At 40.3% G+C, this 72,089-nt stretch overlaps 2 protein-coding genes across 3 annotated transcripts; both read left to right on the top strand.

Moving 5' to 3' along the window:
- The first annotated feature begins 4,849 nt into the window (after positions 1-4,849).
- LOC139693262 (zinc finger protein 271-like) lies at positions 4,850-16,611 on the top strand. Its single transcript, XM_071591369.1, has 5 exons — positions 4,850-5,166; positions 6,462-6,587; positions 7,838-8,170; positions 11,149-11,269; positions 14,630-16,611. Exons 1-5 carry the CDS (start codon positions 5,032-5,034, stop codon positions 16,279-16,281), a joined length of 2,367 nt encoding a protein of 788 aa, XP_071447470.1. The 5' UTR covers positions 4,850-5,031; the 3' UTR covers positions 16,282-16,611.
- Positions 16,612-27,717: 11,106 nt separating this feature from the next.
- On the top strand, positions 27,718-63,827 carry LOC139693263 (protein enabled homolog). 2 transcript variants are annotated; one of them, XM_071591372.1, is made up of 5 exons: positions 27,718-28,366; positions 34,892-35,034; positions 57,777-57,950; positions 60,639-60,853; positions 63,401-63,827. In XM_071591372.1, exons 1-5 carry the CDS (start codon positions 27,801-27,803, stop codon positions 63,470-63,472), a joined length of 1,170 nt encoding a protein of 389 aa, XP_071447473.1. In that variant the 5' UTR covers positions 27,718-27,800; the 3' UTR covers positions 63,473-63,827. The 2 variants fall into 2 exon arrangements, with proteins under 2 accessions (XP_071447473.1, XP_071447472.1); XM_071591371.1 differs by having other exon boundaries at positions 34,889-35,034.
- The last annotated feature ends 8,262 nt before the right edge of the window (positions 63,828-72,089 follow it).

Raw genomic sequence — 72,089 nt, 5'->3', positions numbered from 1 at the left:
ATTAGTCTGGTGTGTATTCACCCTCTGCCAAACACCCCAGCGGTGGCTTGTAGGGTCCTGAAATAACTGCGCGTCCTTTTCATCTCCCTTCATGCTTTCCAGCATGCTTAATGTCTTCCTTCCTCTACAACTCTCATCCAGGGGTTACATTTCTAAAACGTTTTTTTATTGATTACAATCCATCATGGATCACGAAGAGGCAGATCTTGTGAGACACAACTACCTCTTTTCGCCCAACACGTTTTAATGTCTGGCAATAATAACACTCACGTTGCTGCGATGTTTACAAACGAAGTTTATTATAAACTTGAGATCCACATTTGCTGACGATGCAGTGATATACGAGTGCCAATAGAATAGGGAAATATCCAGTAATGAAGGTCATTCAAAAGTGGTGCCAGGATAACATTTGAATAAATGTGTTTCGATAAATTCTTGGAGCGAAAGAATTTCTCCCGAAAACTCACTAAACAGGGAAACGACGTAGCAAGCTTAGAAACGGTAAAAACTTTGTTGTAACGATAACTAAGGATACGTCCTGGGAGAAAGACAATCGTTAAAGTTGCAAAATAAAAGTTAGGATTCATCTAAAGGATGCTTGGGCATTATAATGACAGGGTTAAAGAGCTTTCTCATTTCACATTATTTTGGCCCAACCTAAAAAATACCGCAGGTGTATGGCATCCTCACGACATTGCCTTAATTTTGGAACAAGCTCCAGTGCAACGTAGAGCAGCTAGGTTAGTGAAAACCCGCAACGAACAAGGTAGCAACGTCGACATACTATTAGAATAATTAGCATGAGAGCCACTACTTCACCGTTGGTTCAATTACAGGTGCTATGGTAGATCACGTAAAATCAGGGAAAAAGATTGTAGATGGAATGGATTTAAAGTGTCTTTTTTTCCTTGGACCAATGAAGATAAAAATAGATATGATCGCAAGCGCGTAGACAAATACCATTGGCTGTGCATATATTTCCCTGACTACCTGAATGTTTTTGTATTTAATAGACCCATCTTCATTAATATTCTCCCGCATGATTTTATTATACGTATCCTGTAATTGAATATTTATCCATGTAAGTCCCTTCTTTCGCGTGATGAACTTGTTCCAGTGCACGATAAAACAAATCTTTGTGTTCAGGTGTGACCATCGGGAATGTTCTTGTGCGGCTGATGACGTCACACCCGCCACCGTACGTCCTCGCGGTGGCTAGCGGGGAATGCTTTGCATGCGTACACTTGTGTTTAGATGAAAACGAAGTTTTCAGGAAATCGGAAGATTGGTGTCATTAAAGGAACAACGTTGGCATGACGACTGCTGCAAAAGCTTTGTCTATTCCAATTAATTGAAGAATTGCACTGGAATCACCTCCGGGAAAACCGATACGCGATGGAAGAATTCGTGCCCGAGTACGCACCAACCTTGAACCCAAAGGCATGCTCCCCGCTGAGACGGGGTTCGCCTCGAGAGCGATGGCTATTGTTGATGTCCTCGGCAGTATTTCCCCTTTCACTTGATTTTTGACGCAGTGGGACCTCTCCTATTTGGGTTTAACCAGGATTTACCCTTAACCGATGGTCGACCAACACCCTTCGCCTCCCAATTCGTTTTCGTCCGTCGTTCAAGCCAATAGGGATTGTCCACCCATGAATCCTCTCCACGAATAAAGAAACACGTGACATTTTTTGTCTAGGCGCGTCCGTCAACTTTCAAAGAGATGTGAACATTTTTCTTCAGTTACAACAATGATTCCCGTGGTAAGTGACCTGCACATTTCATCTTCTCACGTACTTTATGCAATCGTAAAAATGTGTCCCCGTTATACGAATTACATTATTTTGGGTAATCAAATTTTTCACTTTCTACATTTAAGGTACTTTCTATGTTGTTTCCTTCGTTTCAGAATGAGAGACCAAAAGTGTTCGGGGCGGAGATGTTGGGTGACTCCTTCTTTGTTAGGGTCGCCTCAAACATTGGGTATAGGCTGCAAGATGGTGCGTTGGATTTTATGAGGATTACTCTTTCATACGGTAGTTTCGCTTATTTCTAATATCATTTACTTCGTGGTTTTATAGTTCATCCTGCCCGTATCGGAATGTGTGTCTCAGGACAGACAACCGAGGAGTTGAAGAGGAGGACCCAAATTGTTAACGCGATAAACGAAGAAGTCATTGTATTGATTGGTTGCAATGACTTCACTAAGGTATTATGTTCACCCATTTAAACTTGAGAGACGATAACATTAATTAATATGCCCACCATTGCTGACTGATTTAATTACAGGGGACTAAGTTTCACTCATTAAGGGGTAGCTACTGCTCCTTAGTGAGAACTTTATGGAACAGGGGATGCAGAATAACACTGTTAACCGTGATACCAGCACCAAGGTTTTGGCATTGTTCCAAATATAGGGCGCTTCTGGAGGCATTAAACAAAGCAATTTTGAATTGGCGAAAAAGTAAGTTCACAAAATGTCCTTACATATTTCTTTTTCGACGGTCGCGGTAGTCCTACGGGTTGAGCGTTTCACTACAGAGTAGAAGGCCCGGGTTCCATTCTCGGGCGAGTCTATGGACACCAGCAGATCCACCCAAGCTAGAGTAATTTTTCGGGTAGCAGGTCTTCCTGGGAAAACATAACCGGCCAGCACAAAGAAAGGAACTGGCCCCCCTACCCCAATGTGGGGATTTCACACGCCGTCAAGCTTAGTAATGGGTGAACTCTACCATCACCTACCAAACCGACCTTCGGGTTGATTACTGTGTTTATGTCTTTTTTATTCCTTTTTCACACAGATAAAAAACATATCTTCTGCTACTTTCATTATTAGGGGGGATAAGGGTGATTGACGCGGCAAGCTTATTCGTCAATGCCAACGGAACGATAAAAACACAATATTTTGAGAGGTAATCGTTATTCTTAAATATTCTTCCGTAAAATTTCAATAAGAAGTTCAACACTCACAATATTTCTTTCAGGTGGATAGGGCACCCAAACAGGAAGCGGTTAGACGGAATTCATTTGAACATCAAAGGTATGAATATATTGTTGAAAAAAATTAAACAAAAGTTAATCCCTTAAATCAGAGCGGGAGATGCTCCCTTTTCAATTAAGGGAAAGAGCGAGCGGTTTCTCATATGCCACCCGGGGATCTCTTTTTCGCTCGTTTCTTCTCCAAGCACAAAGAGAAACGCATCTAGCGAGTAACCTCTTCGGGTGATGTGGAATAACTTGCAGATAAACTAAAACCGTGATGTATAAATGAACACTACTAATAATACAAAAAAAGGTTATCCATACATACCTTCTAAGACCTTTTCATTCAAACCCATCTTCGCAGCTCAAGACATCAGAGAAAGAAAATGGAGAGAAGTGAAGAATCAGGAGGAAGTGTGAAAGTGAGGAATCTGTGACCGGAATATGGTGCTAAAATGAAAAAGAACCTGTAAGTAATGAATTAGGAAACAGATTGCTGACTTGGTGTGTTTCCATTAAAACATTGGTCTACTATGTGACACTGAAAAGAAGAAAAAAACGCTCGTATTTCAGATAATATTGAGTGCATAAAAGAACAAACTATAAAAAAACATATCTCCATGGGCCAAGTTCAGTGTCGTGTCGTTGTCACTTATGGTGGGCCCTGGTTACTAAACTAGGCCAGGAGCATGGGGTAAGCGAAAGACTGCTGAAAGTACATGTGTAGCCCAGGGTGTATGGTGAAAAAAAGAGAAAAAAATGTTCTAGTTTGGGAGATATTGTGAAGTACTTTGTGTTTTCTCGTGTGAGATGACGACTGAGGTGAGGTAATTGGGCCCTGGTTACTAAACTAGGCCAGGAGCATGGAGTAAGCGAAAGACTGCTGAAAGTTAATGTGTAGCCCAGGGTGTATGGTGAAAAAAAGAGAAAAAAATGTTCTAGTTTGGGAGATATTGTGAAGTACTTTGTGTTTTCTCGTGTGAGATGACGACTGAGGTGAGGTAATTGGGCCCTGGTTACTAAACTAGGCCAGGAGCATGGGGTAAGCGAAAGACTGCTGAAAGTTAATGTGTAGCCTAGGGTGTATGGTGAAAAATAGAGAAAAAATGTTCTAGTTTAGGAGATATTGTGAAGTACTTTGTGTTTTTTCGTGTGAGATGACGACCGAGGTGAGGTTATATGGCCCTGGTTACTAAACTAGGCCAGGAGCATGGGGTAAGCGAAAGACTGCTTGAAGTACATGTGTAGCCTAATGTGTATTGTGAAATTTAGAGAAATAAATGTTCTAGTTTAGTAGATATTGTTAAGTAATTTCTTGTTTTTGGTATGAAAGGGCGACCCTTTGGACTGCACTGGGCCCTGGATGCTACATTAGCCTATGGATGTGGGTTTTATGCCTATGCCGTGATAGAGCAGGGATTGCCGAGTGTTTTTGGTGATTTTCAAGAAAAGTACTCTTCTAGTTCAGCAGATATTGTCGAAAACGTTTTCGTTAGGACCTCATAGTTTTTGCTATGAAAGACGACTTCCCGCTTGGGCTAACTTCAGTGTAGAGTTCTTTCTAGGGCCCTATATCGTTTACTACATAATTCATCCCGGTCTTACAATTGCAAGTGGTTACAGGGAGAATCAATGAGTTTAGTGTGTCCGTTGTAGTCGGATTATTGCAATGGTTTAGGGGATTTATTTAGTTACGTCTTGCAAAAATATTTACGTTGGTATGACTGAATAATCCAGAGCTCCAACGGCCGGTGGATAGTCGTGGGCTAGCTCGTCGTGGGCCAAGTTCAGTTAAGTGACCGATAAGACTAAGGAATTGGTTGCACGAACCAGTGTTTTGGTTTGCGAAATTACGTGGAGTTTTGTCGTGAAAGGTTTACTATTCTAAATCTAAGATAATGAATAATTCTTCTAAGCGTTCATCGTATCGGTGGAGACCATTCTTTACTCAAAGCGAGCGATGTGTAGTGAATAAAGTTCGACTTCTCATGTTGGATCGCTGGTGAAGTTTGTTTTGTCGTGACATTTCTCTATAAGTATCATTTGAAAATGTCGGTGGATGGTGGTTTATTTTTATGCAGGCTTTGTCTAAAATCCGACGCCTGTCATGTCAATGTATTTGTTGCGAATGGAACAGATGGAATACTGGTATTTGAGGTAATTCAGGACCTACTGCGGATAGAGGTGAGTGGTTGACCATAATTACATCATGTTTGACATTCATATCAGTCAGAAACTTTTGATTTGAGCTGGTTGGTGGAAAACATTTGTGTGTAATCACTTAGATGTTCATATTAATTGCATTATAGGTAACTAATGCATCATGCAGTAGTTACATACAAGAGGATAGTACTCAAGAGTCACTTGTTCGTCGTCATCTCATAGATTAATGCTAGTTTTATTTTGTTAGAAGAGAAGCAAATATGCCCACAGTTGAAACTTATAAAGTACACAGTTCCTACCGAAAGTTTTGCTACGTAATGTTTATGCAAAACTAATAAAATGCTGTTTTACTACTACTGAAATTGTGCTAAGTAGGGCGGCTGTACCTATTTCTTGTGTGCCATCTATTGTTTCTCAGAAATATCTGTCAAAACAGATCGTATCACTTAGCTAGTGTGTAGAACTGATGATGTCTTAATACCGAATCCTGACCGAATGACCCGGGAATCGAACCCGGGCCATTCAGTAAGCAGTATTTTGTGCACTAACTGCTGAACTACCACGTCCCCGTTTTAAAGTCCATTTCGGCCGAATAATCAGGATGAACAAAAAGCGGTGCCAGTAAGTTTTCTCTGCAGAAACATTTCATTATTGCTGTATTCCAACTTTCGATTATGTCTTTCCGTAGGTGCGTTCGTTGACGGACACAAATGAGATGGAAATAGTCGGTTCATTTTAAGTTTAGTTAAATCGACGGTGATTTTTAGCTTTTCCGCTGATTTCCTTAATCCCGTCCTAACCGATAATTCTTCATCTTCCGTTAGTATTGATGTAATGACTTAATTTGAGAAATAATATTGATATTCACAAATGTGTTATTTGCCCACGTAATATTTGGTTGCGCCGACAACGACTTTGTTGTTTGCCCATAACGACCAAATGTTTATATTTCTGAAAAGGGCGGCGTTTTCACGGATTGTTTGTTGAACGTCTCTTTTGTGCGGCAAATTTAGACAAATTTCAGTTTGATTATAAGTACACATTGCTTCTTATAAATTACGCTTAAGGTTATGAATGGTGTGCCCTTTGTATATTTCGTAATACTTGCCATTCATCACATTTCACGCTTGACAGGATGTTAAATTAAAACTGTGTAACCCTAAAACATTTATGGAGCGTTAAGCAATGAAACACAGATGCCTAGGCTTTAATTGTACTTCAGTGTGGTCGCGTATAATACTCTGGAGGCATGAGAAAGATTTGAGATGACTCTAAATGCTTTTCCTGTTGACATGATCGTTTGTGTTGTGTCGTAGGTTAACGAAGACGATGGCCTTCCGTCCACTGCCTGCCGTGATTGCTGTGCTAAACTGGGGGAGTTTAGCAATTTCAAGAAAATGTGCGTCAGGTCAGCGAGAGAGCTCAAGAGAAAAAGGCTAACCGTAAGTGTTCTCCTTCGTTATTTAATATAAAGTACAACACGTACGACCAATATATATATACACATAGTTTTTAGTAATGAGATATCTTCGTCGTTCGGCAGTCAGTGAAATGCATTTCTGTAGATTCTTCTGGATTTAGGACACTTAATTGAACCCCAAACACTCAAACTCACTTCTCAAATAACATTTTTTAAATAAAACTCTCTCACTATACTGTTCAAAAACCATAAATATAACCTCAGGAACGCCCTTTGTCGGCAAACAAGGGTACTTATTGAACCGCCCTCGTACAATGTCGCAGACATTCGTAGTCGCGCGCAATTCGCCGCAGTCCACGAGGTTAAAGCCAACTTTTAAACATCTAGGCTGTTTATACCTTGACAAATTCCAAATAAACTGCGGGAGATGCCCCAACAGTAACTTTTAACGGAGTCATCCGATAATGTGCATTTCAATGCAACAATTTCAGAGTGTAAAAATCATTTGTATTGATCGAGATTCGAACCCAGATTCCCCTCAAATGTCCGGTCGAGTGCTTTTAGCCAGTTAAGCTATCGAGGCGTCCACTTAAACTCTGAAATTTTTGGAGCTTTTAAAGGAACAAGATGTTTTGACAAATTACCATGCATACGAGGGCGGTTCAATAAGTACCCGTGTTAGAAATGAAGAAACCATGTTTTCAAAAATATTTTATTTATTTTTTCAACATAGTCCCCTTTTAGAAAGATACACTTCTCCCAACGTTCCGATCATTTTTTTTAACCCCTCCACAAAATAGGATTTGTAGAACTCTCCAAAATACGCCTCTGCCTCGGCTCGATAACTTCCTCGTTTGTGCTAAATTCCCCCCCCCCCCCCCCCCGAGCCATTTATTCACGTTAGGGAATAAGAAAACGTCACAGGGAGCCAGATCGGGTGAATACGGGGGGTGCGGCAGCAATTTATAACGTAGTTCATGCAGTTTGGCGGCGACAACGCCGGGTTCAGCTTGTTGTCCACCGTGAGCAATCTCGGCACCCATCGGGCCAACAATTTTTTCATTTAGCCAACTTATCATGTGAAATATTAATTGCCGTTCCGGTGGACACACCCACGGCCTCTGCTACTTCACGCACTTTCGTCCGTCGATCAGCGAGAATCATGGCGTGGACTTCATGTAAAAATAGGAGACCTTACATCTCGAATATCCCTTGTAAATTGTAAGTGGTAGCTCTTTTCATGAATACATATGGATTTTGGTGTTCTCTCAGCAGGATTGGCGTGTGCTGGGTGCAGATGGCCGTGTTCAGAGGCCTTCACAAACACTTCCGGTGGAAGTGTTTGTGAAGGCGGAAGAAGATTGTGGGTTGCCGTCGAAGAACGATGGTTCGTCTATGGAGAGAGACCCCTTGTGTATGTCGGAGGAAGCTCTCCCCTCCACCCTAATCACCATGTCCGACGATCGTGTCTTCAGGGAGGAGAGGTTCTCGGAGTCATCGCCTGCCACAGGGAATCCAATCACTCTCCAAAGAGTTATTAAACAGGAAGTGGACGAGGACGCATTGGAAACATCGACCATCAGGCAACAGGGCCCAATCACAAATGTGAGTAAAAACTGCATCACTACTTGAATTATGAGGGTAGGCTGAAGACTAATGCAAACACGTGCCTTGTACACCACAAACTAAATGACCTCCCAAAGCACTCCTTGTGGCATGTGGAAGAAACATTCCCCCAACATGCATTCGCAGTTTTGAGATCGTTACATTCATGCAGTGTATTTTGAGAAGCGGAAGTATGGAGACGTGTTTTAGTACTGAAAAAAAGACCTTCATTTGTACTCATGGTGGCACGTGGAAGTAACATTCCCCTATCAACACACATGTGCAGTTTTGAGATCGTTACAGTCATGCAGTGTATTTTGAGAAGCGGAAGTATGGAGACGTGTTTTAGTACTGAAAAAAAAGACCTTCATTTGTACTCATGGTGGCACGTGGAAGTAACATTCCCCTATCAACACACATGCGCAGTTTTGAGATCGTTACAGTCATGCAGTGTATTTTGAGAAGCGGAAGTATGGAGACGTGTTTTAGTACTGAAAAAAAAGACCTTCATTTGTACTCATGGTGGCACGTGGAAGTAACATTACCCTATCAACACACATGCGCAGTTTTGAGATCGTTACAGTCATGCAGTGTATTTTGAGAAGCGGAATAATGGAGACGTGTTCTAGTACTGAAAACAAAATGACCTTCATTTGTACTCCTGATGGCACGTGGAAGTAACATTCCCCTCTCAGCACACATGCGCAGTTTTAAGATTGTTACATTCATGCAGTGTATTTTGAGAAGCGGAATAATGGAGACGTGTTCTAGTAATGAAAACAAAATGACCTTCATTTGTACTCCTGATGGCACGTGGAAGTAGCATTCCCCTCTCAGCACACATGCGCAGTTTTAAGATCGTTACATTCATCCAGTGTATTTTGAGAAGTGGAAGTTTGGAGACATGATCTAGTGCTACAAACAAAATGATATTCAGAAGCACTCCTAGTGGCAAGTGGAAGTAACATTCCCCCTCCACATGCATTCACAGATTTGGGGTCGTTACATTCATCCAGTGTATTTTGAGAAGCGGAAGTATGGAAAAGTGTTCTAGTACTGAAAACAAAATGACCTTCATTTGTACTCATGGCGGGTGTAAGTAACATTCCCCTCTCAGCACACATGCGCAGTTTTGTGATGGTTACATTCATCCAGTTTATTTTGAGAAGTGGAAGTTTGGAGACATGATCTAGTGCTACAAACAAAATGATCTTCAGAAGAACTCCTTGTGGCAAGTGGAAGTAACATTCCAATTAGTGTGTGCTCTATGGCAGCATTTGCGATGCTGTTGATAGGTCTACTTTGAATTGAAGGGTGGTAGAATTTCGTGGTTGCAAGTCTGGGAAAGCCATAATTGTTATTAAAACACGAGCAGCGGACGTCCAAGATCACTGACCCACAGATGATATATAAACATCGCAAACTCGTTGAACATTTGATTTAAAATTACCAACGAATCACGTACTGAATACCGCAATTCGAATTGGAACCAATACATATCCAATGTGGAACGTGGTGTCGACTTCATTATTTGAACAATGGCATACCGTATAAATCTTTGCACAATGGGTACCACACCATCTCAAAGACAAGAAAAACCTCATCCCTTGCAATATTGTACCTTGCGATTTTATTATTTTCCTCAACGCAAGAGGCACCTCAATTACCCCTCTGACAATGAGGTGAAGGTAAAACTTTTATAGCAATTTGCTGTTTAACTCTCCTTGACATAGCACACGAGAATACATATCTTTGCTTCTGCTTCTCAAAATACACTGCATGAATGTAAGGATCCCAAACCTGCGCATGTGTGTTCACGGGGAATGTTACTGCCACATGCCACCAGGAGTGCTTCTGAAGGTCATTTTGTCTGTGGTCTACAAGGCATGTGTTTGAATTAGTTTTCAAAGTACACTGGATGATAATGAAACGACCTCAAACCTGCACATGTGTGTTGAGGGAGAATGTTACTTCCACATTCCACCAGGAGTGCTTCTGAAGGTCATTTTGTTTGTAGCACTAGAACTTGTCTCTGTACTTTCACTTTTCAAAATATACTGGATGAATATAATGACCTCAAATAGGCGCATGCTTGTTGATGGAGGAATGTTACTTCCACATACCAACCAGGAGTGTGTCTGAAGGTCATTTTGTTTGCAGCACTAAAACATTTCTCCGTACTTCCACTTCTCAAAATATACTGGATGAATATAATGACCTCAAATAGGCGCATGCTTGTTGAGGGGGAATGTTACTTCCACATTCCAACCAGGAGTGCTTTTGTAGATTATTTTGTTTGTAGCACTAGAACATGTATCCATACTTTCACTTCTCGAAACACGCTGTATGAATATAACGATATCAAAACTTCGCATGCATGTTGAGGGGGAATGTTACTTCCACATACCAACAGGAGTGCTTCTGAAGGTCAGTCTGTTTGTAGCACGAGAACATGTCTCCATACTTCCACTTTTCAAAAACACGGGTTGAATGTCATGGTCTCAAAACTGTGTGCGCGTGTTGAGGGCAGGTATGTTACTTCCACATGCCACCAGGAGTGCCTTTGAAGGTCATTTTGTTTGTAGCACTAAAAACACGTCTCCATACTTCTGCTTCTCGAGAAACCCTGGATGGATGTAACGACCTCAAAACTGTGCATGCCTGTTTAGGAGGAATGTTACTTCCACATGTCACCAGGAGTGGATAGATGTAAATGCGCTTTATTGCTAGACTGCAGTGCCCTCTGTGTAGCCCCCACACTATCATTTTATCTAAAGAACGTTTCTACGACATAGCCTTGATGATCTCAACATCACTCCAGGGTGACTAATGAAAATGGCATTGTTTCCCCCAGTTAACACCACTACTCCCACTCTGCTAATTCACCTGTGCACTCTTCAGTTATTATTTTAAACCACAAAGTCCTTTCAGCACTTAACCTGTTGTATATGCTGACAATCTTTATATGTTTCATACAGGTAACGGCTGGGGAAGAGGGTTGTGCCTTTGGTGTGGTGCACAGCGGGGGAAAGGCAGTAAGACGGCACATTAGCGGTAGTGAGGAGGATGGCACGGTTGAAGATGATGCCGTACCGCAAGGTGAGGAATGTGTACCATACTTCCTGGCCCGTGGGATGCAGTTTTTTCGCTCTGTAATTGCTTTACAATCAGCCTGTATCTTGTTACATGCTTAGGGTATAATAACTTATCATAGTCTAGCCGTTTCCTCGAAAAATTAAGTATTCTGTGTGCTGGCGAGAAAGTCACTGACGTTTCGGCCTAGAGACGTTTCAGTGTGTAGGCTAGAGTCACCATCATTGGTGTCTTCAACATCCCAACACTTAGTCCACGCATCTTGCTGTGGTATTGTGTGCTTTGGACGGAGCTTCCTCTAAAATATGACATCTGTGCAAGAAGTATTGCGAATTTTGAATTTTTGTGGGTTGCGTATATTTGATTTTTGATATTTTTGTGGTCTTATGTTGGCAATTATGCAGAATTTGATTTTTATTGCATTCTAAATGTGCAAAACATCGTATTATTCATGAAAATCCACTCTTTTCAAAGAAATTTCATGAATAATCTCCGAATTTCAATGTTTTCGAGTATTTAAATGGTTTAATTTTTGAAATGATGTAGGAGTTAAATGAGTCTGATGTGGAAATTGAAAGCATACGGTATATCCCGGGCTTATAAGACTTAATTTTTTCTTTTTTCTACTCATTTTGTTTATTTCCCTGGCCGCGTTTATGAGTTCTGTCCTGTAAATATGCGAGTTGAAGCCAGGAAAACTTTATTTTTGCACAATTTAAGAGTCTGAATAATTTTGTCCACTAAGGAGTACTTATTTTTGAAGGTGGCAGGTCTAAATTTGCACATTGGTAATCAAAGATTATACTGTATCCACTTCTATTAAATTTATAACTCTTCAAATACCTCTCTGGTTTGTTTTGTGATGTTTGGAAACTTGATTTCATTCAACTGTAAGGAGTCTGTTCCAAAGGTATTGCAAATTTTGAATTTATGCAGGTTCCTTATAATTGATTTTCGATTTTTTTGTGGCGTTATGTTGGTATTTCTGTCGCTCACTTATGCCGAAGAGTTTGGCCATTTTGAATGTTCAGTTAATTGTTGACGGCTGTTTTGTTTGGACGTCTTTTGGCTTGTCTTTGATTTTTGCCTGTTCCAAGAAATGGATCAAAGAATCCATATCAAATTTTGTGCGAAAAACAAAATTAAGTGCTTAGATGAATTCTGAATGTTGACTGTGGCATATGGAGAAGCTACCTTGGACCGAAGCAATGTTTATTAGTGGTACAAAATGTTCTCAGAAGGACGAGTAGACGTGAAGGATGAGGAGTGTGTCGGTATGATGAGAGGAGTGTGCCAAGAAGATGAGAGGAGTGTGCCGGATGAGGAGTGTGCCGAGAAGATGTGAAGGACGAGGGTGTGCCAATTGTTGACAGCTGTTTTGCTGGGACGAGTTTCGGCTTGAAGCAGATTCATGGGAGGAAATGAATATTTATTAATTATGTGACGTTTATCGGTGGTACAAAATGTTCTCAAGAGGGTCGAGAAGATGTGAAGGATGAAGAGCGTGCCCGAGGATGCACGAGCACGTCCACGACAGACGAAAACATTGTTGAAGTGAAGAAAATAGTATTGCCCTATTGTCAAATCACCTTTAGAGAAGTTGCTGAGGACCTAAACATATGGATTGGCTTGTGCCTTTCGATTTATACCAATGATTTGGGCATGACACGGGTCACCGTGAAATTTGTACTAAAATTGCTCAGTTTCAACCAATAACAGCAAACCAATTAACATTGCTAATGAGGTGTTGGACTCTGTCCGGGATGACCTAAATTTGCACATAACTGTTGACAAATCATGGGTTTATGGTTATTACGTGGAAACTACAGCTCAATCATCGCAATGGAAGCTGCAGTACGAGATAAGACCGGAAAAACGGTGCCAAGTTAGGTCAAAAGTTCAAGTTTTGCTTCCAGTTATCTTCGGTTTAGGCAAGGCAGCCCAACCCATTACTTATGACACTCATCTTTTCAGTCTAATCCAAGCATGATGGCCTTAGAGTTAGTAATTAACATTCACCAGAAAGTAAGCGGAGATTAGTCTTTGTCACGGCTGATTAGAACTCTTCTATGGACTGCGTCAGCTACGTCTAACTCTGCTTATTCACTGGTGCACTCTTCAGAGATTCTTTTTAAACGAGGGAGTCCTCTTTGTCCCACCGTGTATAAACTGAATCCAGTTATAGCTGTATGGATAATTTGGTCTGGTGAAGTGGGCCGTTGCCAATACAATGAGGGCAATTCAAAAGGTAAGGCCTCCTATTTTTTATTCCTGAAAAATCCGAATTTATTCTCAACTTTGTGTACACTGTCAGAAAGGTTGAGCATTTAGCTATTTTCCTACATAGTCGCCTTGAAGATCAATCACTTTTTGCATTCTTGTAAGCAGCTTTTTAATACCGACATCGTACCTTTCTCCCACCAAGTCACACAAAGCCAACTATGACGACTGCTTCTTGCACTTTTCCTCGTCTGACTCGAATTTCTGTCCTCCGAAGGTGTTTTCTGAGAGTGGGAAACAAGTGGTGGTCGCTGGGGACAACGTCCGGGCTGTAAGGAGGGTGGTCGATGATATATCCCAGCAGCCAAATTCATTAAGTAGGGTGGTCATCGTTTGATGTGAAGACACGTGGATGTGCATTGTATTATGATATGCAAACACACTCCTTAAGGTGAGGAGAGACACCTTGTTTGTAACTGATTGAACTCCGACACACAATATTCTGCAGCACGGAGAAGTAGCCACTCTCTCTCTTCATTCATTAAGGCCTTCCTTTATCTAAATGAAGGGTAATTCCCTCTGGTTATTGCACACTACCATCTCGTCAATTGGAGCCACCGTTGTTGATTCCAATGGCAAACTCGGGCCACCCCATCGACCGCTGCTCATTGTGGACGCTTTCCCGGCCATCAAACAAACTCCCAGCACCACTTCTGGTGCACGTTTTAGATGTCCATAATACACTTCTCATCCGTACACTTCCACTAAATGGCAGGATGAATTTATTATATCTGAGAAGCAGTAGTCAGTTGGCTTCGTGATGATGTGGGAGAAAGGTACGATACCAGTATTAAAAAGCTGCTTAGAAGGAGATGCAAAAAGTGATTGATTGTCAAGGCGACTCTGTGGAAAAATAGCTAAATGCTCAACGTTTCCAACGATGTACGCAAAGTTGAGAATAAATTTGGATTTTTCATGAAAATTAAAAAAAAATTCACTCTTCATATCGACCTCGTATATTTTTCTCCACATTTTTGGAAGTATGCAGGTGTTAGTTCATAATTAGGATTGTTTGGAATAGTGTTTAGAATACATAGACCGCAGTCATTCCAAAACAACTAATTTGTATCTCGTCTCTGTTCACAGGACTTCAAAGTTTCGACTTGCATTCCAATCAAAAGAAGACGGAGTTAGGGTATGAGAGAGGTTTATCAACAGTACAACTCGGATACCCGCCAGGTACCATCGCGGCTGTGGTACCGAGTTCAATAGAAGGAATATGTGTGAGAAATGGAAGGGGTTCTGAAGAAATGAGTGTATCCGAAGAGGAAGGAAGTGGTATTTGTGGAAATAATAAAGAGTTGTGGGGTGGTCGTGGGATTAGTTTGTGTTCTCCGAGAGGAAGTGTGCCTTCGGTTGGGAGTGTCGAAGTGGTTAGGGCAGATAAAGTCAGTTTGACAGGAGAGGACAACGTGGTTGATCTCGGAGACGATTCTGCTCGGGGAAACGAAAGGAAGGCCATGTCGGACAAGGTCAAAGTGTTGAAGTGTGATGCTTGCGGTAATGAGTTTGATACGAAGGAATCTATTCAGAAACACGTCAGACAACACGGTGTCGAACTCTTCAATTGCAGTCTATGTTTCGTTGGGTTTATTCGTAAGGATGAGTACGAAAGACACAGTTTCGTACAGCACGGAATCGGTCCAGACGAAGATAAGCGGATACATAAACGTTATAATCAAAGTACGATGGATAACGTCCAACGGTTAGACTCAAATTTAAATGCAATCCCAACCGGGAAATGTACGTACGAGTACGGAGACGAGAAATCGCGTACGTGTGACATATGCAACAAGACGTTTAGCAGAAAGAGCCATCTGAAATCGCACATAGCGGTGCACTCGAAAGAGAAACCATATTCGTGTGGATTGTGCACCAAATCGTTCACCACCAAAAGCAACCTGAATGCCCATATGATGTCTTTGCATACGGATAGCAAGCGCCATTGGTGCAGCGTCTGTTTTAAGTCATTTGCCAGGAGAGGAATCCTTAGGGCACATATGACGCTTCACACCGGAACGAGTCCTCATTCGTGCACCGTGTGCGCCAAATCTTTCACCACAGACGCGATCCTGAAGGCGCACATGGCCCTACACACCGGCATTAGTCCTCATATGTGCACCGTTTGCGAAAAGGCATTCACCACAGATAGCAATCTGAAAACCCATATGTTGACGCACACGGGAGTCAGACCTCACACGTGCAGCGTGTGCGCCAAGTCGTTTCCGACCAAGAGCGTGTTGAAAGTTCATATGTCGGTGCACGTGGAAAGCAAACCGTATTCCTGTGACATCTGCGGGAAGGCTTTCACGAGGAAATACATTCTCAGAGAGCACACAGCATTGCATTCTGGGGATAGACCGTATTCGTGCACCGTGTGCGCCAAGACCTTTGTCGCAAAGGGTATACTTAAGACCCACATGGCGGTGCATTCTGGAGATAGAACTCACACTTGCAGTTCTTGTTCGAAGACGTTTTCGACAAAAGGCAATCTCAAATCTCACATGATGGTACACTCGGGTGAAAAACCGCACCGTTGCGGTATCTGCCCGCGGTCTTTCCCCACGAAAGGTAACCTCAACGCACACATGACGGTACATTCCGGGGAGAGACCGCATTCTTGCGGTATATGCTCCAAAACCTTCACCCGGAAAGGTAACTTGAAAAAGCACTCGGAGTTGCACAAAACAACAGACTTACCCAAGCTCCTAGACGACGAAACACTTCACAAATCATGAAATTATCAGTTCCGTCCCCTTCAAAATCATTCTCCATACAAGTACCCTTCTTGTACATATGAAAATTGAGGGTTTACGTTGTTTCTTTAAGTTTCTATCTTACCCCCATTTCATATTACAGGGTATATTCGAAAAGCAATGCATTTAAATTTCCCGCACCGCTCCTCTTGGTCGGAATGGGATAGAACAACTTGGAGTAGGTCAGGGAGACTCTGAGCTTTGCCACAAACCCAGTCTCAGTGCTCTCCAAGCTGTGGAAGCAGCAGCAGAACAGCAGGTACTTCATGTACATAAATTGAGGGTTTACGTTGTTTCTTTTAGTTTCTATCTTACCCCCATTTCATATTATAGGATGCATTCAATAAGCAATGCATTTAAATTTCCCGCACCGCTCCTCTTGGTCGGAATGGGATAGAACAACTTGGAGTAGGTCAGGGAGACTCTGAGCTTTGCCACAAACCCAGTCTCAGTGCTCTCCAAGCTGTGGAAGCAGCAGCAGAACAGCAGGTACTTCATGTACATAAATTGAGGGTTTACGTTGTTTCTTTTAGTTTCTATCTTACCCCCATTTCATATTATAGGATGCATTCAATAAGCAATGCATTTAAATTTCCCGCACCGCTCCTCTTGGTCGGAATGGGATAGAACAACTTGGAGTAGGTCAGGGAGACTCTGAGCTTTGCCACAAACCCAGTCTCAGTGCTCTCCAAGCTGTGGAAGCAGCAGCAGAACAGCAGGTACTTCATGTACATAAATTGAGGGTTTACGTTGTTTCTTTTAGTTTCTATCTTACCCCCATTTCATATTATAGGATGCATTCAATAAGCAATGCATTTAAATTTCCCGCACCGCTCCTCTTGGTCGGAATGGGATAGAACAACTTGGAGTAGGTCAGGGAGACTCTGAGCTTTGCCACAAACCCAGTCTCAGTGCTCTCCAAGCTGTGGAAGCAGCAGCAGAACAGCAGGTACTTCATGTACATAAATTGAGGGTTTACGTTGTTTCTTTTAGTTTCTATCTTACCCCCATTTCATATTATAGGATGCATTCAATAAGCAATGCATTTAAATTTCCCGCACCGCTCCTCTTGGTCGGAATGGGATAGAACAACTTGGAGTAGGTCAGGGAGACTCTGAGCTTTGCCACAAACCCAGTCTCAGTGCTCTCCAAGCTGTGGAAGCAGCAGCAGAACAGCAGGTACTTCATGTACATAAATTGAGGGTTTACGTTGTTTCTTTTAGTTTCTATCTTACCCCCATTTCATATTATAGGATGCATTCAATAAGCAATGCATTTAAATTTCCCGCACCGCTCCTCTTGGTCGGAATGGGATAGAACAACTTGGAGTAGGTCAGGGAGACTCTGAGCTTTGCCACAAACCCAGTCTCAGTGCTCTCCAAGCTGTGGAAGCAGCAGCAGAACAGCAGGTACTTCATGTACATAAATTGAGGGTTTACGTTGTTTCTTTTAGTTTCTATCTTACCCCCATTTCATATTATAGGATGCATTCAATAAGCAATGCATTTAAATTTCCCGCACTGCTCCTATTGGTCGGAATGGGATTGAAAAACTGGGAGTAGCTTGGTAGGACTCTGAGCTTTGCCACAAACCCAGTCTCAGTGCTTTCTAAGCTGTGGAAGCAGCAGGTACTTCATGTAGATGTGAAAATTGAGGGTTTACCTTGATTCTTTAACCTTCTTTCTTACCTCCATTTCATATTACTGGGTGCGTTTGAAAAGCAATGCATTTAAATTTCCCGCACTGCTCCGATTGGTCAGAATGGGATAGAACAACTTGGAGTAGCTTAGTATGACTCTGAGCTTTGCCATAAACCCAGTCTCAGTGCTCTCCAAGCTGTGGAAGCAACAGGAGAGCAGCAGGTACTTCATGTACATAAATTGAAGGTTTACCTTGTTTCTTTAACCTTTTCTATCTTACCCCTTATCCATATTACTGGGTGCGTTCTATAAGCAATGCATTTAAACTTCCCGCACTGCTCCGATTGGTCGGAATGGGATTGAACAGCTTGGAGTAGGTTGGTAGGACTCTGAGCTTTGCCACAAACCCAGTCTCAGTGCTCTCCAAGATGTGGAAGCAGCAGGTACTTCATGTAGATGTGTTGAGGAGGGAGAATGTTACTTCCACATGCCCTGACCAGGAGTTCTTCTCAAGGTCATTTTTGTGTGGTACTAGAACACATCTCCATTCTTCCGCTTCTCATAATACTACACTGGATGAGTAATGGAACAACCTAAAACATGTGCATAGGTGTTGAGGAGGAATGTTACTTCCACATGCCACGAGGAGTGCTTCTCAAGTTCATATTTTGTAGCATTAGATCACGTCTCCATTCTTCCGCTTCTCATTATACTACACTGGATGAGTAATGGAACAACCTAAAACATGTGCATGGGTGTTGAGGGGGAATGTTACTTTCACATGCCACAAGAAGTGCTTCTCAAGTTCATATTTTGTAGCATTAGAACACGTCTCTATACTTCTGATTCTCAAAATACTACACTGGATGGATGTAATGTCTTCCAATGTGCTCATGCGTTTTGAGGGGGAATGTTACTTCAACATGCCTAAGACCAGGAGTGTTTCTGAAGGTCATTTTGTTTGTGTGGTCTACAAGGCATGTGATTGCATTAGTTTTTAGCCTATCCTATCATCTGTGCACTGTTTTTTTAAACATGTATACAGCCTCAAAATATACCAAAATTTTGTACTTTTCCTTGTATTATACAATTCCTACGTTTATATAATATGTATGGTCAGGCGAAAAATAAAATATTGTTGTTATTAGAGCCGTAGTGAGTGATTTGTGCCTGTGTATAATTCCCTAGAGTTCCTAAATTTGAATATAGAAAAGTCTCACCTAATGTATTTACCAAATAAAAATAATGCAAGCACAGTACTCTCTATTGAAGCTGATCCCACAGCTATGGGTTTCCAATTGAATTCTCAAATCTCTTGGGATGGACACATAAGTACTTCAACCCGTAAGTTTAGCTCGGCCTTCTTAAAAAGTTCCTTTAAGATCCACAGTTTCAGTGGCTGTTCTCCAAGCACACTATACTATGTTCAATTTTATTCGCACATAGCCCATAGTTCCCTTTACTGGTGGGTTCATCATCTAAGGCCTTGGCTATTTATAGGGTCCCAAAAAGAGCCATTCCTATCCTGTTCCTTCCCTTTCCTCGTTTGCCTTACATTCTCCCCTCTATCACAGTCTTCTTCAACATCCCACTATTGCCAGTCAATACCCCCTTCATCCACTTTTCCTGCCTCCTTAGTAATATCTCCCAACAAACCCCTCTCCTCTCCCACCATACCAAGTACTTCCTCATTTGTTTTCCTTCTCTGTCCATTTCACCTCCATTCTTCTCCACACCCACATATCTACAATAGCCTCCAATCTACGTCTATCCTCCTGCTTCAATGACCACGTTTCCATAGCCACACATAGAACTATGCTCCATAACAAAGTTTTCATGAGTATTTTCTTAATATCCTGACTCAACGTCCCTCTCATCTTAACTCCCTCCTCCTTGTGTGAAAGCCTCTTTGCCTAGCGCAATTCTTCTCCTCACATCCCTACTACTCTGACCGTGCTGTTCCAAAGCACTTCAGAGATACATTTAAACTGTTCTACCTGCTCTAGTTTTTGCCATCCTATTGTAATGTTTAGCTCAGCCTTTTTCCTTCTGGAAAATCGCATAAGCTTTGTTTTATCAATATTGATTCTCATCCCATACCTGTCGCACTGAATTTCCAATTCACTCAGCAATGCTTGCAACCCTTTGGCTGACTGACATTAACTAAAGCTTGGTCATCAGCAAACCTAACTGATTTTAAATGAATTCCCCGCCCACTTTCATTCCTTCCTCCAGTTCTTCCCATGCCTCTTTAATCATTTCCTCTGCATACAGGTTGAACAGCAACGGTGATAATGGGCAACCCATGCCTTACACCTCTTCCTAACACTTGTTTTCATAAAAAAATGCAGCTTAGTCTATTGGCTCCCGTGTCTTTTACCCACCTCCCCTCCCCCCACATTTGACACTATATACAGGGTCGCACCCAAAAGTGGTAGGACTGATTTTCTCTGGCCCAAACAGAGCAGTGGAGGGGAGTCAGCCTGGCAGGGTAAGGTGGAGGGGGCTCTTAGCAACAGACCAACACCAACCTCAGTCGCCTGCGGGCTGTCGTTGAGTGAGGACACCGTTTATAGTGAAGCAAGTTTATTGTCCGCGTCGAAAAACAAAATGAATCTGAATTTAGAGCAACGTTATTCCGTGAAGTTTTGTGCGAAACTCGGGAAGACGGCAACTGAGACCCTCGATATGATCAAGCAGGCTTATGGGGACACTGCCTTAAGCCGTTCCACAGTATTTCAGTGGCACAAGTTGTTTAAAGAGGGTAGGGAGCTCGTTGAAGACGACCATCGCTCCGGACGGCCGTCGACGGCAAGAACCGACATGAATGCGGACAGAGTGAGGACACTGCTGAACACAGACCGATGCTTAACCAGTGAAGAAGTTGCAGACCAGTTGGGTCTGTCTGCATCCAAGTCCAACGCATTATTTCACAGGATTTGGCCATGCGTAAGGTGTGTGCCAAGATGGTGCCGAAAATTCTTGAGTGTCGACCAACAGCTCCTGGCCAAATACGGCGTTGCCACGTTGCTGCACCCGCCCTATTCTCCCGATCTGGCACCACCGGACTTCTTCTTCTTCCCCCTGATGAAAAGGCAGCTCAAGGGACGACGTTTTGACTCGATAAAGGCTGTTCAAGAGGCTTCGACGAGGGTCATCACAACGGCATCCCCAAAGAAAATTTCCAGCGGGCGTACGGGGAATGGGAGCAATGTTATACTAAGTGTGTAGCAGCTCAAGGAGCACACTTTGAAGATTATTAAGTCGATGTAAGTATATCGTCAATGAAATTCTTGTAAAAAAATCAGTCCTACCACTTTTGGGTGCGACCCTGTATACTTTGGATTGCTCTTAACCGTTCTCACTTCGACTTGTGTTGTAGTGACGATTACCCTTCAGTATGCTGAAGAGGGCTACTTTGTGGCCGAAATACACATTCGTGTTCACCTTTCTTATCCCTTTCCTTATTTACCCTTTACCCCATCCTTTGACTTGTGGCGTTAGCCAACTAATCTCATTTGTACTTTGTTTAGAAAGGTTAACCGTTTACGGCTATTGGAGTTTTTCATTTATTTAACAATGGATTAATTGAGCTGATGCATTGTCTTGATGAAATAGCACTTTCTTCTCAGCCAAATGCGGACGCTTTTGATTGTTTTCTTCACTTTAAACGTTGCAATAAGTTCGTGTAATACTCACCATTGATAGTTTTCCCTTTTTCCAAGATAGTCATTGAAAATTATCCCACGCAAAACCCAAAAAACCAACACCATGACCTTGTCTGCAGATGAAAAGGTCTTCGCCTTCTTTGGAGCCAGTTCTCCCTTTCCAATCCACTGCTTTGAGTGTTCTTTCGTCTCTGGTGTGAAGTAATGGACCCATGTTTCATCCATGGTTATGAAACGGCACAAAAACTCTGCTTCGTTGCCGTGAAACTTCGCAAAACACTCTAAATTGAAACATCTACACGACACTGGTTTGGCTCGAGTGTGAGCAAACGCGGCACCCATCTTACACACAGCTTTCTCATGTCCGAATTTTCATTTAATATGCGATGTATTGCACTTTTTGAAATGCCTACTATGTCTGCTAGCTCGTGCACTTTCAGTCGATGATCATCCAGTATCACTTTGTGGATTTTCTTCACCGTTTCTTTGAGTCGTCACACCTCATTTGGTCGGCCCCAATAGCGATGTTCTCGTCTTTGACAGCTCGTACTGTGGCCTCGTTCGTTAACTCTGCTACCCAATTGTATTATATTACTGTTGTATAAACTCAGAACGAGCAGTAGACTCACTTCCAAAAGAGTAGAATAATCCAGTTCAGGTTTTACAATATATTGGTTTGGGGGCTTTGAGGCCTTTCAAATAATAAAAGTAGTATTGTATCACAAGTAACGATGACTGATTTTCTCTGCATTTTCACAATTTTGCATGAAAACGTTCACTATTGATGGCTCCCAAACAAATACTAAACAACATGGCATCTTTAAACTTTAAACATATGCTTTATAAATTGCGTACTGTCTAATACAGTGATATGTTTCAAACAACTACCGCCATCTCTAGGTCAGGCTGGGTACCCTCCCCGCCCCTCCATGGGACCACCCTCGTAGTAGTAGTAGTTTTTAGGGGAGGCGACCGACAGCTGAGGCCATTTGCGCCACAGGGGATGGACTGGAAAGGATGAAGGGTGGAGAGAGAAACCCGGCGTCGGCATTAGCCTAACACTCTTTACAAATGGTGCCAAGGGGTCAACAATTTAACGCCCCATCCGACAGACGGTGTACTCACTCTAAATTTCCTCCACAAAGCACCACAAGTAGGGATTGAGATACCTCTGAAAAATATTCAACACCGCCGGGATTTGAACCTGGGCCATCTGGGTGGGAAGCCAGTACGTTAGCCCCCGCACCATCCCAATCCCCACCACCTTTGTTTCCGTGTGTGTGTATGTATATAAATATGTGTAATGTATTATATATATATATATATATATATATATATATATATATATATATATATATATATATATATATATATATATGTATAAATATGTGTAATGTATTTATATATATATATATATATATATATATATAAACATAGATGCAGATGTTTTTATATATTTGTGTGTCGCCGAAGAGCGTTCCATTTCATATATGTATGTATAAATATATATATGTATATGTATATATATATATATGTATAAATATGTGTAATGTATTTATATATATATATATTATGTCTATAAATTGGGTCGTGGTAGTTCAGTGGGTAGAGCGTTGGACTGCAGACCGGAGGGTCCTGGGTTCGATTCCCAGGCAAGGCACTCTGGGCACCTGTAGCTGTACCCAAGCTAAAGTGATTTTTCGGGTACCAGGTCTTCCTGGGAAACCATAACCGGCACAGGGAAAGGATCTGGACCCCCTACCTACCGATGTGTGAATTTTCACACGCCGTAAATAGGGCTTAGTACTGGAAGATCTCTACCATGACCTACTAAACCGACCTTCGGGTTGATTATTGTGCTTATATGTTTATAAGAAGCCATGGATAACAGAGCAAATAAATGTTCTCATTGACGAAAGAAGAAAATACAAGAATTCAAGAAATGAGATCAAAAAAGACCTCTATAATAAGTTGCGGAATTGCGTCATACGAGAGTGCAGGGAGGCAAGGAAGGATGGATAATAATAATAATAATAATAATACTTTATTCATTTTAAAAATGGTACAACCATATTAAATGTCATCAATATAAGTATTATTTAACATATAAACATACTTTCTTAAATGTGATGACAATTGTCACAAAAGAATTCATCCAGTGAGTATAGTGGGTGAGCAAGTAACCAGGTATATGCCCTATTCTTGAAACTCTGGATACCATCTGATTTCAACTGAGTAGGCAGATAGTTATACAGTCGTATGTTCATATTGTGAAATGTGTTGTAAGTTAATGACAATCTACAATAAGTAGTATTTAGATTCGATTTACCTCTTGTGCAATAGTTATGGAGGTTGGATCTTAATTGGTAAGTTTCTAGATTAACTTTCACATGAATCAGAGCCTTAAAGATGTACAAACAAAATACAGTCATGATTCTATACCTAATAAAAAAAGGTTTGCAGGAATCACGTGGTGGTATATTAGCAAGAGAGCGAATAGCTCTCTTTTGCAGTAGCAAAATTTGTTTAACATGAGGGGAATGACCCCATAACTCAACACCATAATTCAAATGACATTGAAAGAAGGCATAATAAGGATAGAATGGATAAAAAGCTGCTGCGGGGAAATTAATGACAACATGAAATAGGGAAATAGCGAGATGGCTTATTAACTAGTGAAGAGGCTGTTAATGAAAAAATAGTATTAGATTATGATGACATTGGGATCAGTTGGAAAGAATACCCTGAAATACTCTAGAAAGCTCCCAAACCACTAGAAGATGGCTTAATTAGAGATTAAATCATGATAGATAAAGACGATCGGGGTCCGCAGATATTTAGAAGTGAATTTGAGACAGCCGTGGCTGACCAAAGAGACAACAAGGCACCAGGAGTTGACCAAATAACGATCGAAATAATCAAGGCACTTGGGGTCAAAGCAAAGGATGCACTCTATGGAATAATTAAAAAGATAGCTACAAAAGCGGAAAGATAACAGAAGACTTTGAGAAAAGTATAATGTTTGCAATACTTAAGAAACTGAAAACATAAATGTGAAGAACACAGAACATTGATCCTGGTGCCTTAAGCATCAAAATTCCTCTTTTGGATAACTAGCCGAATAATAGAAGGAAACCTTTTGGAAAACCAATTCAGATTCAGGAAAAACCAAGGAACAAAGGAGGTAATTCTCAGCTTCAGAGTCCTGGCTGAAAAAAATGAGACTCTTAAATAAGTCATTTAACAGGGTCGCACCCAAAAGTGGTAGGACTGATTTTCTCTGGCGCGAACGGAGCGGTGGAGGGGGGTCTGCCTGGCAGGGTAAGGTGTAGGGGGCTCTTAGCAACAGACCAACACCAATCTCAGTCACCTGCAGGCTGTCGTTGAGTGAGGACACCGTTTTTAGTGAAGCAAGTTTATTGTCCGCGTCGAAAAACAAAATGAATCTGAATTTAGAGCAACGTTATTCCGTGAAGTTTTGTGCGAAACTCGGGAAGACGGCAACTGAGAGCCTCGATATGATCAAGCAGGCTTATGGGGACACTGCCTTAAGCCGTTCCACAGTATTTGAGTGGCACAAGTTGTTTAAAGAGGGTAGGGAGCTCGTTGAAGATGACCATCACTCCGGACGGCCGTCGACGGCAAGAACCGACACGAATGTGGACAGAGTGAGGACAATGCTGAACACAGACCGACGCTTAACCAGTGAAGAAATTGCAGACCAGTTGGGTCTGTCTGCATCCAACGTCCAACGCATTATTTCACAGGATTTGGCCATGCGCAAGGTGTGCGCCAGGATGGTGCCGAAAATTCTGCCATGGCGCGCTCGTCGTCAGACAGCTCCTGGCCAAATACGGCATTGCCACGTTGCCGCACCCGCCCTATTCTCCCGATCTGGCACCACCAGACTTCTTCTTCTTCTCCCTAATGAAAAGACAGCTCAAGGGACGACGTTTTGACTCGATAAAGGCCGTTCAAGAGGCTTCGACGAGGGTCATCAACGGCATCCCCAAAGAAAATTTCCAGCGGGCGTACGGGGAATGGGAGCAACGTTATACTAAGTGTGTAGCAGCTCAAGGAGCATATAGTACTTTGAAGATTATTAAGTCGATGTAAGTATATCGTCAATAAAATTCTTGTAAAAAAATCAGTCCTACCACTTTTGGGTGCGACCCTGTATGGAGTTGGAGGAGGCCTTCGAACTACATCTATTAGAACAAGATGTTCAAGATACTAGAAGCACTTGGATTGGACTACAACGGCAGAAGAATGTCCATATCCTCTACGAGAAACTGGTTACAACAAAGCAAATGAAAAATGGAAGAAATATAGAAGCCAGAATAAACAAAGAAGTAAGATACGGATGCAATCTCTTTAGGAGTAAGAGAAGGATGGAGAAGGTGAAATGGACAGAGAAAAAACAAATGAGGAAGTAATTGGTATGGTGAGGGGTGAAGAGAGGGGTTTGTTGGGAGATATTACTAAGGAGGCAGGGAAAGTGGAAGAAGGGGGTATTGACCGGCAATAGTGGGATGTTGAAGAAGACTGTGATAGAGGGGAGAATGTTAATGGCAAACGAGGAAAGGGAATGAAGGCAGGAAGGAAGTACTCAGAGATGAAGAGGGACCTGATACAGAACAGGATGCTGGATTTTGTATTTTGTTAGGAGTCACAAAATTTTTATCTGGTAATTGAGCCCATCCAAAAAACTACCTTACCTAGTAGATTGCCTTATAATAATATATAACTCATTTGTATAAATGGCTTATAAAACAATTAGAATTGTACTTTCTATTGCTTTAAAACACTCTAATTAATCAAAATAAATTGAAAAGGAGAGTCTCTGTGCATATTTGTTTTCATCCCGCCAAATTTTTCTTTAAGACAAGTCTTTCAGTTGTCCGTGTTTTTCAGCCCTCTGTCTTTCTTCGTACATTATTATCACATGGATATTTGTGCGTTTGCTCCGTATTAAAATATGACAGATTGAATGTACTTATTGTAATAAAATTGTTATTTTGGTGGGTGTCCCCTTTATTCAGTTCATCTGTGAATTTAAAAGTCGACGATGTTTTATTGCAGAGGTTTATTCTTTCCTGTGCAATTGATGGTTTCCGGCGTAACTTGATGGAATCGATTCATATTGGAAATAAGAAAATTGTAACTTTGGGATTCCACAGCAATGTTATTACGATACGACCCGGGTTTCAACGTTTGTGACCTGAAGATGAAGTTGAACGTAAAAACCTGGGTCGTATCGTTATAAAAGTTCGGTGGAATCTCAAATATACTATCTTTTCATTTCCTTTCTGTGTCATATAGTTTTTCTATTGCAGTTTTTTAAACACTAGGGTCATTGGGGTTGTGGTGTTTGTTTAGGGGTTAAAAAAAGCTAAAATATTATCATCTATTAAACAAATGTTTCTTCGTAACTAAAAACCGCGAACTACTCCGCATAGTAAATACATTTGTCATGAAGACAAGTAAGTAAGGGGCAGGAAGAATTGTATATATATATTTTGCCTTCATCCGAAAACAGCTCTTTTTGGCCTTTACGTTGGTATTTTTTTAAACAATTTAATGAGTATAAAACTATAGGCAGAATTACAAACCGTAAAGCCCCAGGCGGGAATCAAACCCGTGACCTCTGGGTTAGTTTTATAAAGATCGGTACGTAAGATCGAAGAGTTTCCAAATTATTGCCCATGGAGTAATTTCCGTGTATTGCAGCGGGGATTGATCCGCTCGTTAATGTACACCAATGCTATAGAAACAATCTTTATCTTTTCTCACGGTTTGAAGTGAAGTATTTAATTAGAGAGAGTAGTGAATACAAATATAAAATAATACCAATTCCTGAAAGATTTACGAAGGAATTTATGGATTCATATGCAGCGCCTTTCCTAGAGCAATACCCGTGACAGTCAACTTCATCGCCAAGTGAATTGAAGATGCTTCAAGAACAGTAAATTGATAATTAGAATAAATACTAACATATGGCTATGTTGTTCTATGAAAACATACGGTAATGCGGGAATTGGATTTTATTTTAAAAACAATGGAAGTACGAATTAAAATGCTATGGTGACAAGTAAACAAGATGGAAGCCATCAAACTCGAACCCAGCGATGAAAGCGAACAAATTGACTTGTCCAATCCCTACGAGGCTAAACAAACCATTGATCAGTTACGAATGACTTTTAAAGCAGCAATACAAAGAATTGAAGTTCACGTTAAAAGTGATAGTGGTCACAAACCTGCCAAGAGGCAGCTAACGGAAGAAGAACTGGAAGCTAGGCGTAGAATCAATCGAATCAGAATGGCTGCTACTAGGGCCGCTCGAACGCTGGAACAAATAGAGGCCGATAGAATGTCTCAAAGGGCTCGCATGGCCGCACTCAGAAGAAGAAGATCGGAGCAAGAAATTAAGTCCGTCCTAGGTGAGCCAGGAACTCCGGGGGAAGTGGATGTTGTGGGTGTGTCGAGAAATGATGTTAGCATTGAGCCTAGGGTGAGAAGGAATTCATCTTCGTCGAGAAGGCAGTTGACTCCGGAGGAATTGGAAATACGAAGGAGAATTAATCGTTTGAGAGTTGCCATGATGAGAGCCGAGAGGACAGAAGAACAGATTGAAGCAGACAGGAAAGCCCAGAGGTTGCGTATGGCGGAGTTGAGGAGGAGGCGATCGGAAGAACAAATCGCTGCTGACTTGGAGTCTCAAAGAGCGAGGATGGCTGCTTTAAGAAGGGAGAGGAGAAGGTTGGTTCTTATAAAACATTCTCCAATGCAATAGTAGTAGTTAATACCGTGATAACTTAATGTTTTGTCTGTAGCTTGAGAACGGGTGTACTCAAATATTTGTGTTTAGTTGCTATTGGATGGTGTAAATTTTGTAAAACTTCAATTATCAACAACACACGATAAAACATTGCTAATACAAGTATTTCTTTAACGAATGCAAACGATTAATGTACTAACATATCGCCTCTAAAGATAGCATTAATATAAACGTAAGTCGCTCTTGAATTGTGGACATTTTGCGTTTTAGTTATCAATAACGCGATAAAACAATACAAATGCAAGCATTACAGTTAAAAATGCAAACAACTTAAGTTATTAACACACGAACGGCGCGTTAAAAGATGATATTAGTGTATGCGTATGCTGTTGAAACTGTGCGAACCAATTACCAAAAAATACGCGATCATTACTCATAAATAATTACATTTACGAATGTAAATGAATAATATACTAACATGACGCCTTGAAACATGGTCTTGGTATGAACTTTACGTTAGAAAGACGTTAAATTACCATCTGCTGCATTCGTAATGGTAACCATGGTGAAAACAACAGTTTTTGTTTATCTTTTAAATGGTTTGTCAGTTGTTTAATGTTTTTTAATTCGAAAACACAAGCATAATCAGGGATATTTAGTACACTTTGTGTTACCACCGAAGAGTGTACGAAAGTTGTTTCGAAATGATAAAACTTCAATGCAGTCAAGGTAAGGTCAACTCTGACAGAATAATTATATTATCGCGACGCAGATGATCGTCTGTGCTGAGTTTTAATGCCAAGAATTAGCGCGTACACCTAGTAAACTCATTAAACAAACTCATGTTCAGAATTTAATAGCGATGGTACTATAACTTTGTGGAGGTGCAGTGTTTGTGGAAGTGCAGATACAATTTTCTGAAATGTTCGATCCAGTGAGGTATTCTTTCGTATCTAATATATGAGAAAAAAATTGTTGATAAGAGATCCGCCAATGCAATTGTTAATCACAGTTTATGATGAAGTTTGTTGTTTTTAATGATTTTCGCTCTCTCTGGTACTTGGCGTCATTAATTAAAGAAACTCAAATACAACCAGCCTTAAACTTATGCACCTATACGCATTTTTTTCGAGACGAGTTTCATTTTGTGGAGATTTTCGCGAAATAACAATTTTTTTGATCATTATTTAAGCGTGCAAAAAATTAATTCGCCTTGACTGGGATTCGAACTAGCATCCCTCGATGTCCGACCGAGTGCTTTATATTAGTTAATTAAGCAACCGTCTACACTCTGACCCTTACAAATTTTTTTATGAGTTTGAAAACAAAAAGCTTTTATGACTTAATATCGTAGATACAGAGTCACAGATGCTCTTATCATCTTATTATCTCCTGCAGTTTTATTATATTTGAATTCACCAAAATTTATGGATCTTTTAAGTGAAAATTGTTCGCTAATGCAGAAATTATGGTTTGGTTTGTGAAAGGAAGCTAATCTACGATATAAATCAACACTTATAAGTGAGTTTAATGCTCAAGGGTTGAGTTCGACTCATATTAAGACCTTTTGCGAGTGAAATACGTATTGATGAGGTGAGTAAAGAAATTAGTAATTCCCCAATGTTTGTTAAAAGGAAAATAACACTGTTTGGGCGAGATATTATTTCCCAAATACAATTAATTGAGCGCAAAGCTCCGCTAACTATGCCTGAAGGGCTCTTTTGCGCTCTTTGGGATGTGATAGGATATCTTAAGTGGAAAATTGTCTATATGAAATTAGATGCATCGAAGTTAATAGCGCTTAACATCAAATGCAGACCAGTGACACATTACAGCTATTATATTCGTTATCGTACGTGTATTACTTAAACTCAAATTGATAAACCCATAAATAACAATACAAAAAATGTTTTCTCCCTTGGAAAATAAATCCATGTACATTTTTTGGGTTAATACGAAGTTGGTTGAAATATACGTCAATTTTTGAGAGTTTTTTGAGTAGTAATACTAGTTTCTAGCGTCACTTGGTGGAAAATCTTCATATTGAAATTTCTATGTGGAAAAGCCAAGTGGTTTAATTTCATTTTCAATGTTTATTGAGTATTTCTCATATTATTTAAATGGTGTGACAAACCAGTGGCGTGGGATTACGTCTATATTTTAAAAAATTCCGAGAATTATGGCTTTTATGCAAAGCAGGAATAGAAATTTATAAAAACCTTTCCCAAATTAATTTTTTTTGTGTTTATTCCAATAGTTTCCAAATCTGTGAATAGGTTAATTGAATTATTTCGAGGTGAAATGGATAATTTGGATTCAAGACCTGAACCGTGGACTAGAACAGGTGATGTTGGTAATTCAAGGTATTGCTGTATTACCCTCACCAGATATCCATCAAGGTATTCACGGACTGCCCCATAATTAAATAGAATGAATCCTGGGAAAACATTTATCGAAGATGAAAGTACAAGTTACTGATATCCTTATAAATAGCACATATGCGCTTCAACATAAACCAATTTGTCCAGAGACTTTTGAGATGAGTGTTTGTTCCTATTCTGGAAAAGGTAAAGGTTATATCATGTGAGGGCTATACAGAACAATAAGTTTGATATCCCACGCAGCTAAAGTTGTTCTCAGGATCATAAACAAAAGGATAGAGAGTAGGGCAAATGATTACTTAGGGGATGATCAGTTTTGGTTTAGGAAGGGGAAAGGTACGCGTGTTGCCATTGCAGTAATGAGATTATTAATCGAGAGGAATATAGAACACAACCAGGACATATTTGCCTGTTTAGTAGATTTCGAAAAAGTGTTTGATAGAGTGAATAGGGAAAAACTAATGAGTATATTGCAGAAAATAGGAATAGATTGGAGGGAAAGGAGCCTAATCCACAACCTGTACATGTCTCAGACTGCTATCAGGTGGGAGTGGGGAACGGACAGCCCAGATGGGCAGTGTTAGGAAGAGGTGTAAGGCAGGGTTGCCCATTATCACCATTGCTGTTCAACGTATATGTGGAGGAAATGATTAAAGAGGCATTATGGGAAGAACTGGAGATAGGAATGAAAGTGGGCGGGGAATCCATAAAATCTGTAAGGTTTGATTGGATGACGAAGCTCTAATTTGTCAAGGGCAATGGATTAATACTTATGGGATGATCAGTTTGGGTTTAGGAAGGGGAGAGGCACGGGTGAAGCCATTGCAGCAATGGGATCACTAATCGAGATAGGAATATAGAATATAATCAGGACATATTTGCCTGTTTTATAGATTTTGAAAAGGCTTTTGATGGAGTGAATTGGGAAAAACTAATGAGTATATTGCAGAAAATGGGAATAGATTGGAGGGAAAGGAGGCTAATCCGCAACCTGTACATGTCTCATACTGCACAGGTGCGAGTTGGGAACGGGGAGCCGCCTGTTATCATATGTGCTTACAACGTATGTGTGAAGAAATCGGTTAAAGTGAGGCGTTATGGGAAGAACTGGATATAGGAATGAAAGTCTGTGGGGAATTCATAGTAAAAATCAGTTAGGTTTGATTGGATGACCAAGCTTTAGTTTGTCAGTCAGCCAAGGGGCTGCAAGCTTTGCTGAGTGAATTGTAAACTCGGTGTGATAGATATGGGATGAGAATCAATATTAGTAAAACAAAGGTTATGCCATTTTCTAGAAAGAAAAAGGCCAAGCTTAACAATATAATAGGAGGGCAAAAACTAGAGCAGGTAGAACAGTTTAAACGTATCTCGGAAGTGTTTTGGACCAACACGGTCAAAGTAGTAGGGACGTAAGGAGAAGAATTTCACTAGGCAAAGAGGATTTCACACAAGGAGGAGGGAGTTGATGACGGAACGATGAGTAAGGATGTTCAGAAAAGCATCAGGATTTAGGAATGTTGGATTAGATGTTGGAAGGAAGTATGCAGAGATGGGGTTCTTACTGTAGTGTTGTACATCAGATTATATTTCATTTTAGGAGAGACTAGTTGTCAGTCAGAATGTTCATTTGAGGGTCGACTGAAAAGTAATGCACCTTCATGTCGTAGGAAAAAATTAAACAAATCCAATCTTTGACGCATTAAATTATTAGTGTATATGTGTAGTCCAGGGGGTAGAGCATTGGACTGCTGACCTTTAGGGTCCCGGGTTCGATTCCCGGGCAAGGCACTCTCGGCACCTGGGAACTGGCCCCCCTACCCTGATGTGTGAATTTTCACACGCCGTAAATAGGGCTTAGCACTGGGTGAACTCTACCATCACCCACTAAACCGGCCTTTGGGTTGATTACTGTGTTTATGGTTTATATATATATATACGTACATACATATATATATATATATATATATATATATATATATGTGTGTGTGTGTGTGTGGGTGTGTATATATGTGTATGTATATATATATATATATATATATATATATATATATATATATATATATATATATATATATATATATATATAATGGGAAGAGTTCACCCCAGCCGTACTCTTATAAATGGGCAAAGGATGGGTGGGGGATATTGGAGAAAATAGAAACAGTAAATCGATAAAATTATAAAATTAAATAATTAACTGAAAATAAGACTAACAATAGTAAAATACTGAAAATAATTGAAATATTTAAATACCGCAAACGGTTAGAACAATGAAATGGAGGGGGGGGGGAAATTAATTTCCTAAAAAAATTAATTTCCTAAAAAAATTAATCCCCCCCCCTCCATTTCATTGTTCTAACCGTTTGCGGTATTTAAATATTTCAATTATTTTCAGTTTTTTACTATTGTTAGTCTTATTTTCAGTTAATTATTTAATTTTATAATTTTATCGATTTACTGTTTCTATTTTCTCCAATATCCCCCACCCATCCTTTGTCCATTTATAAGAGTACGGCTGGGGTGAACTCTTCCCATTATATTTATACGGCCGTAGTTACCGTTCGCTTTGTATATATATATATATATATATACTACCTTGATCAAAAAGTTCCCGGAATAACCACCGTGTGGCGCTCCCATCGTTCCGATTTGAGTTCTGTTTTTTTTGTTAAATTGGTACATCTGTTGTTGATATTCCCTTTAAATCTTAGTGTCATAACTTGACATTTGCAAAAGTTACGTAGCCAAGAGTACATCTAACTCTGTGTGTGTTGGCGATTTTTTACAATTGCAGAAATGGATTTAAATTTGCAACAACGAACTTGTATTAAATTTTGCGTAAAAAACGGATTTAGTGGCGCACGGACGTTGGAAATGTTGGAAAAGTGTTTCGGCAACGATTCTCTAAAAAAAAACGGTCGTTTACCAGTGGCACGAGCGGTTCAGAAGTGGTCGTGAGTCAATCGAAGATGATGAACGCAGTGGCAGACCATCGACATCGAAAGTCGGTGAAAAAATTGATAAAGTAAAAGAAATGTTGGTCAATAACCGCAAATTAACCATCAGAGAAATAGCGGAGGACTTGAACATTGCCTATGGATCCGCCCCAGACATTGTGGTTAATGATTTGGGTTTCCGTCGAGAAGCAGCAAAGTTGGTGCCAAAAGACCTCAATTTCATGCAAAAAAGAGACCGTGTTGACGTCGCAAAAGACATGATTTGCGAGGCTGAATCCGATCCCACATTCATCAAAAGGATCATTACTGGAGACGAGACGTGGGTTTATGAGTACGACACGCAATCCAGACATCAGGCAAGTGAATGGCGTTCACCAAATGAGCCGAGACCAAAAAAACCACGTCGTTTTCAGTCAAAAAAGAAGGCAATGCTGACGGTTTTCATGGATTACAACGGTGTAGTGCATCATGAATTTTTGCCAGAAGGCCAGACAGTAAACAAAGAGTATTATTTGGGCGTTATGAGATGTTTGCGTGAAGCAATTCGCCGAAAGAGACCAGAAATGTGGGCAGAAAACTCGTGGATTTTGCACCATGATAACGCACCGTCGCACAGTGCTATCATTATTAGTAATTTTTTGACGAAAAATGCAACAAATACCATCCAACAGCCACCGAATTCACCTGATTTGGCTCCCTGTGACTTCTTTCTGTTCAATCGAGTTAAAAAACCATTACGGGGAACGCGTTTTAGCAGCCGAGAGGAAGTAATGGAAAAATCGCAGGAAGCACTGATGGACATACCGAAAACCGACCGTAACTTTTGCAAATGTCAAGTTATGACACTAAGATTTAAAGGGAATATCAACAACAGATGTACCAATTTAACAAAGAAAACAGAACTCAAATCGGAACGATGGGAGCGCCACACGGTGGTTATTCCGGGAACTTTTTGATCAAGGTAGTATGTATACATGTATATGTGTATATGTATATATGTGTATGTATGTATATGATTGGTTCCAATCAGAAAAGCTTTATGAACGGTAACAGTAATATTTTACACGAATGTTCAAGTCCATGACTGACTTAGAGTCTACTTTGGTTGAAGTGTTGGCATGGCATTAACTAACGGACGTTCTCTGACCAATTTGCTTTGGCACAGCAGACTAAGAGAGGAAGGAGGAACGCCAGTCAGCGGTGACCTCTGCACTCCAGTTGTCAAGCAGGAGATGGAGGAAGAGCAACCCAGCCACCAGCCGGCCTTCACGCCCATGTACGCAGACGCAAGCCAGTCAACGCAATCCACAGGTAAGTCACGCAAGGATACCTGACCTTCGGAGCCATAAGCTCCCTTTCAGGCGAATCGAGAGGTCGAAGGAAGGCTCTTTGTCCTTGAGCGTCGTTGAAGTAATTAGAAGCAGCCCAGCGACGCAAGCAATGACCGCGTCCTGTGACAATACATTTTTAAAATGTTGAATGCAGTTATACAAAATATATGAGTAGGATTCTTATCCATTGCTATTCAGTTAGATTATTCATTTGGGAATAAAACTATATTAGCTACTGAATGCCCAGTTTATGCTAAGAAACCTAAAGTGTTGTTTTCAATAAATATTATGAGGTAATTTATCGGTTAATGTAGGTTTTTGGATGGGCACAACTACCAAATAAGTATTTTGTGACTCCTAACAAAACACAAAATCCAGCATCCTACTCTAAATCAGGTACCTCTTCATCTCTGAGTACTTGCTCCCCTAATCCCATCAAACATCCCTATCCTGTTCCTTCCCTCTCCTCATCTGCCATTAACATTCTCCCCTCTATCACAGTATTCTTCAACCTCCCACTATCGCCGGTCAATACCCCCTTCATCCACTTTTCCTGCCTCCGTAGTAATATCTCCCAACATACCCCTCTCTTCTCCCACCATACCAAGTACTTCCTCATTTGTTTTCCTTCTTTCGGTCCATTTCACCTTCTCCATTCTTCTCCACACCCACATATCTACAATAGCCTCCAATCTACGTCATTCCTCCTGCTTCAATGAACACGTTTCCATAGCCACACATAGCTACGCTCCATATCAAAGTTTTTACGAGTCTTTTCTTAACATCATTACTCAACGTCTCCGTCATCAACTCCCTTCTCCTTGTGTGAAAGCCTCTTTGCCTAGCGCAATTCTTCTCCTTACATCCCTACAACTCTGACCGTGTTGGTCCAAAACACTTCCAGAGATACGTATAAACTGTTCTACCTGCTCTAGTTTTTGCCCTCCTATTTTAATGTTTAGCTTAGCCTTTTTCCTTCTGGAAAATCGCATAAGCTTTGTTTTATTAATATTGATTTTCATCCCATACCTGTTGTACTGAATTGCCAATTCACTAAGCAATGCTTGCAACCCCTTGGCTGACTGACAAACTAAAGCTTGGTCATCAGCGAACCTAACTGATTTTACGAATGAATTCCCCGCCCACTTTCATTCCTACCTCAAGTTCTTCCCATGCCTCTTTGATCATTTCCTCTTCATACAGGTTGAACAGCAACGGTGATAATGGGCAACCCTGCCTTACACCCCTTCCTAACACTGCCCAACCGGACTCCCCGTTTCCCACTCGCACCTGAGCAGTCTGAGACATGTGCAGGTTGCGGATTAGCCTCCTTTCCCTCCAATCTATTCCTATTTCCTTCAATATACTCTTTAGTTTTTCCCAATTCACTCTATTAAATGATTTTTCGAAGTCTACGAAACAGGCAAAGAACTCCTGGTTGTGTTTTATATTCCTCTCTTGATTAATAATACTGCAATGGCATCACGCGTACCTCTCCCCTTCCTAAACCCAAACTGATCATCCCCTAAGTAATCATTTGCCCTACTCTCTATCCTTTTGTTTATGATCCTGAGAACAACTTTAGCTGCGTGGGATATCAAACTAATTGTCCTGTAGTCCTCACATGATGTAGCCTTCACCTTTTTCGGTATAGGAACTAAAACTGATCTCACAAAGTCTCCTCCTCCCTATTAGCCTCCTTTCCCTATTCCAATCTATTCCTATTTCCTTCAATATACTCTTTAGTTTTTCCCAATTCACTCTATCAAATGCTTTTTCGAAGTCTACGAAACAGGCAAAGAACTCCTGTTTGTATTCTATAATCATCTCGATTAGTGATCTCATTACTATAAGTGTCATATGATATATAATTATTTCAAAGTTTTAATACCCGTCATGGCTCAGTATACTGTAGGAACCAGCAGACCACTGGCATCGGTGGCTTTGCATTCCGAATACCAGTCAATAGCTCTCCCGGCACACATCAGCTCTCCGTGATGGTGGGAAGAAGTCATTTGGTCTATTTTCAGGTGGCAAGGGGATGGAGCATGCAAATATTTTTGTCATTAGAATCAAATACGATTGTCCAATGTAATGAGTTATATATTTCGGCTTACTCAAAGCCGCAACTGGCCTGTATCGACAGTTGTTCAAAGGTTACCGTTTCTTGAGTGACAGCGGTGAAAAGATGATGTAAGATGGCCTTTAAAATTTGTATAACAATTATCTTGATGCTTGAATTTGCTTAAAACTTCATGGGTACATATCTTATTACTGTGTACAAGTGAGTTTAGACCTTTGACGTAAGGGAAATGTTTATTTGTGTGGTGCTTGCTTGTTTTGTAAATGTATGTACTTAGTCTACGAGAGAAAATAAGTCATATAACAAGGTTCTGATGAATTTAAAGCGAGAACTGGTTGGGAAGGGCTGACGGATGATTAGGGTTTAAGAAATATATCCTTGTACTATTCATACGATTGATAAAAACCTGATTAATGTTGAGAAACATTATCTGTTTTGTTTTTTTATCTGTATGATATTGGTTTGTTTCAGCTTTCAGGGGTAAAGTTGCTCTATCCACGCTATATACTAACCTCGGCACCAAAAATACAACTGCTTTCATTGAAATTTTAAAGAAAATGCAATGGAAACACAGATGGTTTCTCTGAAATTTGTAACAGTGAGAAAATTTTGTGGCAATACGCAAGATCTGCCCTAGAAGTATTAGGAATGAGTCGATTAAATTAAAATTTATTTGCCAGAATTGATACATTTACTCAGAAATCTTCGAAGTAGGACCCTTGCGGGTCTACACGTACCGCTCCCAGCGGGTTTTCCACGCTTTGTATGCCTACTGGAAGGCGGCACGCAGAATGATACTAAGCTTATTCGTCACAGCCTTTTGTTACGCTTCCACCGAGCCGTGGTATTGTCCTCTCGGCGCAGATTTAAAGGCGGTAGAAGAGGAAGTAGTCTGGTGGGGTATTGTCTATTATAAATTTGGATCCTCACTCATCCAATGGTCGAGAAGCTCTTGGCAGATTCATGTGTGAGTCTCCTTTTGTTCGTCCCAGAGCACTTGTGGCACCAACTTTGGACACACCATTCTTATGCCCATGGTTTCAGTCACAAGTCGATGCAAATCACTCTTGGGGATGCCAAGTTGATCAGAAATCATAAGGAGACTTAATCTGCACTCCCTGTCCAGCAAAACCTTCATTCTTGCAATATATTTGTAACCTTTTGAAAGGTCAAAGGCTATCCTGTACCTTCGGTATTGTCAACATCTTCTCTACCCTCCCGAAACAACTTGTTCGACTCAAAAACACACGACTTACCCATGGAATCATCACTACAAGCTCTGCCATGAGCATGTCTTGAGTCTCTTTCCCAGTTTTGCTCAGTTTCACGTAAAATTTGATCTTGTAGCACTTTTCCAGTAACACATTCATGATGGAGCGTAAAGAGTCACATTTTAGAGGTTTTGCAAACAAACGATCCACACTCCACAAAGGCTGGGAGCCGGTGGCAGTAGACGGAAGCCAGACAAAGAAACTGCCCGCAGTCTGTCTGTCTATCCGGGAAAATTAAAATCTTACTACTTTTGGGACAGTACTATGCCCTAAACGGTGTGTGAAATTCATACATCAGGGTTTTAAGATGGTAAAAAGTCCGACCGCGGTAGGAGTATAACTATTGGGGTCAAATGTAATCTGGTGTGTACTCGCCCCCTGCCAAACACCCCAGCGTTGGCTTGCGGAGAATTAAAAAATGCATAAGTTGTGCCCTGGTGAATGAAATTAAGAATTCTATCAAAAGAATCAATCAGAATTAATGCTGCAATACAGAAGGAAACGTATAATGACGTTGGTAAATGAAATTGGAAGGGCTGTTTCAAAATTAAACGAAGAAAATATTAAAGCAGAACTGACTGAGCAGCATATGAATAAAAAATTGGAAAAATATGAGACAAAGTTAATATAAATCAATATAATGATGCACAGAAGAGGTTAAACTGTACAAATAAGAACCTTTTACTTTTAATTTATATTTATAGCTATTGGGAAAAGAGTCACTGCAGCTTAATGCTTGAATTTTAAGGGGAAATTAAGCATATAAACTCTTGGCAAAGTGTTAAGCTTTACTAGTATTGTTATTGTTTACAAGGTTGCATATTCTTAGTGTTGCTTAGAGTTCCCATCTTGTTTCTGTGTGTCCGTGAATAGCATTTTTGTCATGCGTTTATCATCTCTTTATGGACCAATACAGTGATATTAATATTAATAATAATATTTATTCGTCCCGGGGCTTTACTAAGTAAAATATAGCCCTAGTCAGAGGACAAACAATCAGTTGTTTTAGTGTTCTGAAGATTTCAGAAGCTCCTTCTACGGGGATAATTCTAGAAGTACCTGAACCAACAAAGAAAACATATATATTTTGGAAAAAAATGTATTTATTTTTCAACATAGTCTCCTTTCAGTCTCCTTTCAGCTCTATCCAACACTTTTCCCAGCGATGTTAAATGATTTTGGTTCCCTCTTTATAATAAGAACTGTCTTGCTCTCAGAAATAGCCGTTAACTGCCGTTGTCAGTTCTTCACAGTTGGATAATCTTTGGCCACCAAGCTATTTCTTCAAGTTTCCGAACAGAAAATAATCCAAGGTGGATAAATCTGGCAAATAGGGTGTATTAGGTAGCAATTCAAACTTAAATTCATGAATTTTGGCCGTTGCAATAACGGATTACTGAGCTGGTACATTGTCTTGATGAAACAACACTTTCTTTTGCCTCTTTTTGCGTGATTTCTTCGCTCTAACATCGCAATAAGTTTGCATAATATCTCAGCGTAAATAATGGATCCATGGTAATGAAACTGTGCAAAAGTTCTGCTTTTTTTGCGGTGAAACTTTCCTAAACACTCTAAATTGAAACATCTTCACGACACTGGTTTTGCTCGAGTGTGAGCATAAGCCGCACCCATTTTGCACACAGCTTTCTCATTTATTTATTTATTTACACAATTACGTTGCAATTAGTCAAATTTCCTGGTGGCAACGGTCAGGTTAGGTCAGAGATAACTACTAACAACGATATTTACATCGTACATCGTCCGTCGGATGGGACGTAAAACTGTGGACCCCTTGGCGCCTTTCGTAAAGAGTAGGCTAATGCCGACGCCGGGTTTCTCTCCACCCTTCATCCTTTCCTATCCATCCCCTATGGCGCAAATGACCTTAGCTGTCGGTCGCCTCCCCTCAAAACTACTACTACTACTACGATATTTACATACGAACACACAAAAACAGATAAGAGACAAAATATTCTTACATACAATGACACTTCCACATCACATACAAACAAACTTCCACATCACATACAAAATGCCATCCACATCACATACAAACAATATTTTATTATCTACGATGAAGTTTATTACCCAGTGCCTGCTTTACATTTAAACTTAAAACTTCTAAAATTGGATGAAAAGGGCTCAAACAAACCTCCAGGCAGCTGGTTCCAATCAAACAATATTTCTGTTTAAAAAAAGAGTATTTTTTCTTATTTGTTTTTTGAGTCCTAATTTTTATTTTGAGGCTATGGTCATTTTTTCCCATTTTAAAGTTAGGCTTTCGTAACTCTTTCCCCATAAATCTTCTCCACGCTTCGTCCTTTTTAACAATACTAATCTACTCCCTTTTCTTCTATTTTTCAAACTCTCCCATTTCAGTATATCTAACATTTCTGTGACACTATCCGTTCTTTTGTACCTTCCGAGTAAACATTTCTCTCGCTGCCTTTCTTTGAACTTTTTCCATCTTTTTGATATGTCCCACCTCATATGGATCCCATACTATGGAGGAGTATTCTAGGATAGGGATAACCAGTACCTTAAATGCTTTTTCTTTTGTGGCTACGCTACTTCCTTTTAAATTTCTCATCACCCAATGCACAATACTTTAAATGCCTTCCATGTCAAATTATCTACTTAGACTCCCCACCCAAGATCCCTAGTTAAATAAATGCCTAAATATTTGTATTGACTGGTACATGGGATTCTTTCTCCAAATAGGGTGTATAAATTTCCTTTTCTGCATTCTTTTTATTTGAAAATTTTATATGCTTACTTTTACTTATATTAATGCCCATATTATTATTTGTAACCCAGTCACCAAGGCGATCGATGTCATTTTGTAGTAGTACGTGGTCATTTACATGCTCTATCTGTCTGTATAGAATGCATTCATCAGCAAAGAGTCTTATTTGGGAATGTAAATTGTTTGGTAGATCGTTTACGTAAATTAGGAAGAGTAATGGCCCTAGAGCACTACCTTGTAGAACTCCTGCTAATATGCTCGCCTCATTTGAAAATGTATCCCCTAATTTTACTTCATGTCCTCAGTCTCATCAGTGATATGTCAAACCTCATCAAATTTTTGCATTTTGGGATTAGGAAAAAGTTGCAGTGAGATCTGGCGAATTAGGAGGATGAACATTGGATCAATGGTGATTGAATTCATTGCCAGAAACAACGGTAAACAGTCAATGCTCTGAATTTTCAGGTGCATTGTTATGGTGAAAGATCCATCCATCCATGTTTGATTAAACCAGTGTGAACTGTTGATTTTCCTAAATTCAGTTCATCAGCTATCATTCAGACAGTGTTTTGATGATCAGTGAGGACAAGGGACCATTGCACACACAGTTAATGTTGTCGATATCAACACGGGTAGTTGAAGGTCGACCTGGCCTTGTGTCATCATCCGTGGCGTCTTGTTGGCCATCATTAAGATGCTTAATCCACTTCAAAATGGATGTTTTTTCCTTCAGAGCATCATCATCGTTTATCTGTCAGTGCATTTCAGTAATTTCCTGATAACTTTCAACACAATACACCACAAAACTTATTGTTGATTCCTCGCTCCGTGATTTCGTGAATTTCAATTTTGACCAACAGTAAAAATAAGAACAGCAGACTGGCAGACGTAACTGGCATACCATATGCACAGCTCGGAGATCTGCCAATCACAGACGTGGCTCATTGGGTCTGAGGCAACTAGCACTGCTAGTGGGCGGGGCTACGGTCCGCATCTTGGTCCCCTAATTGTTCTAGCTCGCCCATCTATTCCACAGACCAAGTGTACCTCTTACATCTCTTTTGAATAATGAAAACTCTACGGAAGGCAGGTGTTGCTCCCCAAAAAATAATTACTTAGCTCATACGTGAATGAAAGTTGTCATTAGTAAACCATTTTGACAGTGTATTTAAAACTGCAATGTCTGTAAGAGCTAATAGAATAGAAACAACCTTTTTGCCCAAGTGGAACGTCGGTCATTGGTATGGTTTCCTCAGTTTAAGGACTCCTCTATAGACAAACATAAAAATTTAGGGTCGGGTATCTTTTCAATGGGTTGACCTTTTAAGAAGAGGTCTCACTGAAACACTTTAATCCTTTTTTTAAATTAAATATAATATGCTATTTGTACACTTGAGAGATGCTGAGTTAATGCTAATCCATTTGTTCCAAGAGCAATATTAAGCTATCAAGCTTATCTTGCGACAACTTAGGGTCCTTTTGACTAATTGACAGGATTGCATCATCTGCATCTGGAACTATGTTATTATTCTCAATATATGTAGGCAAATCATTGATATATATGTTAGAAATAATAATGGCCCAAGAATGACACCTTGTGGTACCCCAACACTAATTGTTTCTAATGAAGATAAGTCGTTTATGTTAATGTTTTATATGCTTCCAATGGATTGGCCTTTTAAGCAGAGGTCTGAGGCACTTTAATCATTATTTTAAATTGGATATGATATGTTTTTAGTGGATTTACAGATGCTGTGTTAACGTTAAACCATTTTTCCAAGAGCAATATTTAAGCTATCATGCTTAGTTTGCAACAAGTGAAGGTCCTTGTGAATAATTGATTGGATTATATCATCTGAATATGGAACTATGTTTGTTCTAAGTACAGAACTATGTTATTATTCTGAATATATGTAGGCAAATCATTGATATATATGTTAGAAATAATAATGGCCCAAGAATGACACCTTGTGGTACCCCAACACTCATTGTTTCTAATGAAGATAAGTCGTTTATGTTAATGTTTTATATGCTTCCAATGGATTGGCCTTTTAAGCAGAGGTCTGAGGCACTTTAATCATTATTTTAAATTGGATATGATATGTTTTTAGTGGATTTACAGACAGTTTAAATGCAGGCGTATTTAGTCATGAATCTTTGGGATTTGTGCGAATCCGAACGAAAGACATTTCTGGAGGAATGTATCTCGAGTGACAAAGCCATTATTCATGAAAGCCAAACAAGTTTTTGACTGAAACGTCTTCTTAAGGCTGGTTCGACAGCGGTATCAAGAGTGTTGAATACCGTTCATTGCCGCACACGCAGAGAAACAATAGAGCTTGTTCATCCACGTCAAATGTTGGGGAAGTGTTGCGGTTGTGTTGAACCGTGGTGTAATTCGGCACATGTCTTGTGTCTCCATACCAGTGGGAGGCAGCAGTTCGCTGCGCAGCGTGGAGGATTGGGAGAGAAAGCAGCTTGCGGCTGAAAGACGGAGACAGTGGAGAGTGAAGCTATCCCCGGAGGAGATCGAAGAGCGCAAGAGGAAGGCCGCGGAGCGTATGCGCATCTACAGGGCAACCTTGCGGGCTACGCTGTCGCCTCAGGAGCTACAGGAGAGGAAGTGGAAGGCAGCGGAGCGCATGAGGCAATGGAGGGCTAGTCTCACGCAAGAGGAACTAGCACGGATGCGCGCAAAGGGTCTGGAGAGGGCGCGGCGTTGGCGTTCGCAGAGGGGACGGTTGGTGAAGGTGGAAGGGGAGGAGGACGGAATAGGAGCGGGCACGCAACGGCATGATTCTCCGCCACCTTGCGCGACCTCCGAGGGCGGGGTGCTGAGGTGGGAGAAGGTTGCGACTTGTACCACAACGCAAGACCAAGGCACAAGGCAGTGCGCAAGCTTCAAGGATTGCGTGGTGTCCCCGTACTTTGGCATGTCCTCGGCGAGGGATTGCGAGAACGGTACTCTCCTGTTTTTTTGTATTCTTGGTCTATCGGTTGGAATGCCAGACTGTGGTATCTGAGTGTCCGTCGATTAGGGTGGCTGTCACTTACGGTTTGGTTTGACTTAGCTCTCTGATTAACGTTGTTGGGCTGTTGTTATTCAAGGGAAATTCATGTCACCGTGTTTAATTAACGTGTTTCGAATTTCCCCGAGGAGAATTGTGAAAAATGCAGTTTAGACCCGAATCAGAGCAAATGGAAACGTCATACTACGTCTTGTTTATTCTCCTGGAATATGCAAATGACTGCACAGTAATTGTATTGGTTGTTTTATGGGGAGACGACTGACGGCAGAAGTTTAAAATGCATAAAAACAGTTTAAAAAGGACGCTCTGACGTATGTATCCTACTGCTCTCTCAGTCCATTCCGCGTTTATTCACAGTGGACTGAATTATGGCCGAAATCATTTGTGAACTCAAATCCTTTGATGATTTAGAGACATATCCCCCAAGAATGTACTACCCTGTCTGATTACATATACGAACTGGGGCGATAAAAATTTTAATTTGCAAAATTTAGGGTCGACATATCAATGGTTTTGCTGTCTATACCTTCTTCAAGGTACTCTCCATTCGTAAGCTATGCCTTCTTAATCCGTCTTCTTCTTTTCCACTGTTTAAAGAACCCTTGGAAGTTCTCGGCAGTTGGGCCATTTGGTTTTCTCGTCTTTTCTTGCTTTATTGTATTTCTTCCCACACATCTTGTGTCCAGTGATACAATGTCCCCCCATCATCCAATACATCATCACATTTAATAGTAATTTATATCGGGAATATATAGGATAAAAAGTCGCAAAAAGGGGCAAAGATCTATTAAGAATAATAATAATAAGGAGGAGGAGGGTTGCGATGATCTTCTTTGCTTTATCATTTATTTATTTATTGTCTCTCTCTTCTCCAACAAACATATTATTATCATCTCGTGTGCCCCAAGTGTGATATGACACGTACAATGTCCCCCCAATCAATCATTATCATGACATTTCATCGCATTTTATATAGGGAATATATACAGGGTTCGTCCGGAAAATAAGTGTACTGAGCTCAGGAAAAAAAATTTATTACACTTTTACATATCTTAACCTAATATTCCTCAGAATAGGACCCTTGTGAGTCGATACACTTGTTCCAGCGTCGTTCCCATTCCTGGAACGCTCCCGCGAAGGCATCATCGGGAACCTCTCGAAGACTCGTCGTCGACCTCTTCTCTGCCCTCCACGAACATCTTGTGCCACCAAAAGATCATGTTTCTGGACATGGCTGACTCCCCGTAAGCCTGGTTTATCATACCGACAGTTTCGGTAGACGATTTCCCAAGCTTTACCGCAAATTTGATGGAATAACGCTGCTCCAAAAACTTCGGCATCGCGTTCCGTGACGTGGGTCGAGCGTGGAGGTTCGCGTTAACAGAGCTCCTCACTACACCACAGCTCAGAGCCGACTGCCTTTTTCAGCGTCGCTTGCCAACATACCCCCCTCCAATCGCAGCCCGTCAGAGCGGTGCTGGGCGTGCCTGGAGCGGCGGGAAAAAATCAGTACACTTATTTTCCGGACGAACCCTGTATAGGAAAAGTCGCAAAAAGGGGCAAAGATCTATTTTAAGAATTGTAATAATAAGGAGGAGGATTGCGATGATCATGGGATCAAAGGTGATTTGAATTTATTTATTTTACCAGAAACAACGGTGAACATATATATCGATGTTCTCTCTGAATAGTGTGCTCTGAATGGTGTGCATTGTATCATGGTGTCATTCATTGGTGTGTGTGTGTGTGTGTGTGTGTCATCAAAGGATCCATCCATGTCCATCCATCCAATCATATCGTGTCATTCAATGGCAATAAAATAGTACATAGTAGTGTATGGGCACTGTTGATTATTTACTATAAATTCAGTTCTCTATTCATCAGCTATCATCATTCAGATCACAGTTATTATTATAACGACGATTAGATTAAATTCGGGAAATAGATGCCAGAACTAGCCGACTCAAGGACTCCTTCTTCCCACGGACAATCCGGGATAGCAACTGCAGGGTTATAGATAGCAAAAATTCCACTTGCCACCCTCAGCGTCTAAAAAATAATTAGTTGTATTTAAATGCATGCTCTTCCACTAACCTTATGTGTTTTGCTTTAATAACCCATTCTTTCCGAATTACCTTATTAGTGCCCTGTTCATCTGTTTTTAAGTTTCCCTTTCAATCCCTCGTCCCTCTCCGCGGGGGCAAATTCCTGCTACCTGCAACGTTGGGTCGCATTCCTTGCCTTTTAGAGACTCTTTGGGGGTAGAGTGTTTCGTGGTGCATTTTCATGTGGTGTTTCAATTTCTTGCTTGTTGTGTCCTGGCTTCCGTGTTGTAGGATGGCTTTCGTGCTGCATCATGGGGTGCAGTTTTTTAGTTGTTTTGCGGTATATGTGTTTGCATGAGTATTGGATGAAGGGATTGTTGCATGAGGGTGTGCGCTGCTGTGGGTGCAATTTTCCGTGTTGTTTTTTTTGCATGTGGTATTTTTCCTTTTTACGGTTGGTGACCTAACACCCCCCGCCACACGCCCTTGCGGTGGCTTGCGGGGTATTATGTAGATGTAGATGTAGATAAGAAGAAGGACAAGGGACCATTGCACACACGATCAATGTTGTATCAAAGTCAAAACACAGGTGATGGGAATAGGAAGGTCTTTATAAAGGCCTTTGCATCTTAATCCGTCTTGGCGTCTTGCCTGCCATCTCTTTAACACCTAATCCACTTTGAGAAATAGGATGTTTTCTTCTTCATAAAGCTGTATCACAGTAAACAGCAGTCAGTATATTTCAGTAATAATTTCTTATGATAACTTTTCACCACCGTACTTCCTTCAACCAAAAAACTTGATATGTTGATCCGTCGCTCTGTGATTTCGTCAATTCATGTTTTCTTGGACAAACAGTATTAAAAACAAGAAAGGGCAACAAAAACTACAACATAACTGGCATAGAATACGCAAAGCTGGACGGATAAAAAGTCGCAAAAAGGGGCGGAGATCTATTAAGAATATATTAATAAGGTGGAGGATTGCGATGATCATAGGATCGAAGGTGATTTGGATTTATTTATTTAACCAGAAACAACGGCGAACATATCAATGTGCTCTCTGGATAATGTGCTCTGAATGGTGTGCATTGTGCCATTCATTGGTGTGTGTGTTTGTGTTATCAAGGATCCATCCATGTTCATTCATCCAATCATCGTGTCATTCAATGGCAATAAAATAGTATTATCGTTTGTGCACTGTTGATGCGTTGGTTTGGTTGTTAAGGAAGGTGACATCACATAAACAGTTAAATGATGAACGACTCAGCTAATCAGTAATGAACTGGGAATATTAAACCCTTCATAAAGACCACTATAAACGTGTCCTGCCTGGAAAGAACTCGGTAATCCTAATAGAAATCAAACGCAATTATTGTCTAAGCAACCACTTTTGTTCGGGCGATAGGAAATACGTAGGCTGTCCAATAAATAAGCGAACTGAGTGGCCATTAAAAACTTTATTTTGCCTTAAATTTAGTCAACACTGATAAATGATTTTGCTGTCTATACCTTCTTCAAAGTACTCTCTCTGTTCATTCGTAGTAATGTCCATCTATGCCTTCTTCTTATTATTATTTATATATATATATTCCATCTTCTTCTTCTTCTTCTTATATTCATTTCCACTGTTTAATAATAATAAAAGCACCCTCCCCTTTGGAAGTCCTCCTCCTCTTATTTAAAAGACAGTTCAGTTCTCATTAAGGTTCTTCTTATTCAATTTGGCAGGAGTACTTTTCTATATCGTCGTTTCTTCTTTGCTTTATTATTATTTATTGTCTGTCTCTTCTCCACACATTATTATCATCTCGTGTGCCCCTAAGTGTGATATGACACGATATACAATGTCCCCCCCAATCATTATTATCATCACTCATTTCATCGCATCCCCATCGTATTTCCCTCAGACAATACATTCGATTCAATTACCTCCCACACTTGATGTTAGTACATCTGGGAGAATGCTAGGAGGGTCATTAATATTACCCTCTCCAATATATGTGCAAACTGAGGCCATAAAAATGTTATTTTGGTTTAAATTTAGAGTGTATACATATATCAATGATTTTGGTGTCTATACCTTCTTCAAAGTACTCTCTCTGTCAAACCGTATTAATTGCTATCTATGCCTTCTTCTTAGTATTATATATTCCATCTTCTTTTTCTTATATTCATTTCCACTGTTTAATAATAAAGCACCCTCCTCCCCTTTGGAAGTCCTCCTCCTCTTATTTAAAAAGGCAGTTGTTAGGCTTTTTAGTTATCTTGTGTCGTTTCTTCTTTGCTTTATTGATTGTGTCTCTTCACCACATATCATCTTGTGCCCAAGTAATGATACAATGTCCCCAATTATCACATTTCATTGCATTTATATCGGGAATATGTATGAAAAAGTCACAAAAAGGGGCAAAGATCTATTTTAACAATATAATAATAATAAGGAGGAGGAGGATTGTGATGATCATAGGATCAATGGGGTGATTTGAATTAATTAATTTAGCCAGAAACAACGGCGAACATATATATCGATGTGCTCTCTGGATAATGTGCTCTGAATGGTGTGCATTGTGTCATGGTGTCATTCATTGGTGTGTGTGCGTCTCCAAGGATCCATCCATGTCCATCCATCCAATCATATCGTGTCATTCATTGGTGTTTGTGTGCGTGTCATCAAGGATCCATCCATGTCCATCCATCCAATCATATCGTGTCATTCATGGCGATAAAATAGTATTATTGTGTGTGTGCACTGTTGATAATTTACTATAAATTCAGTTCACTATTCAGCTGATAACATTCGGATCACAGTTATTATTATAATGACGATTAGATAAGAAGAAGGACAAGGGACCATTGCACACACGATCAATGTTGTATCAACGTCAAACACAGGTGATGGGAATAGGAAGATCCATCCTGGCCTTCGGTAATCAAATAGTATTAGTGTGTGTGCACTGTTGATAATTTACTATAAATTCAGTTCACTATTCAGCTAATATCACTCGGATAACAGTTTATTATAATGACCATTAGATAAGAAGAAGGACAAAGGGACCATTGCACACACGATCAATGTTGTATCAACGTCAACAAAGGTGGTTGAAGGTCATCCCGGCCTTGTAATCATCCACTGGGTCTTGTCAGGCATCTTTTAAACCCTTAATCCACTTAAAAACAGATGTTTTCATCAGAGCATTATCAGGGTTTAAACAGCTGTCAGTATATTTCAGTGATTTCTCGACAACTTTTACCAGAGTTCACCTAGAAACTTAATGTTGATTGGTTGCTCCACGATTTCATCAATTTCAATTTCGACCAACTGTAAAAACAAGAAAGGAAAACAGAAACTATAGCATAACTGGTACATACCATACGCAAGGCTCGACGATCCACCAAGCACAGATGGCTCCTCTTCTACATCTACATCAATACCCTGCAAGCCACCAAAAAGGTGTGTGGCAGGGGGTGCAGCAAACAGGAGGAAAGGGTAAGGGATGAGGGGATTAGGGTGTTTCAAATAGATGGGGAAAGGTAAGGGGAACCTGCAAAAAAATATATATATATATAAAAAATATAAATATAAACGTATAACCCTGCGCAGTCGCTACCTTGTAGGTTAATACTCATTATGTCAGGCTGTCTCCTGGGGGATTTCGACTACAAGAATTCTGGTCTCTTATTGTTCTTGGGAAAAATGACATTTTTAAACCTGTCTGTCTTGCAGTCAATCTCTCTAATCTTACATTCATGATCCCTCCGCTCTATGTAATACGTTCGGGTTCTTATTATGTTCTTGAAGTCATCGGAAAGGGACCCATCATGCTGAAATCATCACATTAAAATTGTAATTATGGTCCAAATTCGTGGAATAAAGAGGTAGGAAGAAGCCAAGTCAACATAGAACAGGCAACGGATAGAATATTACTAGTAGAGATAAAAGCAGAACCTACGAACTTGGTCATTGTTCAGGTATACATGCCAATGAGCAACCATACGGAGGAAGAGGTCGATAGGATATACGATCAGTTAGAGGACATGATCGCGTGTGTTCCTGCTTCATATATATATGTATATAACCATGCACAGTCCCCACCTTGTAGGTTAATACTTTTCGTGTCGGGCTGTCTCCTGGGGGATTTCGACTACAAGAATTCTGGTCTCTTATTGTTCTTGGGAAAAATGACATTTTTAAACCTGTCAGTCTTGCAGTCAATCTCTCTAATCTTACATTCGTGATCCCTCCGCCCGTAATGCGTTGGGGTTTGTATTATGTCCTTGATGTCATTTGGAAAAGGATCCATCTTTAAATGTTTTTAATAAGTTTAATCTATATTGTAAACGCCGCTGTGTAAGGGAATCCCAGCGTAAATATTCTAGCCAAAGTAGTTACCCGACTGCGTTGGTCATAGCAAAGTATGAGGCAAATCTAAACCCTTACTCCACTGAACTCGATCCAATTCAGAAATCAAATTTATCTCTCTTGAGGATCCCATATATCCTGGCAGCATACGATACTCTAGTTGGGGCCTGACTGAGGGCAAGAAAACGTTGTTCCTTCACTTTTTCATCGCATTTAACCAACACTCTTTTTACAAATCCCAATTTTTTATCAGCACGACCGCATATTTCTCGTGCTATGTGCTTTACCCAGGACAGATCATGAGAAGTAATTGTTAACACCCCAAGTATTTAAAAGGAATCTACCCTTGCGATTTCTGTTTGCTTCACTTTGTAACTAAATGGTGGGGGTGTTACTCTTTTCCCAAAAATGTATTACTACGCATTTCTTCAAATTTAATTCCAATTGCCATGTATCGCACCAATTCTGGATTGCACTTAGGTCGTTAGCCAACGTGACTCTTGTCTTTACGACTTCGAATGTCCCCATAAATCACAGCATCGTAAGCCCTAAGACGGGAGCCTGCTATTAACCACGGTGCTGAGGTCATTTATGTAAATAAATCTCTTTGGGTGTCTCAGGCTACTGGCGCCTAGCTAGTGGGCGGGAGGCTATATAGTCAGCGTCATGGCCACCAGATTTCGCAAGTACGCCCATTTGTTAGACCAGTTTCCGCATTAATTGCTCAGGCCACGTACTTAAGTATGTACTGAGGGTTCGCTCATGAAAGAGTTGGTTAAGGATCATGTCTTAGAGTGTCGATGGATTCTTATTGCGTGTAAGATTCAACAATTAATGTTTTAGTGCTAATGTGGAAGTTTGTCTTGCCATCCGTAGAGAAACTATTTCCTAACGGACTTAACTCTGCTTCTGATACAAGAGGCAAAAGAAATATTTATAATTTATTAGCGCGGGTTATCCGTCTAATAGGTTATGCCTGCTCTATTCTCTTCTCAGCACCCTTGAAGTTGTATTGAAATCAATAATTTAAATAATCATTATCATCATTACAGTCATTATATATAATTGAATACGTCCTGAAACTTTGGAATGCTCTTTGAAAATTAAGCTAGTTTCAAAGATTTTAGTTTTCTCAACCCCTTAAAGCCAGGAATAGGTATTCTCAAAAGCTCCGTCCCCATTTGCAGTGTTTAAATTTTTCCTAAAATCTCTCCCCCCCCCCTTGTTGCAGCATTGTGGGAAATAATTTATATCTTTTTAATATATTTATTCTATGTTTGCATTGCTTATTCTATTCAGTAAAAATTTAACTTGCATTATATGTGATATTTTCACCTTTTTATTCGCCTTAAAGTTTTGAACCTCTCTTCCAAAAGTTCAGTTTTGTGTGATATAATTTGAATTAATCTTATAAACACAGGCCTGCATTGCAGTCTGAGCAAACAGTCTGACATTACAGTCTGCACTGTAACCCGTCTTTTATTTCGTACGGAGGGCAACTGACATCTTCTTTAAGACCTGGACCACTGCCAGGTCGGTCGTTTCTTTTCAACAAAGTGCCTCTCGACCAAACTCCCTCAATATACTGTATAGTATCCGCCGTCACTTTGTGGATACTATTCATAATGAATAATCTGAGAATGAGAATCTTTTATTTTTACGACCGGGTTTCGACGAGGATTGTCATCATCAGGTAATTTTTACAGAAATATACACACATAAATAAGACATTTCTCTAAAAGGACCCCGGATGGACGCGCTCGAACAGATGGAGATCATCAAGAGTGAAAGGACCGAGTGCAAAGTAGTTAATGACGTATTATACACCTTCAGATCTCCTCTCCTCGACCTTTCACTCCCACATCAACCGTTTCCCTCCAACAGCCCCGAGAACAAGGGGGACCCCGCTCCCATTCTCCTTCCTCTTTCTACCTGCCTGCCCAAAGGACTAACCGTCCCCACCCTCTCTCTGACCAAATTACACCCCGTAATCCCTCCCCCCCCCTAGCCATACTGACCAATAACTCTGTCTCTTACTCCTTCACCTCATATTTTCAAGCATCGCAATGGTATACTACCTTGATCAAAACTTTCCCGGAATTTATTCAGAAAATTAAAAATATAAGTTTATTCATCTAAATCTATATTGTCCCCTTCAAAGTAATCCCCATCGACTGCAACACACTTATGCCAGCGCTTGATCCAATCCTCGAAACATTTTTTATATTCGGTTTTCGGTATGTCCATCAGTGCTTCCTGCGATTTTTCCATTACTTCCTCTCGGCTGCTAAAACGCGTTCCCCGTAATGGTTTTTTAACTCGATTGAACAGAAAGAAGTCACAGGGAGCCAAATCAGGTGAATTCGGTGGCTGTTGGATGGTATTTGTTGCATTTTTCGTCAAAAAATTACGAATAATGATAGCACTGTGCGACGGTGCGTTATCATGGTGCAAAATCCACGAGTTTTCTGCCCACATTTCTGGTCTCTTTCGGCGAATTGCTTCACGCAAACGTCTCATAACGCCCAAATAATACTCTTTGTTTACTGTCTGGCCTTCTGGCAAAAATTCATGATGCACTACACCGTTGTAATCCATGAAAACCGTCAGCATTGCCTTATTTTTTGACTGAAAACGACGTGGTTTTTTTGGTCTCGGCTCATTTGGTGAACGCCATTCACTTGCCTGATGTCTGGATTGCGTGTCGTACTCATAAACCCACGTCTCGTCTCCAGTAATGATCCTTTTGATGAATGTGGGATCGGATTCAGCCTCGCAAATCATGTCTTTTGCGACGTCAACACGGTCTCTTTTTTCATGAAATTGAGGTCTTTCGGCACCAACTTTGCTGCTACACGACGGAAACCCAAATCATTAACCACAATGTCTTGGGCGGATCCATAGGCAATGTTCAAGTCCTCCGCTATTTCTCTGATGGTTAATTTGCGGTTATTGACCAACATTTCTTTTACTTTATCAATTTTTTCACCGACTTTCGATGTCGATGGTCTGCCACTACGTTCATCATCTTCGATTGACTCACGACCACTTCTGAACCGCTCGTGCCACTGGTAAACGACCGTTTTTTTTAGAGAATCGTTGCCGAAACACTTTTCCAACATTTCCAACGTCCGTGCGCCACTAAATCCGTTTTTTACGCAAAATTTAATACAAGTTCGTTGTTGCAGATTTAAATCCATTTCTGAAATTGTAAAAAATCGCCAACACACACAGAGATAGATGTACTCTTGCCTACGTAACTTTTGCAAATGTCAAGTTATGACACTAAGATTTAAAGGGAATATCAACAACAGATGTACCAATTTAACAAAAAAAAACAGAACTCAAATCGGAACGATGGGAGCGCCACACGGTGGTTATTCCGGGAACTTTTTGATCAAGGTAGTATATATGTGTGTATATTTCAGTAAAAATTACCTGATGATGACGATCCTCGTCAAAACCCGGTCGTAAAAATAAAAGATTGTATGGAAAAATTAAGTAATTCTTATTCATTTCAAAGTCCCTCACTTAAACTCGCAATATCACATCCAATACTCACTTATATTTATCCGTCCAGGTGTTCTACTGAATTCTCTATGTTGTCTTCACTCAAATAAAGCATCTTATCCCTCATAGAATCCATTAAGGAGGTGATATACAAGGCTTCTTTACTTCTCTTTCTCGAGAATGAAATCGAACAACTGGGACTATAGACGGTGGTGAGGCCTTTTCCCTTCGCAACTGTTATGATGAAACAAAATGAAAGAGTGATACACAAATGCTTCCAAAGAAATTAGATAAGGAGATCATATCAAGCATTAAATACGAACAGAACCTGAGGACAAAGCGTAGATGTAGGGTACTTGCTCATCTCCTAAACACGGACTTGATAGATTTATCTTCCTTATAGAGTGCCTGTTCATTCAGCCGAAACAGAAAGATTAGGAAGACTCATTATCTAAGAGGCTGACGACCACCATAGTTATTAAAAAAATTCCATGGCACCACAGAAAAAATTCAAAACCAGGAGAGCGAAATGTATGGTACATGTCAATCCGCAGATAAGCCCTGCGGACTGTGACATATCACGTACCAAGAACCGCACTCGAGGGGTTAAACCAAGAGCTTTGTACTTTGAGACGCAAACCTATTCTCTGCACTTTTGGTCACAAAATCAAAAGGTATCAATGTGAAATACTTTTGAAATTAGTCTTGCGTTTTGTTTCTCTTCATATGTATGGATACCCTGGGTCAAGCCATACTTTAGACTCCATTTTCATGTGACTCAAGTTTGTATTGATTAATATTCAGATTAATATATTATTATTTATTTATTAATTGACTTAATTGGGCAAGGTTGAGACCTATAGTCCCTTCTTCAACTTAACCCTTAAATTACAGACATTACATTGAAGACAATCACATACAACCATACTCTATTAGGATGTATACAAACAGTGGGTCGCGGTAGTTCAGGGGGTAGAGCATTGGAGTGCTGATCACTGGAGGGTCCCGGGTTCGATTCCCGGGCAAGCCTCTCCGGGCACATTCAGCTTCACCCAAGCTGTGATTTTTCAGTTACCAGATCAGGTACTCCATCTTATCAGTGATATGTTCCCTAATCATAATTTTTGCATTTTGGGAATAGGCAAAAGTTGCAGAAGGCAAGATTTGGTCACTTGGGATCTCTCAAACGCTTAAGAGAACTGTCTAGGTAGAACTCAGCATTTACTGTTTCTTCTTAATAAGGGAGAAATTCATGACGAACAGCTCCTTCGACATCAAATAAAACAATGAGCTTGACTTTGATTTTCGATCGGCTTTTTCCTCAATTTATGGTTTGATCGAACCCACTTGTAAACGGTCGTTTTCTTTGTAGAATCATCACCGTTTAAACAGGTATCAACACTTGAGTCATTTCTTGAGAACTTCTACCGCACTTCACAAAAAAACTTGGTGTTAATTCGTTGCTCTGTGATTTCGTCAATTTTGAGTTGGTTTAGGATCACGTCTTATAATGTGGATGGAATTCTCATTGCATGTAAAAATTTAACTATTAATGTTTTAGTGTTTGTCTTGTCATCCATAGAGAAACTATTGCCTAATGGACTTGACTCTGCTTCTTAAACAAGAGGCTTAAAGTGTTTTAATTTAATATGCGTCCCTGCAGTAAAATATACAAGGCATATTCATAAATTAAGGTCCGTTTGCGTGTATTTAAATATTGGCACTTCAGAACACGGTTTTACTCCTGCAGCGTCATTTACTGATTAATTGAGAAGCTACAGCAGCATTTGTTTTGTCTCAGAATTCGTCTGCTTGACCCTGTGCATCCAAACACAACAAAGTTCGGGACACAATTGTTCATCCTCCCGCCAGCTGTGAAGTTCGTTGTTCTGTCATTTGATTCTTGTATTGCAAAAGGAATTTCGGCTGCAAATGAAATTCATCTGGAGTTATGGACCCTATATTGATAGAAATGAGCTCTTACGGCTAGTAATATATAATAAATGTGAAACTCCAATAGCCGTAAACAGTTTACCTTTCTAAACAAAGTAAAATTGAAATTAATTGGCTAGCGCCACAAGTCAAGAAGGGGTAAAAGGTAAAAAAGGATAATGAGGTAGGTAAAAGGGATAAAAGGTAAAAAAGGAGAGGATAAGAAAGGTGAATAAGTTTCTTATCCTCTCCTTTTTTACCTTTTACCCCTTCTTGACTTGTGGCGCTAGCCAATTAATTTCAATTTTACTTTGTTTAGAAAGGTAAACTGTTTACGGCTATTGGAGTTTCACATTTATTATATATTTATGGACCCTAGTCTATATGGACCTACAGTTAGATATCATTAGAGTGAAGGAAAGGCCAGGGACAATGGTGCTGTGATCTTAAAAATATTACAAACAAATGTCCATTTACCAAGAGCGAAGTTGCAGTTTTCCCAGAGTATTCTGACCGTTGAAATTGTTTCGCTAGTGGAACGAAAACTGAGATGTGATCGTCGATTGACTATTAATAATGGCCTGGCTGAACAATTTCCTCAACTTGGACGCACTACTGTCTACAATATTGTCACGGAAAAAGCCTCGGATACCACAAATTGTGCGCAAGGTGGGTGTACCGAAAATACTAAACCGACCACCAAACAAAGAGCACAAAGAATGTCCAGTGGACGAGACAGTTTTCGTGCCCCCCACCGTACACAGTCCTGACCTTTCACCTGGCGACTACTTCCTCTTCTTGCACTTGGCAAACAGTGGCTCTGATGGACAACGTTTAGAAACCACGCAGAGGAACACAAGAACGGCGTTAATGTCGATTGATTGTCAACTCTCTCAGGCGGCGAGCTTCTATGCTCAGAGTAGTTATTAGAAACCGGTGGAGCGATACGAAAAATGATTGGAAGTAAACGGCAATTATGTAGTGAATTGAAGTAGGTTTGTAAATTAACTAAAAGTGCAGCCAATTAAGTGTGTTTCATGTGAGTATAGTTTTGCCTGTGACCAAACAGCCCTTACTATATTAATACGCCTGGTATAATATACAAGCGTGGGTTATCCATCTAATAGGTTATGCCTGCTCTATTCTCTTCTCAGCACCCTTGAAGTTGTAATAAAATTGATAATTTAATTAATCATTATAATACAGTCATAAAATATAATGAAATGCTTCGTAAAACTTTGTAATGCTCTTTAAAAATTATGCTAGTTTCAAAGACCTTGGTTTTCTTAAACCAAGATCTTTGTGCTTTTGGTCGCAAAATCAAAAGATATGTATATTATATACAATTGAGATTAGTATTTAATTTTATTTCTCGTCATACTGTGGGTCCAACTAAATGGTCTGCCAAGCACCGACATGGCTCATTGTATCTTACGCAACTAGCGTCGTAAGTGGGCGGGGCTTCAGTCTCTGTCATTGCCGCCAGTTTGCGTATTTATTGCACAGACCTCGTTAATTTCGCCATGCAAATTTGTCTGCTGGTTGCTGCAGTATGCTACCTAAGTGAGAACACCTTTGTATGTCTGAGCTAACCGTTTAACTACTTTAAAAGTGTCTAATTTATTGTACAGGCTCTCTCGTCTTTAGTAAGCGAGTCCTTTTGTTTATTTATTGGTCATGATTATTGCTCTGGTGCTTGGTTTGGTTTGTAGCGTCTCATGTGAGCGTCTTCCTTTACTTGCAGGGTGTTCTGTGGGTCACTGGACGAACAGCGGTGCCCCTGGTTCAATGTCTGACCCGTATGTGAACGGCAGTGTCCCCGTCAGCCTGTCTCCGAGGTCTCCACCCCCGCCACACTTCCTACCCCACCACTTACAGCATCACCATCCTGTGAGCAGTTTGCCGGATGTCAGCAGCGGTGAGTATGGAACTTACTGACGGACACGTTTATGTCATTTCAGTTGATTCCTGTGATTAGAAGACTATCTAATACTAAAGTGATGAAGAAAGGAGAGTATTTTCCGTTTAATTAACCAAAGCAATGTTTTTTTTTAGCATCTATGTTTACCATCATCTCTTTTCCCTCGAAGAAGTTGGAAGCTGGCTAAAATAGACATAGTATATACAGGGTCCGTACAATAAGTATCGGGACTGGTTCCGAAAAATCCAAATTTATTGAAGTAATCATTAGAATTACTTAATAATCTTCAAAATACGAGGGTCATCCGGAAAGTAGTACCCGTTCGTGAAATAAAGACACAAAAGTAAATATTAACAAACATAAAAAATTTTATTTGAAAGAGGATACTTTAAACTACTTCTCAACATAATCTCCAAGCAAATTAAGGCATTTGTCATAACGTGTGACAAGTTTCTGTATTCCTGCTGCATAGTCCTTCGCCGCCAGCTCATTGAGATACGCGAGGGACCCATCTTGCACAAATTTTTGCATAATGCAGATGGTGTTTAACAATTTCATGAACAATTGTTCGAGAAACATTGGGAAAATGCTCACAGATGTCATCAATTGTGACGCGCCGATCGTTCCTCACGAATTCGTCAACTGAGCTCACCAGTTGGTCTGTAATGACAGACGGTCTCCCCGAACGCTCATCGTCGTGTGTGTTCCCCCTCCCCATGTTGAAGTTGCGACACCACCGCCGAACAGACGACTCGTCCATTACATTGTCTCCATACACCTCCTTTAATTGGCGATGAATATCACATGGGCGAACGTTTCTTGCATTGAGGAATTTAATCACTGCCCTCACTTCACAACTGGCGGCGTTCTCAATTTTTTTAAACATTGTAAACAATCACAGAAACAACACAGGCAATGCTAGCGTCACGCAACTTGGCTCAGAGAAGGCAGACAAGCCACTGAAGCTATCTGACCTCGTCCAGCGGCTACTCGCGTCGTCAGCACTTCATGCGGCACGAACGGGTACTACTTTCCGGATGACCCTCGTACATTCCTCCTGCATCGATACACTCTAAGTTCGGTGCATCTACTACTTGTCAAAAGCCTGCTGGAAGTCTGTTTCCTGAGTGCTGTTGGAGCCTCAATGGAGTCGAACCGATATCCTTTGAGCTCCTTTTATTTTTTATTTTTTTTGGAAGGGTGAAATTGGTGCGCTGTACAGCAAAGTTAAATCGTTATCGGGAAGTAAGAAAGGAAGAGCTATGCTAACAGTTAGAGATAAGGCGGGTAAGGTAATAGTTGACACAGGAAAGATCCAAGAGAGATGGAAGGAATATATAGAAGAACTGTATAGTAAAGAACTCAGACCAACAAAGTTAGATATTGAAAAGGGACATGACGTAGAGGAAGACAGCTTAGGTCCAGGCATACTAGACAATGAGATAGAAAGGGCATTAAGGGAGATGAAACTAAATAAGGCCGTGGGGGAGGATAATATTCCCGCGGAACTATTGAAATGTTTAGGAAAATGTGGGAGGAAGAGGCTATATGGGCTGATCCGTAGTATTTATGAGGAAGGAATCTGGCCGGAAGACTTTGTGAGATCAGTTTTAGTTCCTATTCCGAAAAAGGTAAAGGCTACATCACGTCTGGATTACAGAGTGATAAGTTTGATATCCCACGCAGCTAAAGTTGTTCTCAGGATCATAAACAAAAGGATAGAGAGTAGGGCAAATGATTACTTAGGGCATGATCAGTTTATGGGTTTAGGAAGGGGAGAGGTACGCGTGATGCCATTGCGGTAATGAGATTATTAATCGAGAGAGGAATATAGAATACAATCAGGACGTATTTGCCTGTTTTGTAGATTTCGAAAATGAGTTTGATAGAGTGAATTGGGAAAACTAATGAGTATATTGCAGAAAATAGGAATAGATTGGAATAGGAAAGGAGGCTAATCTTCTCAACCTGTACATGTCTCACACTGCTCAGGGGCGAGTGGGGAACGGGGAGTCCGGTTGGGCAGTGTTTTGGGAAGAGGTGTAAGGCATGGGGTGTCCATTATCACCGGTAATGTTCAACCTGTATGAAGAGGAAATAATTAAAGAGGTATGGGAAGAACAGGAGAATTAGGAATGAAGTGGGCGGGGAATTCGTATAAAATCAGTTAGGTTTGCTGATGACCAAGCTTTAGTTTGTCAGTCAGCCAAGGGGCTGCAAGCATTGCTGAGTGAATTGGAAATTCAGTGTGACAGGTATGGGATGAGAATAAATATTGATAAAACAAAGGTTTTGCGTATTTTTTACGAAACCGGTACTGTGGAGTGGAGGAAATGATTTAAGAGGCATTTAGGGAAGAATTATTTTTATTATTAGTGTATAAAAATTAGTGATGACAAATTTTTTAATGTGAAAGTTAAAAGGGTGAATTTTTAAAGAAGTAAATGTTGAAATTATAATGTTTTTTCCAATTGTTAAGACGAGATAAGGACATCATTAGATTTTTCGAGTGTACCTGTAACTATTTGATATGTACAGAAGAAAAATTGGCCGAAACTCATTCGTATTTTGGCTTTGCAAAAATGTCTATTTGCAAACCTGCGAATTCATGAGCCTCTGTGAGGTTTCTTATAACATTAGAAGAAGCTTTAATGCTCGTTTGATATCCCGTTGTTCCTCTTGCAGTTGTGGCTTCGTCGGAGGGAGGTGGTTCGTCTTCAATGGGAGAGTCAGCATCACAGTCACAGCAGCAGCAGCCCCCGCCACCCCTGGCTATCCACATGCCCTGTCTCCAGCCTCCCCCACCACATGCACCCCTGCCGAATCCACTGGGACCTCCGTTTCCACCCAGGGGATCACTCGGCCCCTGCGACTGGTCTCAACCCAGACAACACCTCATGGTGAGTCCCACAGCCAGTCGGACAGAGACGTACACACATACATATATATGTACATGGTCCTTTATGAAAGCTATGCGCAGGACTTTATTGTGGCACGACTATCCATGGCAGGGTGGTAAAACTGGTGGGGAATTGTAGTAATGGGTCTGCCCTTCTAACGCAACCGGTCGTCAGTGTGCTGCGAGTAGTCTGAGGGGTCCATTATGAAAGAAATGAGCATCATTTTATTGTGATGCAACTATCCATGGCAAGGTGGTAAAACTGGTGGGGAATTGTAGAAATGGGTCTGCCCTTCTAACGCAACCGGTCGTCAGTGTGCTGCGAGCAGTCTGAGGGGTCCATTATGAAAGAAATGAGCATCATTTTATTGTGATGCAACTATCCATGGCAAGGTGGTAAAACTGGTGGGGAATTGTAGTAATGGGTCTGCCCTTCTAACGCAACTGGTCGTCAGTGTGCTGCGAGCAGTCTGAGGGGTCCATTATGAAAGAAATGAGCATGGTTTTATTGTGACGCAACTATTCATGGCGGAGTGATAAAACTAGGCGGGAAATGTGTTGATGGGTCATCCCTTCCATCGCAGCTGGTCGTCAGTGTGCTCCGAGCAGTCCGAGGGGTCCATTATGAAAGTATTGTGCATTATTTAATTGTGACGCGACAATACATGCAAGCACGGTAAAACTGGTCAGGAAATGTATGGTGGGGGGGTGTGCCCTTCGAACACAGCCGGTCGTCAGTTTGCTCTGAGCAGTCTTGAGTGTTACATTATGTAAGTAATGAGCATGATTTTATTGTGACGCGACTATCCATGGCAGCATGGCAAAACGGAATGGGAAATGTGGTGGGGGGTCTACCCTTCCAATGCAGCCGGTCAACAGTTTGCTCAGAGCAGTCTGAGAGGTCCATTATGAAAGTAATACGCATGACCCCATTGTGACGCTACTATCCATGGCAGTACGGTTAAACTGGAAGGTAAATGTGGTGGGGGGTGTGCCCTTCGAACACAGCCGGTCGTCAGTTTGCACCGAGCAGTCGTGAGCGGAAAGAGGTGCCTCCACGTGAAGTGTGTTTTTCAACTTTGTAATAGGGGTCTGCCCTTCCAATGCAGCCGGTCAACAGTTTGCTCAGAGCAGTCTGAGAGGTCCATTATGAAAGAAATACGCATGACCCCATTGTGACGCTACTATCCATGGCAGTGCGGTTAAACTTGTTGGGAAATGTGGTTGGGGGTCTGCCCTTCCGACACAACCGGTCGTCAGTTTGCTCCGAGCAGTCGTGAGCGGAAAGAGGTGCCTCCACGTGAAGTGTGTTTTTTCAACTTTGTAATATGGAGTGCCCAGCCACACTTCCTTCATCATTACTAAATTCTTGTCCTGGAGCACCACGCCTATGATTCCCCAACCCCCTTACAGTCCTGACTTGGCTTTGTGTGACTTTTGTTTACCTATTTACTGAAGAGTGAGAGAGAGAGGGCTGAAAGGAAGAAAGCATTGGGAGGAGACCGTGGATTTAACATCGAAAAGCATTTTACAAGTGCCTGTGAGAGACTTTCCCGTCAAGAGAGGAGTTTCAGGGTGTCTACAGCAGTGTGGAAGACACTTCTCCCCCCTCAACTGTAGCAATAGATTCACGGGGAGAGAAGAGTATTTTTATGAGAATTATAAACCTTTATACAAGTACATGAATGAATAAATACATTTTTCACAGAGAAATAAGTAAAAATCATCTGAATTGCTTTAATAATGGACTGTGTAAAGGTAACATTTGGTCAGGGAGCACTAGACTTGTGCTTAAATGATGTACACAACTGAACAACGCAATGAAATGTGAAAATATGGCAAAAATATGGTCTGAAAAACCTGATAAGGTCCTGGACTGGAGTCTTAACATATTAGTTGTACCCAAACAACACAACGCAAACTGGAAATACTTCACTCGTTTGGTTGGGAAGACCGAGAAATGTACGGCTATAGCATTTTTAGATGGAAGATGTGTATAAAATGTAAGGGGAACAGTTTTTTAACTTGTAAATGTTACAACAAGGCTTGTTTAAACTTTTGATGAGTAGCATAGTTATAAACCGTGCAGAAACATGGTCATTGATCCGGCAGGATGTTTAGACTGGAAGTATTTTATATACAAGGTTTGTATATTAAGTATTGGGAACAATTTTATAATTTGAACGTGTTAAGAAAAGGCTTGTTTAAACATTATGCGCAATACTTTCATAATGGATCATTTTAATGATTCGTATGAAGTTAATTAGTTCTTATACCATTTATATTTTCTGTTTATTAAAGAAATCCGTGGCACCAATTATTTGGCACAGTAAACCAAGGGTTCTCTGTGCTGTCTTGTAAATTACAATAATTATTTGACTCTAATGTAATAATGGTTTATTTACATGAAATACAATCAAAATTACTCGCATTGCGCAAGGGCTTAATTGTGTATTTGTTTACTAATGGCGATTTAATCATTGAAACCAATATTAAATATTAAAGATTATAAGTATTAATAATGCAGCAACGTTTTAACTGTCGGCAGGGTTACGAAGGATTCCCGTCACCCTTACATGCCGCAGCCATCGCGACCAGTCGTCCCCTGGAGGAATCCTGAATGGTACCATGGAGTGTGCCATACTCCCATGATCCGCGGCACGGGAATTGGCTGCTCTACCTTAAACCCCCAATGCCGGCTCATGCCCACTCGTGCCGTTAAAAAAGGAGATTGAGAACGTTCTAATGCCGGAGTGTCTCCAGAAGTGTTTTTAATGTGCCGTGGTATGGATTGGCGGCACACTAGAGGACGTGGACCTTTTCCTTCAGCTGCATTCCAAACGTGGCGCACGGTCTGAAATAAAACTGTGGTGATTATGACTCTGCGTGACTCGTGTGCGTATTTTGGAACAATTAAAAGGTTGGTTTGCGTAAACTTTGTACAAGGGATGCCTTATTAGATTGAGCGCAAGGTCTTGTTCTTTGTTATAAGGAGGTAGGGGGGGGGGGTTTGGAAAACTGTTCATAAAAATGTGTGCGTCACATTCCAATACTTGTTCCCGCAAAGGGTTCAGTTTCAGCTCCCAATTGATGCGATTGCGTCGCAACGAATGTAATTGACGCAATTGTATATTTAATGTGTTAAGAGAAAGTTTAATCTTTGAGTTTCTTGTAGTTTGATTTCTACAGGAGATGTAAGATATAATGTTTTTCCGCAATAATGCTTGTGAAATCGAATTGCGACTGGTTTTCGGTGAATAATCACATTTATTCATGTCCCCTTCGAATAGATGACTGCGATAACTCATCAAGTATGTTCAGCTATGCCTAAAAGTATAATTTATATCCCTATAGCAGGGGTTTTAGCTTAATTTTCATATCAGGTCCTTTAATGATAGAGGCAAGAGCAGCGTCTGTTGTTTAATATATTTTGAAATAGCAGTATTAGGTTCATTTTGTTACTAACTATATTAAATGTCAAGAGTGCGCCTTTTTGAAAATGAAGAATTGTTTAAAAACCTCCCAGGACCATCCAAATTTTTTGCATTACTTACTTCAAAAGACTTCTCAAATAAATTTTATTCTAAGAATGAAATAACCTAGTAAAGAATTCAATATATATGTGTCCTACTTAGTAAGAACAAAATCATCCCAATACGTTAATATTTCAAACCTAAAATTGGGAAACTTTAACCTTTATAATCTAGAGCTCTCATATTCTCACTTGGTCTCTGTACTTTTTATGTTACATTCCTCTTGGACTGTCATGCAAACTTATCACATCATTTTTCTTATTTGGTTTTCCATTCAATCTTCCTTATTCTTATATATATCATCCGGATCATGCGAGGTATTTGCCTCATCCATGCACTTCTTCCTTCCAATAACATGCTCTGTGTTAAGATCTATGTTATATTCTCCTTCCATGTTCTTATTTGAAATACCTTTACTATTGTATACGTTGCTGGTCAATGATCTTCAACTTTCACTCTTTGGTACCAGGTTTCTGAGCCAAGAACCAAGTATCTGATGTCAGAGCTAGGTTTCTTACCCAAGAGCCAGGTTTCTGATCCCAGAACCAGGTTTCTGAGCACAGAACCAGGTTTGTGAGCACAGAACCAGGTTTCTGCACACAAAACCAGGTTTCTGATCCCAGAACTTGGTTTCTGATAACAGAACCAGGTTTCTGCACACAAAACCAGGTTTCTGATCCCAGAACTAGGTTTCTGATAACAGAACCAGGTTTCTGATCCCAGAACCAGGTTTCTGACCGCAAAACAGGTTTCCCAGCCCAGAACCAGGTATCTGAGACTGCTGTTACTGGTCTGATTTTCCTGTAAAGCATGTTTAGCTTGCATGCCACATACAGGCAGGGCAAGTAATCCAATAGAGGTATGAAAGATGCCCATCTAGTGTCCATCAAGGACTAACATTGCTTGAATTTCATGATCTAATTGGATCAATTGTGGTGATGTGGCTCATTATATATCCATTCAATACAGACTCTTGCATCCATCTTTATACTTATTCATGCCTCTTTCGGATTTCTCCTGATGATCTCAACGATACCATTAGCACTTCCATGTTTATTATTCTTTCTGTCCACTTTACCTCCATTTTTCATATAGATTACCTTGCCATCTCATTGACCAAGTTTCTGAGCTGTGCAAATTCACTCTTAATCTTTAAAATTTTCACCATTCTTTCGTTTGTATCTTTCCTGATGTCATTATCATCTGATTTCCCTCTTCTTCTGTCTAAGTTTCTATGCCTTATGCAGTTCTTCTCCTTGTGTCTCTAATACCTGGCCATCTTGGTTCAGAATCCTTCGGAAATAAGTATAAACCGTTCCTTTTGCTGCAGTTTTATGTGTTCTTATTTTAACGTTGAATTCTTGGCATTCTTATAGTTCGAAAACCAGTTAAAATTTGTTAGATGTGTGCTTAAATGTGATTTTTTTTCACTGTTTTTGAAAACCAGGCTTCGTTTTGTGCTAAGATTATTGCGGATATGCATTTGAATATTGTGTTATAAATGAGTTAACTTCGTAACGGTTAATCCATTTGTGTTTTTTAGATGTTAAATAGCACCTGCAAAACTCTTTAATTTGTATGCCGTGACGTGTGGTACAAAGTTTTGTCATGACCAATTTTTAATATTGTGACCTCTAAAATGAAAAGGTCGCTTGCACACCTTATAAAGACGTTATTAAGTGCACCGTATAATCATAATTGATGTATATAAACGATGAATATCTTATATTTCAACCACGCTGGCCTTAATATCGGTCCTCTCATGCCCTAATCTCGGGGTTTTTGGGCTGATAACGAACTCTGCTTTAGTCTCTTCACTGCATTGCTTCAATATCAAGACTCTCTGGAAGCTGCTGGGTGAATTATAGCACTTTGAGGTGATTATAACAATCTGTTGTGTTCGTATTGCAGTTTCCAATGCCTATGTAGCACAAGATATGTACCGCGGTCCGTCTTTTTTTCGTCAACTGAATCAGGGGTTCTCAAATTGTTGTGTACGGCAAGTTTTTTGTTCACGTCCTGAGGACTTGCAATTTTTTTCCATGATTTTGGGAGGAGTTGAAGGGGCTCAGAAACCTGGTCAGTGCTGGGTTTTGTGCAAAATATTGATAATTTGTCGAATTAATTCAAACAGGGTCTCTCTAAAAAATTGAGCAGAATAAATCTTGGTGTAAACATATAATGCCATTGTTGAGGAGCTCAGAAACATGGTCTGTGCTGGATTTAAAACCTGGGTTTTGTGCAAAATCAAGAACATGTTGGGAATTAAATTGAACATGGTCTGTCTAAAAAATAAGCAGAATAAATCTTGGTATAAGCATTTAATGCAGATGATTTAGGGGCTCAGAAACATGGTCTGTGCTGGGTTTAAATCCTGGGTTTTATGCCAAATTTAGATCATGTTGTTAATTAAATCAAACATGGGCCATTCTTAAAAATAAACAATAAAATTTGGTTGAAACATTTACTATAGGTGATGAATAGGATCAGAAACCTGGTCAGTTCTGGGTTTTGCACAAAATCTAGGTCATGTTGTGAATTAAATCAAACATAGTATGTTTAGAAAATAGGCAAGATAAATCTTGGTAAAACGTTTATTGCAGTTGATAAAGGGGCTCAGAAATGTGGTCTGTTCTGAGTTTTGAAACCTTGGTTTGGTGTAAAATCCGGATCATATTGTGAATTAATTTTAACAGGTCTGTCTTTTAAGTAAGCGAGATAAATCTTAGTTAATGCATTTATAGTAGATGAAGGGGCTCAGATACCTGGTCAGTGCTGGGTTTTGTGCAAAATCTAGGTTACGTTGTCAATTCAACTGAACACTGTCTATCTAAATAAAATAGGCAGATTTAATCTTGGGTATAAACATTTATCGCTGACGATGAAGGTGCTCAGATACTTGGTCAGTGTTGGATTTTGTGCAAAATCTAGGCCATGTTGTGAATTAAATCGAGCATGGTCTGTCTCAAAAATAAGCAAAATAAATCTTGATAAAAACATGTATTGTCGAACATAGCACAAAATTACTTAAATTCTGAGATGGAAACCTCATATTCAAACACCCTGCATGTCACGGCCTGTTATAATGTTGTGTGACAGTGTTTCAAAATGGTCTCCGGCATTCAAGCTCCTTTTTATTCTTGCGGGAACTGAAAGAGAACTTGGACAGTGATGTGGAATCATCAGGGCAGCCTTGCGTCTACCTTGTTTGCTTTGTTGGATCCGCATAGTACTTTGCGGAGGCCTGAATAAGATGGTAAATATAACATTAATTGCCCATACAATCTCTGATTACTTAATAATAGGTTATTAAAGCAGGGTTGGGTTGGGAAAAATCATTTTACTTAAATTTAAAGACAGATCCTGTGTTCGGTAAGGGTTGAATTATTGGTTTGATGTGTGATAGAGAGTCCCGGAAGGTTTCTTAAGGTTCAGTCAACCGTGGTACGTGTTCCGGCATACATGGAGGTATTTAAGAAAGCTGTTATGATGGATTAAGCGTGCCATTATGGAAAATAACTAATTTAACCACAAGAAGAGTACGAATTGGTTGGCTAAAAGTTTTATCAGTTCTGCCTTTTTTTATATTTATTAATTTTGTGGAATGTTCATTTCAAAGTTCTGTTTTTTGTTTAATTGTTTCAATTTTCTACGCAACAGAGAGATCTTTGAGAACCCCTGTTCGAGATTAGCTTCACTATGTAAGAGTCAAAAAAAATGGCGGATCCGTGGTCTGTTTAAATGCACGAATATCGCAAAAATGAAAAATTTTGTAATATCTTTGATTGTTTTTTTTTTTCGTTTTTAATCTCATGTATTTATTTAATGTAACATACATTTTAAAAACGCATTGAAGTGATAATATTTGATTGGGACACGTTTTTATACAAGCGTTAGAGTTCTGTTTAACTTCGGCACTGGCGTTTTTACATTCCAATGTGCCCGATTGTAGTGTGAATGAAATGCCAATGTTCTAATTTACATGAATAAAGCATATTGCATGTAAGGATATAAACTATGTTTGTTTTATTTTTTGGTTTGTATCTGTTGTAACTCCGAAAGGGGAATAAGGAGGGAGGTTTGAAAAGTAAGTTCTCCCAATTTTTTTTCATGAAAAAACCAATTTATTCTCTCAACTTGAGTGTACATTGTTGGAAAGGCGGAGCAATTAGCTATTTTTCTACATAGTCGCCTTGACGATGAAAAATCTAATTTATTCTCTCAACTTGAGTGTACATTGTTGGAAAGGCGGAGCATTTCTCCCACCACGTCACAAAGCCAACTATGACGACTTCTTGCACTTTTCCTCGTCTGACTTGAATTTCTGTCCTCCTAAGGTGTTTATTTGAGAGCGGGAAACAAGTGGTATTCGCTTGGGGGGGTAACGTCCTCTGGGCTGTAAGGAGGGTGGTCGATGATATATCCCATCAGCCGAATTCATTGAGTAGGGTGATCATCGTTTGATGTGAAGACACGTGGACGTGCATTGTATTATGATATGCAAACACACTCCTCCTTTAAGTGAGGAGACAGACACCTTGTTTGTAACTGATTGAACTCCGACACAATATTCTGCAGCACGTAGAAGTAGACACTCTCTCTCTCTTCATTCTCTAAGGCCTTCCTTTATCTAAATGAAGGGTAATTCCCTCCGGTTTTGCGCACCATCTCGCCAATAGGAGCCACCGTTGTTGATTCCAATGGCAAACTCCGGTGGCCGCCCCATCGACCGCTGCTCACCGTGGACGTTCTCCCGGCCATCAATAAACTCCCAGCACCACTTCCGATGCACGTTTTTGATGTCCATAATACACTTCTCACCGTACACTTCCACTAAATGGCTGGATGAATTTATTATATTGGAGAAGCAATTGTCATAGTTGGCTTCGTGTGACGCGGCGGGAGAAATGTACGATACCGGTATTAAAAAGCTGCTTACAAGAATGCAAAAAGTGGACAGCCAAATCTATTATTTCGCCTGGGAAAGTGATGGAGACTGTTTTTTTGGGATAGACATGGAGTTATTTTAATAGATTATCTTCAAAAAGGAAAAACCATTACAGAAGCTTGCTACGCATCAATACTTGACAAGCTGAAAGGCAAAACTTACAGGAAAACGACCACATTTGCGGATATAGAAAATCCTGTTTCACTAAGACAACGCACAGTCAGCACATTTCAGCGGTTGCCCAAATGGCAAAAATTCAACGAATTGCAGTTTGAACGGCTTGACCATCCATCTTACTCAATAGATCTAGCTTAAAGTGATTTCTTTTTGATTCCCTCATCAAAAAATTGCCCTCGGAGGACAGAGATTTTCCGTCAAATGAAGAGGAAATTGCAAATCGTGAACAATTTCTTGAAAAGTGACTGCTGCTCATCGTATGACGTTTTCCCGGCCATCAATAAACTCCCAGTACCACTTTAAATGCACGTTTTTGATGTCCATAATACACTTCTCATCCGCACACTTCCACTAAATGGCAGGATGAATTTATATTGGAGGAGAAGCAGTCGTCAGTTAGCTTCACAACATGGCGGGAGGAAGGTACGACGCTGGTATTAAAAAGCTGCTTACAAGGATGCAAAAAGAGACTGATCATCAAGCTGACTACGTAGAAAAATAGCTAAATACTCAACCTTTGCATACGATATACAGGGTTCGTCCGGAAAATAAGTGTACTGAGCTCAGGGAAAAAAATTTATTACACTTTTACATATCTTAAGCTAATATTCCTCAAAATAGGACCCTTGTGAGTCGATACACTTTTTCCAGCGGCGTTCCCATTCCTGAAACACTCCCGCGAAGGCATCATCGGGAACCTCTCGAAGACTCGTCGTCGACCTCTTCTCTGCCCTCCACGAACATCTTGTGCCACCGAAAGATCATGTTTCTGGACATGGCTGACTCCCAGTAAGCCTGGTTAATCATACCGACTGTTTCGGTAGACGATTTCCCAAGCTTTGCCGCAAATTTGATGGAATAAAGCTCCTCCAAAAACTTCGGCATCGCGTTCCGTGACGTGGGTCGAGCGTGGAGGTTCGCGTTAACAGTGCTCCTCACTACACCACAGCTCAGAGCCGACTGCCTTTTTCAGCGTCGCTTGCCAACATACCCCCCTCCAATCGCAGCCCGTCAGAGCGGTGCTGGGCGCACCTGGAGCGGCGCGCCCAGCCCAGGAGTCAGTGCACTTATTTTCCGGACGAACCCTGTACTCAAAGTCGAGGGAATAAATTTGATATTCCCAGGAAATAGAAATAGGAGACCTTACTTTTTGAATCGCCATTGGATATAGTTATGTTCCCAGAGGGGATTAAGGGAGATGAGAGGTGGTACATTGAGTCCAGGTGTAGCATCCCATTACTGGTCAATGGGGAGGGAGAGGGTATGTATTGGAAGGTTTCTGGCTCAAATTTGTGATAGTTTATATTAATTAAATGTTCATTGAATGAAGAACACACTATTTAACACTCCACCGAATTACAAAGTCAATTATTTCATTACATTTCAATATGTTATGCAAATTCCACAAAGTTACGCCTGAGACAACAAAAGTTCTTAGAAATAGTGGTGGAAACGAAAAACAAACACATTCTGCCTTACATTTAATTAACGGGGGGGTTTTTGTCTCTGCAATGAGTTGACCTTTACTAAGGGACTGTGGATGGTCAACACTGCCTTGGTTGGGGTACGAATTGGTGCGGAAAGATATTGGATTGGTATTTTAAGACCTCTAAGGAGGGGGGAATGGGAGAGGTGTAATGTTTCATTGACCATCTCAAACCTGTCAGGCTTCTTAAGGGATTCCCAGCTTATCCAAAGCATTCAACCTGAGTCCTTTCATTTCAGTGTGAAGAATGTCCGCTGTGAAGTTACCGGTGTGATTTGAATCCAAGAGGTGTTTTTGCGAATTGAGATCTGTTGTCTTTCTATGTTGAAGCATGATCCAGAGTTCTTTAATCCTAATCTCGAATGTCCTCTCCCTGTCTGTCCAATGTAGATAGATGGTGTTGTAGTCTCCGCAATCGAGTTTATAAAACCCGCTTTGTTGCATTATGTCAATTATTTTATTACTTCAATTTGTGGAAGTGTAAAGTTTATGGTTTCTTTACCCTCATCATGAAGGAACTATGCAAAGTCAAACCTGAAACGTTTTATTTTTGGGCAATTTCAACCTTTTACCTCTTCCGTGTATTCATATTTTTACTACCATAGCGTACGCAAGAATGAACCTAAAGGCTTTCCCTACGAATGCTGACATTCACAACCACAGTACCCGCAATATAAACCTTATACAAATGAATTTTATGCGCACATTATCTACTTCCCAAGGGCCCAAGAACACAGGGACTTATTTTGTACGATAAACTTCCTTCTTTCCTGAAATCTAATATGTGTTCAGTGACCTTTAAGAGTGTAATAACATATTTTTCATTTGAAAGAATGTTTTATAGTGTGGATGAATGTCTGTCATATAATCAATGAATGTGTCTGTATTCAGCTTGGAATGTACCCTGATATTTCTATCGTTTTACTTATATATATATATATATATATATATATATATATATATATATATATATATATATATATATATATATATATATATATATATATATATATACATGCATTATATATTTCTGTACATAGATATATATATATATATTTATATATTTATATGTATATATATATAATTTATGTAT

Source organism: Hetaerina americana, unplaced genomic scaffold (assembly GCF_022747635.1).
Source record: "Hetaerina americana unplaced genomic scaffold, ioHetAmer1.1.p SCAF_45, whole genome shotgun sequence".
Taxonomy (NCBI): domain Eukaryota; kingdom Metazoa; phylum Arthropoda; class Insecta; order Odonata; family Calopterygidae; genus Hetaerina; species Hetaerina americana.
This window is presented reverse-complemented; position numbering and strand designations above follow the sequence as displayed.

Bases quoted from the DNA above. Each gene is read 5' to 3' on its own strand.
- LOC139693263 (XM_071591371.1), top strand. From the start codon at position 27,801: ATGACTTTTAAAGCAGCAATACAAAGAATTGAAGTTCACGTTAAAAGT. The intron at 35,035-57,776 runs GTAAGTCACGCA...CTTTACTTGCAG, and splicing joins CCAGTCAACGCAATCCACAG to GGTGTTCTGTGGGTCACTGG. The intron at 57,951-60,638 runs GTGAGTATGGAA...TTCCTCTTGCAG, and splicing joins TTTGCCGGATGTCAGCAGCG to TTGTGGCTTCGTCGGAGGGA.
- LOC139693262 (XM_071591369.1), top strand. From the start codon at position 5,032: ATGTCGGTGGATGGTGGTTTATTTTTATGCAGGCTTTGTCTAAAATCC. The intron at 8,171-11,148 runs GTGAGTAAAAAC...TGTTTCATACAG, and splicing joins AACAGGGCCCAATCACAAAT to GTAACGGCTGGGGAAGAGGG. The intron at 11,270-14,629 runs GTGAGGAATGTG...CTCTGTTCACAG, and splicing joins AGATGATGCCGTACCGCAAG to GACTTCAAAGTTTCGACTTG.